The sequence below is a fragment of the Theobroma cacao genome, chromosome 9 (genome assembly GCF_053813885.1).
Source record: "Theobroma cacao isolate CCN51 chromosome 9, ASM5381388v1, whole genome shotgun sequence".
Lineage (NCBI taxonomy): Eukaryota > Viridiplantae > Streptophyta > Magnoliopsida > Malvales > Malvaceae > Theobroma > Theobroma cacao.
The window spans coordinates 9,112,590-9,169,982 of NC_142647.1; the positions used below are offsets into that span (position 1 = coordinate 9,112,590).

The 57,393-nt window shown below is 34.3% G+C and overlaps 7 protein-coding genes and 1 non-coding gene across 10 annotated transcripts; 3 read left to right on the forward strand and 5 right to left on the reverse strand.

Moving 5' to 3' along the window:
* Nucleotides 1-4,439: 4,439 nt before the first annotated feature.
* MPS1 (multipolar spindle 1) lies at nt 4,440-10,642 on the reverse strand. Of its 3 annotated transcripts, none has more exons than XM_007013787.3 (10): nt 10,405-10,635; nt 10,251-10,308; nt 10,004-10,150; nt 9,859-9,915; nt 9,281-9,360; nt 9,124-9,178; nt 7,598-7,711; nt 7,179-7,371; nt 5,770-5,840; nt 4,440-5,088 (listed from the first exon to the last, which is right to left on the reverse strand). In XM_007013787.3, exons 1-10 carry the CDS (start codon nt 10,561-10,563, stop codon nt 4,904-4,906), a joined length of 1,119 nt encoding a protein of 372 aa, XP_007013849.3. In that variant the 5' UTR covers nt 10,564-10,635; the 3' UTR covers nt 4,440-4,903. The 3 variants fall into 3 exon arrangements, 2 of the variants coding, with proteins under 2 accessions (XP_007013849.3, XP_088665596.1); XR_016028223.1 differs by having other exon boundaries at nt 4,951-5,088; nt 7,286-7,371; nt 10,405-10,642; XM_088809470.1 differs by lacking the exon at nt 5,770-5,840 and having other exon boundaries at nt 4,951-5,088; nt 10,405-10,642.
* A 1,119-nt stretch (nt 10,643-11,761) lies between these two features.
* Nucleotides 11,762-17,568, reverse strand: EIFISO4G1 (MIF4G domain-containing protein / MA3 domain-containing protein). Its single transcript, XM_018127802.2, has 9 exons — nt 17,138-17,568; nt 15,756-15,827; nt 15,420-15,515; nt 15,044-15,268; nt 14,863-14,960; nt 14,205-14,292; nt 13,677-14,027; nt 13,350-13,592; nt 11,762-13,236 (listed from the first exon to the last, which is right to left on the reverse strand). The coding sequence occupies exons 1-9, from the start codon at nt 17,321-17,323 to the stop codon at nt 12,193-12,195; spliced, it is 2,403 nt and encodes an 800-aa protein (XP_017983291.2). The 5' UTR covers nt 17,324-17,568; the 3' UTR covers nt 11,762-12,192.
* On the reverse strand, nt 16,571-16,675 carry LOC148760685 (small nucleolar RNA snoR103). Its single transcript, XR_016028702.1, has one exon. It is a non-coding gene; the product is annotated as a small nucleolar RNA snoR103 (small nucleolar RNA).
* A 7,136-nt stretch (nt 17,569-24,704) lies between the features above and the next one.
* LOC18589003 (heat shock 70 kDa protein) lies at nt 24,705-27,028 on the forward strand. The gene has a single exon (XM_018127806.2). The coding sequence runs from the start codon at nt 24,909-24,911 to the stop codon at nt 26,859-26,861; it is 1,953 nt and encodes a 650-aa protein (XP_017983295.1). The 5' UTR covers nt 24,705-24,908; the 3' UTR covers nt 26,862-27,028.
* Nucleotides 27,029-27,226: 198 nt separating this feature from the next.
* Nucleotides 27,227-31,792, forward strand: LOC18589004 (Translation initiation factor 3 protein). Its single transcript, XM_007013793.3, has 9 exons — nt 27,227-27,566; nt 27,682-27,721; nt 27,850-27,909; nt 29,128-29,180; nt 29,506-29,555; nt 29,791-29,824; nt 30,585-30,657; nt 30,751-30,843; nt 31,426-31,792. Exons 1-9 carry the CDS (start codon nt 27,307-27,309, stop codon nt 31,567-31,569), a joined length of 807 nt encoding a protein of 268 aa, XP_007013855.2. The 5' UTR covers nt 27,227-27,306; the 3' UTR covers nt 31,570-31,792.
* A 2,115-nt stretch (nt 31,793-33,907) lies between these two features.
* On the forward strand, nt 33,908-38,721 carry IRX3 (Cellulose synthase family protein). The gene is made up of 13 exons (XM_018127787.2): nt 33,908-34,068; nt 34,180-34,375; nt 34,484-34,683; nt 34,791-34,893; nt 35,057-35,177; nt 35,279-35,545; nt 35,766-36,111; nt 36,203-36,466; nt 36,565-36,777; nt 36,880-37,093; nt 37,188-37,384; nt 37,530-37,883; nt 38,000-38,721. The coding sequence occupies exons 1-13, from the start codon at nt 33,994-33,996 to the stop codon at nt 38,579-38,581; spliced, it is 3,132 nt and encodes a 1,043-aa protein (XP_017983276.1). The 5' UTR covers nt 33,908-33,993; the 3' UTR covers nt 38,582-38,721.
* Nucleotides 38,722-38,854: 133 nt separating this feature from the next.
* On the reverse strand, nt 38,855-42,701 carry MEF29 (Pentatricopeptide repeat (PPR) superfamily protein). The gene has a single exon (XM_018127801.2). It carries the CDS (start codon nt 42,483-42,485, stop codon nt 40,059-40,061), a length of 2,427 nt encoding a protein of 808 aa, XP_017983290.2. The 5' UTR covers nt 42,486-42,701; the 3' UTR covers nt 38,855-40,058.
* Nucleotides 42,702-43,554: 853 nt separating this feature from the next.
* On the reverse strand, nt 43,555-52,455 carry LOC18589007 (AUGMIN subunit 8). The gene is made up of 7 exons (XM_007013801.3): nt 52,077-52,455; nt 48,980-50,461; nt 48,545-48,664; nt 45,952-46,068; nt 45,781-45,870; nt 45,070-45,177; nt 43,555-43,897 (listed from the first exon to the last, which is right to left on the reverse strand). Exons 2-7 carry the CDS (start codon nt 50,312-50,314, stop codon nt 43,796-43,798), a joined length of 1,872 nt encoding a protein of 623 aa, XP_007013863.3. The 5' UTR covers nt 50,315-50,461; nt 52,077-52,455; the 3' UTR covers nt 43,555-43,795.
* Nucleotides 52,456-57,393: the final 4,938 nt, after the last annotated feature.

The following is a 57,393-nucleotide window of genomic DNA, read 5'->3' on the forward strand; positions in this document are numbered from 1 at the left end:
ACGCACAATCTTATTATAAGTGGTGTTTGGTACTTTACAATATAATGTAATTATAGGTAATTTGATTGCAAGTCATGTGATCGTAGAGAAAATAACATTACAGTGTTTGGTATACAAACAAAATAATAATTGAAATGCAGATAAGATAACATTGCCGCGTTTGGTTTACAAGTACTTTGCAGATAATGTAATGTTAATTTTCAAAATTATTCATATTTATTAAAATACAAGTTTAATATACTTATTTTTTTGTTGTTAATTTTTATATAATATCATCTCTTAAATATATTTTTAATGTTATATATTTTATTTTTATTTTTTATTATAATACTATATATTTTATTTTCATTTCTTTAATATAATTTTTAATATTATATATTTTGTTTTAATTTCTTTTCCTTATATTATATAATTTTTAATTTTTTATATTTTATTTTATTTTAATTTCTAATTCTTATATTATATATTTTATTTTAATATTTTTTTATTTTAATTGTAACATTACAAAATATTTTTAACAAAGTAATAAAGTTGAAAAGTAAAAATATCTTTAAAAATATATTTAAAAACATTACAGAGTTTAATGTAATGTGATTGTATTAGTTTTGGACTGTAATCACATTACATCCCTTGGTTGTAATGTGATTGCATTGCAATCTTACATTGTAGTGGTCTATAGCAAAACAAACACTACAGTGTAATATAATTTAATTAGATACATTACAAAAAATGTGCTCCCACTTCCTTTATACCAAATGCTACCTATATTCTTTTAAAAATTTTTTTTGTTATTCTTCCACTTTCATTGAATTTAAAGAAAAAAATGTTGATTTCTTGTTTTTTTATTATAAATTGATGTTCTATGCTTTTTACTGTCTAAAAATTTTAAAAAACAATTAAAAGTATTTGGAATATAAAAGAATAAATATATTAAGTGTTAAAAAAAAGAAAAATATTGTAACACTCAACAAAAAAAAAAAAAAGACTTAAAAAAGTGTTAGGGTTCCTATGATACACTTGATCAAAGCATGTACAGTAGAATTTTAAAATTTTCTAAAACCCTAAACTATAAATCTCTTTAATGCAAACAATCTAATCATAATAACAAGGAATTTTTTATTTTCCTCAAAAGCCTGAAGTCGAAATTGCAAGGTAATTTCTTCCTTGCCTTTCGATCCTCCTTGCTCCACCAACAAGCGATTATGTCAAACTTTAAGCACAAGTGTCTTGTCTCTAACAATGATCTTTACAACAACTATCAGGAATATCTTCTTTAACATCGAAAAGATCAAAAACCGAATCTAAGTAGCCTAATGATCATCATCATGATGTCGGCAAGCTTTCCAAGCTTCCTAAACAAGTCGACATCTCCCCAAGTCCTCTTAGAGAAATCACACATCATATGTGCATATCCTCGAGATAGCTTGAATCTTATTTCTGTCCAAGCTTTCTGGCATCTTTTGTGTGAGCTTAAGCCATGCTATTACATCACCATGTAATGCTCTAAAACTTAGTTTATTAATTATGTTCAAATAAACTTCTTTATTTGAACTTCTTGCAATAGCCTCAAAAACTCATAAATTGAATTCTTCAATTTATCTCACTATAAAGTCTTTCAACTTCATATATCAAATCCTATTTGATTGATGCTCGAATTAATTCTTGATAATTATTTTATGTGTGTTACTTATTAAGCTTTTTATCATGTTGAGAATAAGTATAAATTGCAATTTCAAACCTCGTTTAAGATTGGATGAATCAAATCCTATTTGATTTCATCATTAATTCTTTAATAGACTAATTATACTTATAGACCAAAATTGACTTCTAACAAAGCATCATGGCCACCCAAATGATAAGAGTCATATAGTTTGACTTAACCTTTCGTGTCTAGTCTTACTTGTGTAATTCGATGCTACCATCATGTATCTCAGAATGGACAAATGGCATGGTACAATGTCTCCCCTTTATATCTTCCATGCCAACTATTAAGCCTTGATGACAACTTTGGATGATACCTTAAGGAAACTCTTTTCCTTTCATCCGGCTTTGGCCAAATACTTCATCAAGTCAATACAAACTTAACTAGTAAGTACGATACTTCCCTTTAACAATTTTCACTTAGGGTGATGATTTCTCTTTAGACAATTCATATGCCTCCATATGATTCATGTTATACCCAACAACATCCTTTTTAGGCATCCATGCTTAGGATCCGTAGAGATTGAATCAAAGTATAACACTCTTCGTTCAAGATAACAATGATATCTCAAGTTTAAGGATTACTTACACATCTAACACATGAGAATTTAACCCTTAGACATTTGAATAAAATACCAAATGAAATTCTCATGACAGATCTAGTTCAATAAACTTATTCTTGCTTGAACAAGCAACCACATGTTTGTTCTAACTATCCCTATACTATCAATCATATGAGATTGATTGTCCATTTATAATGAGAACATAACATGTGCCGGTCTTTAAGTGTTATTGATGTCTTGTCCTAATAATACATTAGTTACGAACTTATAAGATGTATGTTTTGATACATTAGAATCTCATAATTATAACTATTTATAATTTCCATGCAAAGCGCCAAATATCCAAGAGCTTCATCAAATTAGTTTTATAATAACTTGTTATCTATAAAACTATTTGATAAAATGAAATTTTTTAAGGTTTTATGCATTTTTGGATATGCATCTCTTGTCCAACTCTTAAACTTATTTGATGAAGTGAAACCTTTACAAGTTTTATGCATTTTTGGATATGTGTCTCTTGCCCAACTCTAAGGCATACACTTACAAAAAGTACCTAGTGAATTTAAGAAATTCGATCATATCTATCATTAAGAGTTTGGCATTAACTTGATTGACCCCCAGTTTGATGCTTTTTGAGAGATGTTGAAGGGTATATAATTTGATTAAATGCAAGAATGAAGCGAATTAATTATGGGACTTTTTATTGGTCTCCCAACTGAGATAAGTTTATTCTGGCAGCTGCAATTTTCTCCCTAATGATTTGGCAGTTTATCAATTATCTTATTAATGAAGTTTAGGTGTTTATAATTATAAACAATATTTTATAAGGCTTTTATTTTTAAAAATGCAAAAATATGTTTGGATACAAAGACATGATATTTGTCAGATGGAAAAATTCTACCTTTCTCGCAAAATGTAAGAGTTTAATTTCTATACAGAACAACTATGTTTAATTGGGGTTAAATTTTAAGTTTTAATCTTTTTTAAATCAAATATTGGTTATGCTATTTTAGTAGTATTTGTTTTACTTGATAATAAATTATAATAAAGAAAAAAGTAATAGTAAAACATAAATATAGTGAAAGTTTATGGGTTTTACCCTGTTTGTACAAAGAATTCTTTAATTGTGATGATTAGTCTGCCATTATATATTGTCGGCTGTCAAATTTGAACTCTCATATTCTAAGTAGTAATAGTAGTATTTGGCAGGCCAATATGCACTCTCGCAACACAGTTGGTGGATGACCAATGCAGCCATGAACAATAACACCGTTAATGTTTTGTTTTTACTTGGTAAGGATTAAAAAGGAGAAAGATGAAAAAAAAAAATTAACCAAGCGGTTACTTTTCCATAATCACTTTCTTACTTTGCAGCTTAATCATTTGCATTAAAACTTTTTCTTTTGCTCCTCCTTTGCCATCGTTCCAACCAAGCCAAGTTTTAGATTTCGTTGCGACAACTATCCTCTGCATGACAGTTTAGGATCCATGGCTCAATGTTCATCATCTATACTCTACTTTTTATTATGGTTGATGATTATAGTGGTAGATTTTAGTATTCTTGATGATGATGGTAGTTTTATTACGTTTGAGGAATATTATTGTTTTATCATAATTATTTTTATGATTATTAGTTTTAAAGTTAAATGATAAGTTTATATTTTATTTGGAATTGTATATATTTTAATTTAATAATGTTTATTGTTTAAAAGAATTATAAATAATATTATGTTATATAAAATTTAATCCAATTCGTTTAATAAAAGTCATGTTACACATTTAATAAATGTATATATAATCGTATATAATATGAATCTTGATATGTTTAATTAATCGTATCGTCTTCATATTTACCTGTATAACTATTAATATTATATATCTACACAATATAATTAAAATATACAAACACAAATTGTCAAATCTATTACAAACTAGTTTCGTTTTATTTAAATTCAAAAGCTTGTGTTTGCAATGCTAAAATAAAAATGTTTTAATTTTTATTTTTTGTAAAACAAGGTAGCACGCAGGTATATAACAAAAAAAATATGTAAAATGCTGATCTAAACATCAAACAATAGTCTCATCATGATATAATGAACTTGGACAAGAAGCAATCTGAAACTTCTTCCATATCGTGTGGAAAAAAAATAACGAAAAGATATTACCAAAGAAAAGAACTCTAAAAACACTTGATATGTTTTAATTCACTATATTCAAAGTAATGATGCAGCGCAGAAATAATTCAGAAGTTAGAATCATACTAGTCTCACAGGTAAAATGGTTTTCCAACACGGTATGAAATTCAAGCAGTCAACCACGCTGACACACGCAGCCGCCTAAGAGACGCGCTGAGGTACCACTACCTTGAAGCTTCAGCCGCTACGACCCTGGCTTAAAACCTGTACGTAAATTTGAGGCAAAGTCGCAAATCCCATACTTTATTCTATCACCAATTTTCAAACTGAGCAAAGACCAAAGAGATGCTATTCTCGTTCCATTTAAAATGCAAAAGTGCTCAAGGGGATAAAACGCTTGAAACTTGTTTTCCATTTTAAGCATGGTTTACAGTTTGCTATCCCAGAACTAGAACCAAAAAAGTTTGAAGCATTTTCAGGCATGTGACTCCCATTGCAGATACCCTAACGGAAAAGGGCATCAAAAATATCTGAATTGAGCTTCTGCAACAATGGAACCTGACCCACGAGTTTAGCCAATTCTCCCGTGACTCGATCAATGTACACCACATACAGCCCATTTCTGCTCTCTAGAACTTCAACAGCTTTCCGTGCCTGGACAAGTGATGTCACCCACTCTTCAAAAAGAACTGCAATGTCATTGTCATTTATCATTCCCTAATGGTCAGTGCAGCCCAGCAACTTTACCATTCACCTCAACCATAGACATTAGATGGATGAATAGACGATAATAACGTTACTGTAGTATCGTAAGAACATAGTGTCTCTAATTAGCAGTAAATAATAGTAATCAAGATTTTGATGCTAGTTTCATATTTACTGAAACTTTTTCGCTAATTTGAACAAGGGTGAATGTGAAATTAATATCTTTTTGCAGCTATTCACAATCAATGCATACTGCTATTTACTTTTCTATGTTAGAAGGGAAGTAGGCAGGGGCTTAAAAGAGACTGTTCAGAACCAAAGAAATTACAAAGTTCTAAAAATGAGTAAGGGATGTGGACAGAGACAAAACTTCAAATATAAGCCTACCTTAAGAGTTTGCTTCTCTTGGGGCAAACCATACCATATGCAATGACCAATGAGCAATGCATGCAAAATGCAAGGATTGTGTGCGTTATCATATGCAAAATGTGCTGACATCTCATGTTCGGTACATGCATGCTGTGCAAAATACTACATCAATCCCAGAAACCATATATGTACGCCTAAGTGGTATGTTACATTGGAACCGAGGAAGCAAGCATGGTGAAGTAATAGGACCACAACAGTATAAATAACCATGAGCAGAAAAATTTGGCAATGCATACTATTGTCAAAGCCTTCATTTGTTGACCAGGTTAACAGGTAGTCTGATACCAAAAACTCAATAAGCTGGATCCTGCCACCCAGAGAAACAGATAAAACTGAGCTACTCATATTACACGGAGGAAATCCATATGCAATACCAGAGACTTAAAAGTATAGCATAAAATCTCAAGTTATTTACACAAGCAGCTTGCTGAGGTTGCATACAATTCACCTAAAGCTTATTAAACAGCACAGAAGCTGGTATATTTAGCACAAGAAACAAATATGTTACCATGAAATTTGTTAACAATAGCACAGCATGAAATGAACTCCTTTCTAAATGAACATGGTAAAAAAATTTTGGGTAGTATTCAAATCTACCTCACAGAAAAGCAATTTATCCATGCTGTCAATGGATAACACTCACTCCAGCATCCTTTATATTATCAACAGATCCAGACTAGGATGAATGAATGCTTAAAATATGAAACTGAAGCATTTCAACCTTGTTGGGCACAATAATAAGGTTTGCTTGCTCGTGACTCAGACATTATGGGTTCAAGTTAATCAAAGTAGGAATAAGACTGCATATATCTACGTAAGAAACAAGCGTTTATCCAAAAATAAATAAATAAATAAACATTCGATAAGAATCTCCTAATATTTCTTGAAATATCGTGTTTCAAGGGGCTTCAATAACTTTTTCCTACTTTTTTGTCATTTCATCAAACATCCTCAAAAATATCAAAGTGGAGGTCAATATCCATGAAATTTCATGTCTTCGAAATTTCAAAAAAATGACACAAATTTTGCCATATTTCAATGTTATACTGGACATATGGAGGATCCATCCTCAGATTCGACTGACATTCAGCAATCTAAATATCCTTCTGAGGCAAACTTAATGACTTAAAACAAGTTTCCAAGCTCCTGTGCCTTCTCCTCAATTGCTAGAAACTCAATGCAGTACATAAAACCATAACTCTTGTGCAATAATTCTGGTGGAAATCTCTAAATTTGAATATTAGGAGATAACTATTCCAGCAGATAGAAAGGGAACAAAACAAAGCACAAGATGCAAAATGCAACTCTGCAGCAAGAAGAGATATAAAAATTGCGGTTTTTAAAACAGAGCATAATGCTATTTTCTCACAAAAAAAAAAGTAGTACAGACACACACATATGCACACGCACCAGAGCATGATGCTAAGGAAAAGAGAAAACATACAGCAAAACAAAAAAGGCCAAGGACAAAGACTGAAGCGATAAGCAATCCAAAAAATTCTTACAAGATTGTCCTGCGTCCTAATTTTAAATAACTGTAACTAATGATTGCTCTTGTCAAACTATAACTAATGAGCTGCAGTTAATCAAAGTTGAAAATTTAGAGAAAAGAACATAAACGATTGGATAACTAGGAAATACTTACATTACAAACATGCAGTCATGCATAGCAGGAAAATTTTCATCAAATGGATCTGAGAATAGTAAACTTTCTGCGAGTACAGATATTCTTTGAGAAACTGAAAGTATTACACGCTGTCCAATGTAGGGTTCACACCCAAGCTTACGGAGCAAATGTTGAATGTAGAACTGGGAATTGGTGTCACTGTGATGTGCCTCTGAAATAGCATGTTGAAAACAAAAATAAATAACTGACTGAAAGGAGAGAAAATTGATGGTGACGAAAGGCAAACACACATTAGCATCTCGCTTCTGTAATCAGTAGATGCTGATGTAAACAATTAAGCACAAGAAAAAAATTTTCTGTTTATCGAAGACATAAATGTTTAACACCACAAACTTACAACAAATCTAAACAAATTCCAACCACAACAGAATATTTACCATCTCCTCTTGAGGGAGAAGACATCAGTCTAACCAAACGCATAATTAAGCTGCTAACAACTCCTTCGATGGATTCCAAGTTCCTTCCCGTCGATAATAGATTCTTCAATGCCACTAAAGAAAACACATGAAAGAGGAAGAGGAAAAGCACACAGACAGTCAGGATGCTCAAATCAGTATAGCAAGCCGAGAAAAGGCCCGCATTGCAACACAATAAATACTGGAAGAAACTAAGGGAAACGAGGATAAAGAAAATATGGAAATCAACAGTTTATTCATTTATCTTCCATGTCAAACAAGCTTTCAGATTCAACAATGCTGAATAACCACTAGTTTACATCAGAGAAACAATCTTTTCTGTTCTTAACTTTCTTTCTCAAATACTAGCAAACATTGCAATTTCTGCTAGTTTCCACTAAGCTTAATCTGAGTGACTTAAGTCTTATTTTCTATTCAGTCGGACCAACAGTTCTCATTTCTCCTGCCTCAGAACAACTTCAACTTGTACAAGACGGTAAAGGTAAAAACATATTTATATTTTTGTTCTTTGAATTTGATTTTTAGGTCAATCACCTTCCAAACATCCTTCATGTGCAGTCCTGTCTATATCATCTGCCTTTTCTCACACTGCTGATGCCATTTGTACGGGTTCATAAACTTAACTTGGCTTCAAAGTAACTTAATCACCAAAATCAGTGTGGAACCATTGCCTCACTCAGATATACATTAGTCAGGGATGTCTAAATCAGAAAAGCATTTCATCTACTTCAGAATGAGATAAGATACATTAAAAGACAATATCAATTTTTTCTCCCCTGCTTTCTAACCAACCTGAATTTCATGCCATGTGGGCTTCAACCATTTAATATGGTAAGCAGGCAAGGTCTTCTACAGTAATATGGCCAATGCTACCAGTTTTATTAGGCTTTTAATTCTTTTCTGATTTGTTAAAAACAGGATCAACCCGCACAAATGGCAAAATCTAATAAAGGAAAATCGTAAGTTATTCAGTAACAAGAGAAAATACACCAAAAGGCTTAAGTCACAACTATCCTGGAATTAAAAAACTCCATTCTAACCTTTTTTTCTAGTAGAACATAAAAGCTGCCTTAGATCAAAATCCAAAGACTGTCCCACAATCTAAAAACAGGAAATGACATTAGGCAAGTACTCATGGGAACTAATCGCAGTTTACATTATGGTATTCAAAAAAACACCTTATACCAAAAGCAGCCACAATTAAATAGGTTAGGCATTCCTTTTGTTGATCTTGCCTACATCAATCCTACAGTTCACTTCTTGTCACCAACAAGATGTGGAAGTTATCAGTACGTTTAAACAACCATGGGATTGAGATATCTCCATCTGAATTTGATATTCAACATGTTGTACACCTAAGTTTAAAAAAAAAAAATATGTTGTATACCCCTAGATATACAGTCTTTTGAAGAAACAGTTCATGAATTGAATTTCTATTGTGAAAGATTTTACATAAGCTCCAATGAATGATACCATGTCATGATTACCTAAAATGAATTCCACAGCTTGGTGAGACCAATTTTCGAATTTAGATTCTTGAACCTACAGAAAAGGTATAAATAAGAAGAAAAGAAGAAACCACACTATGGATTTACATCTCTTAGAGTGACAAACAAAAACCAGAAGGTAAAAAAGGCACTTTACAGGAGAACTTGTATCACAAAGCTCCACAAGAAAATCAATTGAAGCCTTAAGCTGCTCTGCTTGATCTTCATCATTACAGCCTGCAGTTATAAACAGAAGTCCTGTTAATAGTTCCATTAAAATAAAAGAACACCATCTCTTTTGGTATATTCATAATGTTCAAACAAAAAAACTACTAATCTACTCTATGATCATGATACAAACTATAAAATACCTATTCCATTCCAATCCCACTCTATGAATGAAATGATTATATTCCAATTCTACAATATTCCATTTCACAAACCAAATATGCTATAAATGGCATAAACGGGCGGTACTTGATGTTAATAGCCCATGCATAGTAATTCTACTAACTTTTTGTAATAATGAAATTCATTCACTTCATACTTTCTTATCCCAGTAAAATAAACATTAAAGTGAGTTGATCATCTAAATCAAATAAGATACAAGATTGAACCTTATATTGCCATATGATCGTGGTGCCCCAAGAAAAATAGATTGAATCACAAAAATTTAAAGCATAAGAAGGAAGCCAGATTAGTTACAAAGGGTCCAGAAAGGTTTTATAAATGCACCTAAAACACGCCCTTTTAGAGATGAAGCAGCTCTTTTCCTTCTTTCCCTCAATCGAACTGCAAAGCAGAAAAGAAGCCATATATTAGACAAACATTGAAAACACGTCGCTAGTTCTGATAATTGATAAAATGTTAATGATTTAACCTTGTCTGAGAAATCTTCGGCGAAGAACATCATTGAATCTACGATCAGAAGCGTCTCCAAGTCGATTAGGGCTTAATTTCCCCATCTTATCGAAGAAATAGCACTTGCAAGAAGCAGTTTGCGGGAAAAGATCGCATTGCGAAGCATCTAGAAACACATACATTCACGCAACCCTATGTTCAAAGAAAACTAAATGCAGCCGAAAGGAAGGAAGAAATTTTGAAGAGAAAGAGTAGAACTGGAGAACCTTCGGCTTCCTTGAGATCGTCTCTGAGTCTGAGAATCGCTTGCTTTCGCTCCTTTGCCTAAAAATTCCATCAAAGAGAGAGAGAGAGAGAAATTAGAAGCTGAGATTGGCAAATGTAAAGAGGTAGTTAGAAGGAAAAGAGAGAAATAGAGACCTTTCGCTTCCATTTAAGAGCGTCGGATTGGGAAGGAGGAGGATGGCGCTGGAGAAACTTTGATCGGAGGAGAGATATGGCTACGGCTAGCCTTAACGATTCATCATTTGAAGTATCTGTCGCTGCTGCTGATGCTGCTCGGTTTTCGCCGGCGGACATTTCTGTCTACCGAAATCAAAAGACGCGGGAAGATTCTGGGATTTTTTTATTATTATTATTTTGGAACTTGGTTTTAAAGACCTGCCCACCTGGGCCTGTTTCACATTTCACAAGGTTTATGGTGGCCCAATAGTCCAATTTCATCTTTCTTAGTTCCAAGTATTTCTAAGTCAATGAGTAATGAATTTTATAAACAAAAAATTCATGCTAATATTAGATAAATGTTCGAACATAATTACAGAAACTTATTAGCATACCAAAAATGAAAACACTTTTCCTTCCCTCAAATGCTTACAAAACTTTTTAAATCATTATAAATACAATTTATCTCGACATATGAAAAAGAAGTAAAACAGACATACCTAAAAACTAATATTTGTTCACTCCAATATTACTACTATAGATCAGCAAAAACTTAAAAATACATTAACGATTTTATTAAAAATTAGTCCACGATAAATCTTCTTTATGCATATTCTTTAATCAACTTATAAGTTTAGAAGAACTGATCTTGATAAGAGTTGTGAGCTTGGGATAATCAGATGGAGGCATTGGTGAAATAAGAAGAAAAAGTTGAAAGGTTAATTAATTTAGAGGCGCAGAAAAGGTCCGATAAGCCAAGATTGGTGAAGTCCAATAGGTGGAGCGTAAGTTAAGTTAAACTTGAAGGGATAGCAAGCTCAATGATTGAAGAAACAACTATTCAAGTATATAATCAACAGCGGTACAAGTTTAGTCAACAAACACTTTTATTTGACAAGCCCCTTTCAAACCCAAAAATTGACAGCAGACATTGATCTTTTTGGCATGACACGGCGCCTCCCGCTCCCCCTCCCCCTCCCATGCTGCTGATAAGATAAGCTCATAATCCTAGCTAACTCTATTTTGCATTCGGCAAGCCTCCATTACAGCCAGGAACATGCCTACCCCTTGGCCACCACATATTATTATTAAGCTCATATCCTATTCCTGGATTCATTTAAGACAACCATTTATCACATTAATCTAAGCTCCATCAACAACAGTTAGTACTAGGTGATATACCCAAGAGTTGCATGGATTTTTCTTCAGGACTTTATTTTATTTAGCATGCAAATTACCATCCTAAATCAGTCTCCGACAGCACATCGTAATGAATTTATGCTTTTTTTTTGTTTTATTTTAACTTGGTAAAGTGAGAATGCACGGATAAATGCAGTGATAGAAATCAAAGTGGACTTCACTTTGACTGTAAATAAGATAAAAACTTGAGATTTATGGACTAAGTTCAACAATAAACTAAATTACTCAGTCAAAAAAAATTATCAAAAAACTAATCAAATACAAAAACAACTGGATCCCTTAAACAGGTGACCACTCTTCCCGAGAACTCTGGCATGTATTAGCCACACTCGAGGACAAAATCCATGGCATTATGGTTTTCATTTCTTTTCTCAATAAACACACCGCTATGACCTCGGAGAAATATACAACTCAATAAAATTTTACCTGTCCTTGGCAGCTCCACCTTTATCAAATAATACAAGTTGCTCGCCTCAAAAAGGGGGGAAAAACGTAGGGGACATCATATTGAAGTGGAGATAAGCAGAAGTCCTTGCGAATACAGACACTAAGAGTAGCATGCAAAATTTAGGATAGATTCTGACAGGCCTCAACCTCGGATGCCTGTGCATCCAACAGAGCTTCCCCCGAAGGATTTGAGCTAATGATCCTCATTGTTGCATCAAATACAGCTTTTTGGTACTTGTCATCTTCCATCTTCTTTAGGATTTCCTTCACCACCTTAAAATCTAATCCTCCAGCCATAACAAGTTTCCCAATTATTTCTCCAAAATTATTTGGTGCTTTTGGCGTATCAATGCCAATATCATCCAACAAGGCACCATAGAGCAGGCATCCAGTCCCTATGTCTCTAGGTGTAAGAACTTTCTTAATAAGTAAGTATTCCAGAAGTCTTGAAACCGGCTCAACACAGGATGGGCTTTTCTCCAAGGCAATGGAGATGGCTTCTTTCACAACCTCAGGGTGGTATGATGGAGATTTTAGTTCCTCCACACATTGCAATGCTTCATCCAGCAGCCTAACACCAAAATATTCCTCCAATAGCGCCTGTGTTTTTCTCTGTAGATCTGGATTTATACTTGCAGCCGGTGCTGGCGGTTTCTCTAGAACCGGAGACAAAACAGCCACAGGCACAGGTTTGGCAGAAAGAGAAGGTTGTCCCACAGGCTCTGCACCTAAAATAGAGTTAGATGGCCGAGCTGGAGGGTTTGAACCGCCCTGCAACAGGGCACTTGTCCTACCACTCATTAGGCCACCACTACCTTGAGGTAGCAGCCTTGGATTCATTGAAGTTGATTTATTGATTAATGGTGATGGGACACGTCCCCCAGGCAGTACACCTGACCCATCACCCCTTGGCATTGACCGGTTCCTAGGAACCTCCCAATTATCATTGTCCATTCCAGGCATACCAGGCATTCTTCGAGTTCCTGGCATTCCAGGCATCAAACCCCCAGTACCAGGACGAGTGATAGGAAAACCACCAGGACCAGGACTCATCGGACCACCAGAAACAACACGACTATTTCTAATACTTGCAGTAACACCTGGACGCAGCCCAAGATTTTTTTCAGCCTCGGAATGGATTTCTGTGATTGTTTTGGCTTTCACCTGCAAAAATTAAGAAAATAAGGAGACATTGAGTTTAAAACCCATTCACAAGGACATGTCAACAACATCTATCTAATCTAAAGCAGAAAATTCGGATGGCATTTATGAGCTACCTCCTCACGCCTGGGAACCCAGTTGCTTGCACGAAGATCAAGAACATCACGAACCATAAATCTCAATCTTGGGGCAAGCTGAGGATTTGTAGTCAATTCCTTCAGTCTGCTGAAGTACATATCATTTATGCGCCGTGATTTTGGACTCTCATCAAGCTGCTTACCAATAGTGTTGAAGAACTGACAAATGGCTTCAACATTCTCCTCTGCAGGGCAAGCTTTAGTATCATGGCCCAAAAGTTCCTGTTTGACAGAAAAGGTAAAAAATGGTTTAGAATAAGTTACTAATGAACCCAGGCACCATTAATCAGAAAGACAAGAAGTAACCTGCACAATGTGATGGACTATCTTCTCAGGTACCATTTTCTGCTTCAGAAGCTCACCAATTAAACGAATGTTACCTAGAGTACGGAGCTTGACCATCCTTTCTTTATCCCTACGCTCCATCTCTTGCTCAGGGGCAGTCATCAGCCCCACTTCTTCCCTAAGCTTGTCAGCTCCCTCAAATGCCTCTTGGCAGTTATTCAAAAGGACTCGCTTAAATGTGATTTCTTTACCACCAGGTTCATCAGATGGGAATGAGGGGAGCTTATCATTAAGATCAGAACACAACAGAGCATACATGGGACAAAATGTGGGTTCCAGAACAGCCTTCTCAAATATTAGAGAAATAACCCCCTGCAAAGATACCATCAGTGAGTTCATCTTACAACTGCAGTAACTTAAAAAGAAAACGATATAAATCAAAGTGTGATAGCATGTGTGTGTGTTTACACACACACACACACACACACATACATACAGAATAATGTGTAGTAATGTAAAATGACTAACAGTAATGTAAAAAAGAATAACCTTCAAGATATCAGCTGATGTGATGCCAGAATCAATAAGTTGACCCTTCAGAAGATCATACTTCTCAGGAGTCAGCTTGTTCAGTATCCTGCACAGAGAACAGAGAACCATTCAGAAAAATCAGTCATTCACAGTTAATTTCATCACAAAGGACGGGGAAGGTAATCATTGCCTCTTCCTATCATGCAAACTTGACAAAAGAAAAAACACTTTGCAAGTTTGCAAGCTATTTACAAATGGAAGACATGGCTTGTAAAGGTGATCAGATAACGAATATGCAATTTTCACCACTGCCATTAGTATCAAGAATAAATTTATCACATTCTCTTAATTCACTGCTCAACGTAAGGTGCAACTCGTATTCAACAACTTCGAAAACTAAAAGTTGCAGATACAAACCATACTTAAAAACATATTAAATCTAAACTGTAGAGCTTGTTATGCCATAATAAAATCCAAGGTTGGAAGTTCAAAGCAATTCCTTATTTCAGTAACTTAGTAAGAAACCAAAAAAAATGTTCCTACTACATGGATTACTAGGGCACCATTGGGCTTAATAAAGACCACATCCTGAATAAGATCAAGAAAATCAAAGTCCCTTATGGTTTGTCAATAGAAATCAGACATAATGATGCAAGAAACGTATTTTAAATTTTACCCTTTAACAGTCTTTAGAACACGCTCCTTCTCAGAAAGAGTCCCCCTTCTAGCTGACCAGGGCACCTCGGCTTTGACCAAAGACGGAGCTGGTCCTCCCTGGTTCAATAAAGGAAACTCAATGTCTAATGCCAAAAATCTTAAAAACACAAAAAGAATTCAACTCTTTTTACATCAATTACCCCTTGGTTAGAAGAGACTTGTGCCCGGGAGAACTGAGAGTTGAGTTGGTCCTGGCGATTAAATTGATTAGCTTCTGTCTGTCTGGAGTCATATCGGTTTCCAAATTCTCTATCCCGAAGGGATTCCCAAGACCTCTCCTCAGCAGCAGAAGGAAACTGTGCTGAACGGTTACGCCAATCACGATTGTCCGGCTCAGAGTAACGGTTCTGACTCTGATTTGGTGGCTAGCAAAAGTTTAGAAGATGGATCAACAAGTGTTAACAAATAAGGATGGTTTGGCAGAAATAATTGCAAATACAGACATAATCAAGACAAATAATTACTCCTAAAATAAGCAAATAAAACATAAAATGCAAAAAAGAACTTAGAGATTACATTGCTTTCCCCACGACCCCAGTTTTGATCTTCACCAAAGAGTTCCGCTTCAATTTCTCGTTTTATTTTAAGAATCTCATCGGCAACTTCTACAGCCTAAAAGAAGGCAAACAGCATAAGCAGAGATTATATCAAATACTAATCAAAAAGTGACACTGTGCTATTTCAACTCAATATAATTGAAACAGAGTGCAAACAACATTGAACAACTCCCTTGCAAGCAAATAAAAAGCATATGTTCTCTCTTTTTTGGTTGGTTTTTGGAAGCAAAATTTAACAATACTTTAATAGATGCAGAAATAAAGTATACTACCAAGCACAAGTTTATACAATTACCTCCCTAAGCTGTAAAAGCTGGTCGCGGGTGTATCGCACACGTTCACGACCCTCAAATCGTGTGTCTCCAGCCTACAACAGTAAAGCAATTGATAACTTCAGATTCTACAACCCAACAATATTCCAATATGCAGCATGTAAACATGCAGATCACTGTCTAAAGAATAAAGCAGGCAATGGAATAAAAGTAAACACAAACTCTAAATCATTACTACGAACTTATATGGAGAATTCCAAACAAGGTTATCAAAAAATTAACATATTTATCTAACAAAAATAAAAAGATAAGTTCCACAAATGCTGAGTGACATCCAAATAAAAAGACATCACAATAGTTGAAATACAAAGATTTTGTATCATAAGGAGGTCATCAAAAGATCACATCTTTTGCACCTCACAATCCTCAATATAGGCTTGGTTACTTAATATGCAAAAAGTCCATACACTTAATAAAATTCAACTCATTAATATAACTTATTCTTTCCAATTAGGAGGATCCACAAGTAAATACAAGTGGCACATATAACTATATATTACTATTTTACACACCAGCAGCAGAGTTTAAAAATCCACAAGTGGGTTTAACTGACCGCATGCACTTAAAATTTTAATGTTAACTTCTTTATTTGTAGTTAAAGAGAGACATGGCAATCAGTTAAACCCGCTTATAGATTTTTCAAATTCCGCCACCAATAAATCAAAAAATATTCCATAGATAACCATTGAAACATAGCTAAGAGGATTGACCAACAGAGAGGACAAGTTCATCATCTTTCCTCACTGGAACAACTCCATTTGTTTAAAAATAAGATCCTAAATGTTTGTAGGTCCTTTATGGGCAATCAGAAACTCATAGAATACCCACCTAAAGCCTACATATTTATCTTTGTCCATATTTACAGCAAGTACACATACTAAGTGCCCCACCAAGAATTAGGACAAAGCTATTCATACTCTTCCCCTTTTAAAGGTCTAATAATATCCAACTCTATTCTCTTATGATTAATAACAAGAAAAATTTGGCAAACACCAAGTTTGCTAGTAAAAGCAAGACGGTATAAATTTAAAGTCTTTCAAACGAAAAATAAAAAACAATATTTATCTCAAACATATATTACAAATCGACAACAGCAACGATAAAATCACATCTAGTTGCTAAAGATCCAATCTAGCTCAGAATTCAGTCGCAAAAAAGCACTACCTAACAGCTGTTACAAGAACAATTTAAAAAGAAAATCCATCTGAATCCAACAGTAAAATATCTACAAGGCAAAACTAACCCAACCCAAATCAATCAAAACCAATAAAGATCACATCACAAAGGCTAGATCCAAAAAAACTGAAATATGGGTTTTGAAGAGAAAGGGATAAAAAGATTGAACCTTAATGGAAAAGGGAGGAGGAGCACCGCCATGAGGACGAAATAGAGGAAGATCAGAGGAAAGGGAACCAAAGGCTAACGAAGAAGAAGATGAAGATGATGAAGAAGAAGAAGGACCACCAAGGAGTCTGCCCCCTCGACCACCACCAGGTCTTAAGCTCAACACCGTCTGATCACCCTGCTGCATACCTCAATCTTTTCAGGCGAGATTCAATCTCCACCGTCCGATCAGAAAAGGCAAAAAACTCAGCGATAGTAAAACGCTGAATCTGAATATCGAAGGACAAAAAAAAAAGGTTCTTGAATATAAAGAGATAAAGAAACAAAATTGGTTTTTCAAGAGAGAGAAGAGACGAAAGTTTTTCTCTCTCTTCTGCGGGAGAGCAAAGAAGAGAAGAGAAGAGAAGAGAAGAGCAAGTATGTGAGGACGGTAGCGAGGAAAAACAAACCCTTCTTTTGAAGAGTTTTTTTTTTTTTTTTTTTCTTTCAGTCACTATTTGTTGGTTTATATGTATAATTACATCAGTACCCTTGTTGGTTTTGCACTTGCCAAGATCTCTTTGGCTTTGATTGACAACTTTGCCCTTCCTCCTTTATTAGTGTTCTACTCTTATTTAAATGTTTTAGTTTTAAAAGCCTTATACAAATTCTATTTATTGCTTAAAATTTTATTTTTGTTAATTTGATAATTAATATCACCTTGTAAATTTTTAAAAACCTTATGCCAGTCCCTCTAAAATTTTATTAGAAATTACAAAGTGCGTATGTGCTTGTTTCATCATAACATAAAAATAAGTAAAATTGGAAAAAAAAATATTTTCAAATATGAGCACTCTGTTTAGGCTAATGTCTCTTTGATAAAGAAAGCAACCAAGGTGAAAAAGAAAAAGCTAACTTCTCTTGGGACAAAATACAATGAAGAAGAAAATCATAAGCTCAAAACAAAAGGCATACATAAGGTTTTCTTTCTTTTTATGATGATGATAATAAAGTTAATGTATATATGAGGATATAACATAGATTCATGTCAAGATATAAACATAGAAAATCTATTGTTTTGATCACTTTATTGATTCAAAGACTTTCTTTTGGGTACTTTTAGGATTGTATCATCAAAGATACATTACATATATTAATTATCTTCTAAAAATACATAAAAATTATTATTTGTAATCAAATATATTTTTAATTAGAATAAAAAATATTACCAAAAGAATGAGATAATAATTATCAAAATCAAATGGACAACATAGTGAGCCGAACCTCGATTCGAGTTCATTCTTTAATTGATTGTTTTGTACATTTAACTTGAATAAACTCGCATTAATTCATTGGGTTTATGAAAAAATGATGATATGTATTTTTCATTTAAATATATCTTTTAAAAAATTTTAAAAAATAAAAATACATTATACAAAACTACAAAGTAAAATCAAATTTATAAACTTAACTCTTTTTTTGATAAGTTTTCAATGATAATGAATGTTTCTAATATTAATCATAAATTATCATTTATATAATTATACAAAATATCTAAATAATATATAATTTTATTTATAATAATTTTTATTTATATGAAATTAACTAAAATGACTTAACAATTGAATCATTGTTTCAATAATCTAGAGTTTTAAACAGATCATTGTCTGGTCTAATTCTAATAATTGTGAATGAATTATTCTCATACAATAATTGTATAAGAACTCACTTAGAGCTATACTATTTTTTTAGTATTTTTTTGCACAATACTTTAAAAGTTCTTAAATGATTTAAAAAATTTAAAATAAATCATTTTTCTATTACATTCAATTAAGCTTTTGAATTTTTATTTTATATCAAATAAAGTCTTATAATTAACGACTGACTATATGTCATTAGTGAAAATGACACATGTTTTTTTTATGTTATATGATTGGTCATAATGGAGGATGAGTCTACCATGTGATCACGTTATTATACCACATTAACATGTAATGTCATTATTTATTATGATAAGTCAACATATTACATTAACATCGCATGATATAAAAAATAACAAGTTTCATTTTAATTAATAGTAAGTAATTAATTATTGATCATAATAACTTATTTAAACTAAAATAAAATATAAAAACTCAAAAAATAATTTATTTAAATATTTTAAAATAATTTAAGATTTTCTAAATGTTATATGTATTTTTTTAATATTATAATACCACCAGAGTAATGTCATAGAAGCAAAGGGCCAAAAAAGTAATTTCGAGAATCGACTTATGACTTGCATCATCTATGTCGGGGGAATAACACAAGGACAAAAAAGGTACTTTAAAAAAAATAAAAATACTTTTTACATCAGTTTTTTTTTCCTTAAAAACGAACGTGCTTTTTTTTTTCTTATGAAACTCACTCACCCTTGGCGGCCTTACCCTCTGCGTTACCAAACATGACACGAGGGAGCGTGCGTTTGTGTTCTTGCCCTAACTTTTACCGGTTACCGCCTATGGGTCCCCTCTAATTTGTACTCCCCCGTCTTAGCCGAATCTCAACGCGACAGCAACCTCGTAACCTACACGTGCCGGTCAGATTGAAGCCTGCCTTTCACTTTCGCAATCTACTTGCACTCAGTGAGTTACACCGTTGCGACACGTATACCCTTGCGTCATACTAGGGAATTTTGCTATTCTGTGCACTGTTTGGTGAGCTTTGCAGTAATTTTTTACATGGAGAGAACGGTATAAAAATTTTGTTGCTCTTTAGTCTTTAACCTGGATTGGAAACCTCATAGTTTTTTGGTAAAAAAAAAGGTTAGAGACAATAAGTTGTTTCAAAAATGAGTTATTTATTGTCCTAACATATAATTTTAATTAATTTAGTCAACTTAACATGGATCATTAATTTTCTTAAATGAAATTTGGGTTTTTTTTTTTCTTTTACAAATGAAACATATAGATAGATTTTGCATTGAATTTGTAAGTGGGCAAATGACAGTGAGAATATACCAATTTGACTTTTTCGGGGATTTTGTTGCAGTGTCGCCAAAAGTAGCCTGCACCTGCAATCATTGATAAAAGCAAGTGAAAAAGGACAATGTTTCAAGTAAAACTTGCTCTTGATTTTCCAGATTTTGCCTTTGCCTGTAAATGGGAATGGACTTGTCACATGTGATCAGTTTTTAGTAACTTTCAGTTACTCAGGGGTATAAAAATAAACTTTTCAGTCATCAATATGTGAAATCTATAATTATGATATATATTAGAAGTAAGGTTTGAGTTATTGCTCCAATTGACGGTCTAATTGACTTTTAGGCAATTAAGTCCTCTCAATTTTTTCTTTAAATTCGGGGCCAAACGACTTCGATTTGCCTTTACTTAAATATTATCAGTTTTTTGGAATTCATGGGGAGGATAAGGAGAGGAGAGAGAATAGACAAAGAAAGGAAAAAAGAGAGTTGTCGCCATCGTCGCCACTGAAGAGAGGCGACGATGGTAAAAGGTGGTGAGGGAGTCTCAAGTTTTTCAAGAGTTGACAGGGGCGGACCGTCCCTTTGTAATGGGGGCCAACTTTTTAGAATTTTTTATATATTTTATATCTTTTAATGATTTTCTAAAATAATTTGTTATTGACTAATTAATATAATTAAAAAAATAATAAAATGACCTTATAAATTCATTCAATTTTACTCAAATTTTTAATTTTTTTAAATTTTTTAAGTTTCTCTACTCATATTTTTCTTTTTTTTATCCTTATATTATGAAATTATAAAAAGGTAAATTTTTTATTTAATTTTTTCTATTTATATTTATATTATTATTTATATTTATTTTTTTTAATTATATTCTATTTGTTCATATATTTTAAGTTTTTATAGATTTGCTTTTTTAAATTTTTATGAATCATCAACCACATTCTTTTTTTTTTTTGTTATATAAGTTATATCTCTTACTTGTCATGATTTCTTATTTCTGTTATGTGAATTTTATTTTTAATAATTTTAATTTTTAAAAATTAAAAAATTAATATATATGTAATTCTCAAATATAAGTTCTAGTATTACATTATTGGTTGTTGTTCAAAATTTCACTAATATGTTATTTTTTATTAATCTTAATTATATAAGAAAAAAATTATCTTGAGTATATGTTTTTAATGTGTTTTATGTTTTATATTTAGTTGAAAGAAAATTATCTTGAATATAAGAAGAAATTATTAATTATGTATATCGTATTTAACTATTTATAGTTAATGTATTATAGTTTAATATTTAGTATTACAAACTTAAATATAATAAATAAAAATATTAGATGTTGACAACATTAATTTTTTAGTTGTTTATATTGAGAAAGATAAAACTTTAAAACAAAATGAATGATAAGTTTTTTACAAATAATTTAGTTGTTTATATTAAAAAAATATTATCATCGTCGAATAAAACTTTTCTAAAATACTATTATAAGTTTTTTTTATTTCTTTTGATTTACATATTATATAAAATTATTATCTATTATAAATTTTTTGATTATTAATGGTTAAGTTTAATATATTAGTTTTAAAAATTTTTAACTTTTATTCTTCTTAGTATTTGACCTCTTCAATAAAAATTAACTAGCTCCGCCCTAAGAGTTGATTTAGAAAAAAAAAAATTAATCGGTGGAAGCTTTGAGGGAGGAGAGAGGAAGAAAATGATGGATTCATCGGCGAATACTAACGTCATGTTAAGAAGTTTGACAGAAGCTAGGGTATTTTTGGAGAGAAAGTGAAAAGGAAAAGTAAGTATGATTAAGATTTTTTAAAGTATTTGTATTAAGTAGAGTAAAGGATGTTGTTTTGGAGTGGTGGCTATGTAAGAAAGAAAATAAAAAATAGCCTTAGAGGGAAATGTTTCTCTGAATGGCTATGTAATGGAAATTAGGAGGAGGCTCATCCACCCGGCCACAATTCGAATTAGCCTTAGAGGGAAATGTTTACGAAATATTTAAATAAAATATTTATTTAAAAAAATTTAATTTTTTTTATTTTTATTACATTTAATCATATTTTTATATTTTTATTTTAAATCAAATAAATTTTTATCATTAATTATTATTAATCAAAACATCACTTCTTATTATATGTTATATGAGATTGACGTAACATATTGATATGTCACAATAAATAATAATTTTATATATTGATGTAATATGATGACATAATCATGTGATATTTTTACCTTTTATCAATATCATGTAAGCATATAAATGACAAGTAATAATTTGATTAAGAATAATTAATTAAAGATTAGTTATAAGGGTGTATTTGATTCAAAATAAAAATATAAAAACTTGATTGAAGGTAATAAAAAAATTAAAGTTTATTTGAATTTTCTTAAATAATTTAGAAGCTTTTTTTAAGCATTATACCAATACCTAACTTGTTCTTTATATTTTTTATTTTGTTAATTTAATTTTTAACTTTTACGCATGAATAAAAATGATGAAAATAAAATTATTAATTAATAAATTGAATTAGGAAAGGAAAATAAAATAGAAAGAGAAAGCGAGGAAAAAAATCCTATTTGTTTTATAATATGTTTGTATAAGATCATTTTACAAAAATATAAACAAAGTATTATATAAACTAACCTTACTTTTATAAATAGTAATGGATATTAGTTATTAATAAATATATCAATTTTTTTAATAAACTAATTTTATGTTTAAGATTATTATTTAAATGATGATTTTATTTTACTTACAATTAAAATGAAATTTACATGAAATTAATATATTTCACAATATTAATGTACGCTAACTTTTACAATAAAACATAAATATTTTAAAAAATAAAACGTATATATAAATAAATTTATGAATAATGATATTTAATTTCCTTAACTTTAATTTTATTTCACTATTAGAGTTATCATAACTAATAAAATTATATAAAGGTATAGTTATCATTATATTAAAATTAGTATATATGAAGATGTAAAAAATATACATTTGATCAATTAAAAATAAAATATTTTTTTTTATTAATTAAGAAATTTACAAACTTGATTTGATCAATCTCTTATAGATTTCGAAAATAAATGGAAAATTAAAAAAAAAAAAAAAAACCCAGAGAGGCAGGCGAAAAGCAATAGGGAAATGAAAGAAGAAATCGTAGAGAAAAATTCGGCATTTTCTAGCACAAGCATAGGTGGTATTTAGGCCCAAACAATACAAGAGTTACACACTCAAGTAGGCGTCGAGAACAGGCCATACATCCAAATTGTAGGTTCCACAAAGCTTGGGCTTAAATTTTTTAAGTTTGAGTTGGACTTTGTTCAAATATTTTTGAGTGACTAAAATTTATATTTCTATTCAATTATATTTTTAAATTATTTTTTATCATTTAATATATATATTTAATTTTAATTTAATATGAATGATATTTACAATTTTAAGTTGTAATATCAGATATTTAAAATTATTGTTCTTTATGCTTTACATATTCGTAATGTTATCATCTGACAAAAAGTTCGTCTACGTCGCAAAAGAATTATAATTTTTATATACTTAATGTTTAATATTTATTGTTTTAAGTACTATTTGTTTGGAGCTTTTGTCTTGCATTCACAATAAAAAGATGTAAACAAAGGTTTAGCGAATGCATAAATGTGACATTTTAATTGCATTAATTAAAATTTAATTTGTTTGTCATTTGTTATAATTTTTAATACTCTTTTGATTAATAGATTTTATTTATGCAAAAGGCAATTTTTACTATTTATTATGCTGATTAAGAGGCGATTGTGATTGTATAAGATAAATTTTCATTTAATGCATTGGAAGTTATTACATTAATTTAATTATTATATCTAATACAAAAATATTATTATAATTTACTTAAAAAAGTACCTTAATAGATAATATATAATATTAAATTTCTGATAATTAGCAGTTCCATTAATTTGATTAATTAAGTTGAAAAAATTTTTAATCGAAAATTGAATTGAATATCCTAAATCATATATCCTAAAAATCATTTTAACTAAATAAAAAAAAATCAAACTCGTTTCCATTTAGAATGATTTTGCTCACCCCTACACGGACAAATGAATTAAATGGTTATATTAACAAACAATGAATTAAATATAATACAAATGATTTTTACGGATAGTAGATTAACTTATTAATATTGTTTTCATTTATTTATTTTGTCAAAGCCTGCCATAATTCTCCTGTACGATGCGGTGTAGAGAAATGGAGAAGCAAGTGTACCTTGAATCTTCTGCCCAAAAGGCTAAAAGTGTTCACTTGAACTTGGCCCATTGCCACGTATACGCAACCCAAAACCTGGTTTGACACCAAATGCCACGTGAGTCAATCCCATCTTTCACCTGACACCGCATCACCGTTTCCATCCATAGTTTTTTCTTTAGCTACAGGTGAAAACGGCTCGCCTCGATCCTTCCAAAAACTAATGAAACTAAGAATTTAACACCCCGACCGTCTCAGCATTTTAAATAATCTGGATTTCCCCAAACTACCCATCCTTTCATCCCACAGTAACGTCAGATAATGCAGGATACCCGGTAAATTCAACGTAATTGAATCCCTTTCTCTACCTTAAAATGAGTCTCACCAGAACTTCCTCGATTTTCCACTAAAGCACTGCAATTTTCTGGAACTTTCTAGGATAAATTTTCCTGTAAACACTATAAAACTAAGTTCCGTCCCAGACCCACCTCAGATTCTGCAGTCTGTTCACAAAATATCAACAAAATCTGTAACACTCTTTTTCTTTTCTTTCGTTCATTTTAGCTTTCAACAATGGCAACAAAAACTGAAGGCAAGGCAATAGGTATAGACCTGGGCACAACTTACAGCTGTGTCGGGGTATGGATGAACGATCGTGTCGAAATCATTCCCAACGACCAAGGCAACCGAACCACTCCTTCTTACGTAGCCTTCACCGACACCGAGCGTTTAATAGGCGACGCAGCAAAGAACCAAGTCGCCATGAACCCTGAAAACACAGTTTTCGACGCTAAAAGGCTCATCGGTCGGCGTTTCTCCGACCCATCCGTTCAAAGCGATGTCAAACTATGGCCATTCAGGGTTATCCCAGGCCCTGGAGATAAACCTATGATTGTAGTTCGTTATAAAGGGGAAGAGAAGCAGTTTTCTGCAGAGGAAGTTTCATCCATGGTGTTGACTAAGATGAAGGAAGTCGCTGAAGCTTTTTTGGGGCATACTGTGAAAAACGCTGTGGTTACGGTTCCTGCTTATTTTAATGACTCGCAAAGGCAAGCTACCAAGGATGCTGGTGCCATAGCTGGGCTTAATGTATTGAGGATTATCAATGAGCCAACGGCTGCTGCGATAGCTTATGGCTTGGATAAGAAGGCTTCGAGAAAAGGCGAGCAAAATGTTCTCATCTTTGATCTTGGAGGTGGTACTTTTGATGTTTCGTTGTTGACGATTGAAGAAGGGATTTTTGAAGTCAAAGCTACGGCTGGTGATACTCATCTTGGTGGTGAAGATTTTGATAATAGGTTGGTTAATCATTTTGTGGCTGAATTCAGGAGGAAGCATAAAAAGGATATCAGCGGAAATGCTAGAGCTCTGAGGAGGTTAAGGACGGCTTGTGAGAGGGCTAAGAGGACTCTGTCTTCGACTACTCAGACGACTATTGAGATTGACTCTTTGTTTGAAGGGATTGATTTTTATGCTACGATTACAAGGGCGAGGTTCGAAGAGTTGAACATGGATTTGTTTAGGAAATGTATGGAGCCAGTGGAGAAGTGTTTGAAAGATGCTAAGATTGATAAGGGTCAAGTTCACGAGGTAGTTCTCGTGGGTGGGTCAACTAGGATTCCCAAAATTCAGAAAATGTTGCAAGATTTTTTCAACGGGAAAGAGCTTTGCAAGAGTATAAATCCTGATGAAGCTGTCGCATACGGCGCTGCGGTTCAAGCTGCAATTCTCACTGGTGAAGGGGATGAGAAGGTGCAAGATTTGTTGTTGCTTGATGTTACTCCTCTCAGTCTTGGATTGGAAACTGCCGGTGGGGTCATGACTGTGTTGATTCCAAGAAACACCACAATTCCAACCAAGAAGGAACAGATTTTCTCTACTTATTCTGATAATCAGCCCGGTGTTTTGATCCAAGTTTATGAAGGAGAACGAGCACGAACCAAGGATAATAATTTGCTTGGGAAATTTGAGCTTACTGGTATCCCTCCAGCTCCAAGAGGTGTTCCTCAAATCAATGTTACCTTTGACATTGATGCAAATGGGATATTGAATGTAACAGCTGAGGATAAGACAGCTGGTGTTAAGAACCAGATTACAATTACCAATGATAAGGGAAGGTTAAGCAAGGAAGAGATTGAAAAGATGGTGAAAGACGCAGAGAGGTACAAGGCAGAGGATGAAGAAGTGAAGAAGAAAGTGGAGGCAAAGAATGCGTTGGAGAATTATGCTTACAACATGAGGAACACGGTGAGGGATGAGAAATTTGCAGCGAAATTGAGCCCTGAAGATAGGGAGAAGATCGAGAAGGCGGTGGAGGAGACCATTGAGTGGCTTGATAGGAACCAGTTGGCTGAAGTTGATGAGTTAGAAGACAGGCTTAAGGAGCTGGAAAGTATCTGCAATCCCATAATTTCAAAGATGTATCAGGGTGGTGCCGCTGATGGTGATGTGCCGATGGGTGGTGGTGGATATACTGGGTCGGGGTCTGGTTCTGGCCCTGGACCAAAGATTGAGGAGGTGGATTGAAGTTGAAGCGAAGAAAAAGGTTTTGCCTTTTGCTTCAGGGGCTTCAGTTGGGGGCTAGTTTTGTGTCTGTCTAAGTTCAGTTTCTAGTTAATTGTGCTTCTTGTTGTTTTGTACTGTCTTTGTTCCATGTAAAATTGTTCAAGTTAAAGCCTTTTCTAAGTGAATCTTATTATAACTGGCAGATTTCCTCTTTTTCAAGTTGAATCACTTGTAGTTTTCTCATTGCTAAATGAAATTGATTTAGTTTAAATATAAAACAACAAATTTCAAAATCACAGCAATATGCTAAATGGGTTGGCCTTTTCGGGGCCCAAAGTCCCAAAAAGTCCAGCCTCTCGTAGTCATAGCTCACAAATATTCGTAACTTTGTTTTTCAGGATAAGCATATTCCCATTTTCGCGTGTGCCAAACTCCCCATAGCACACAGAAGAGCCAAAGCATAGCCATGGCTGGGATCACCACCAGCTTCCCTTTCAAGCCCCTCCCAACTAGACCCACCAAAACAATACCTTTACTTCTCTCTTCCCTCGAATCTAAGCTCTTTGGGCTCCATTTCCGCAACCCCAATAGTTTCTCCTCTTCTTCTTCTTCTCTTCACTGCTCTGCTGCTATAACTGCCCGTTACGGAGGTGATTCTCGGTTTTCAGGTCCCGGTCGGTCCAGACGGAATGATGAAGACCAGGCCCTTGATATATCTGGCATTAGGTTTTTATTTATTTATGTTATTTGATTAATTGCAACTTTTGAGTAGCTTTGTTTCTCTGGTGTTTGAATTGAGTTTAAAGGCTGTGTTTGTTCCTACTTCATTGCTGTGGTGTAGGTCAGATTCTGTCAGGCTTATTGATGAGCAGCAGAATATGGTAAGTGGGATTTTCTTTTATCTTTCCTCTTTGTAATATTTAGCTGCCGAGAAGGCAACTTGTGCATTATCTTGAATATATATATGTATATTTTTGTTCTCAAATTTATTTAATTTGTTAATGTGTAGGTTGGGATAGTTTCTAAAAGCCAGGCCGTTGAAATGGCCGAAGATGCGGAGCTCGATTTGGTAATGCTTTTCTCGGTGCACCTTTTTTGTGGTTTCTTGCTTTGACTACTTGATTTTTCCTATTTGCGTTTTTTTTTTTGGTTAAAAAGGCTAAAAGTGTAAAGTAAATAGTAGAAAAAACATTATATTTGATTAAAAATGAGCAAATTAGCTAAAGTGTAAAACTCATTCAGATGTACTTGTTCCATACAAAAGTAGAATCGTGCATTGTTCTTCACAATTTAATAATTCAGAAACATTATTTGCTTTCATATATAAACACACCTTTTGCTTTTGCTTTTGGATGGAAAAAAGCTAGTAGTAAAGGTAATGGAGCCTTCGGTATCTCTGTGTTGTACAATTGGTCCTATTACTTGCCTACATTGTGTGATATACAATGAGAATGTATGTAATGCAATGAAGTGGCTTAGTTGGGATGCTTTATGCTTGTAATTTAGACTCCATAATTTAGGTATCTGGGTTGTTGTAGTTCTTCTTCTTTGTGGCTACATGAAGGTCAAGTAAAGCCTTGTTGCAGACCTTGCACCGGTTTACAGATGGATAGAGGCAGAACAAGAAATGCATAGTTGCTTATATATTTGCAGCTTGAGTAGGCTTATGTTCAGAAACATCCTTGAGTAGGTTTCAGTGTTTTGTAGTTCTTCTTCCTTTGTTCTTGTCAGTTTTAAATATGATCATCATTGGATTCATTAATTCTTGTTTGGTTTTGGTTTTGCCAATTTTTCTGCTGCTATGTAATTCTCTAGCTGCTAGCTTATACCCTTAAAGTTCATTACAGGTCACTTTAGTAGATTATTTTATTTCTCTTTTGAGAAAACTTGATATGAAATGATTGAGGAAGAAATTAATATGGAAACAATCAACTACATGTTTGAGCTATGCGATTGTGCTAATACTGGTCTCTGTTAAGGGCAACATACAATCTGATTTGCTCTAAGTGGATACCTTAGAATCGAAAGCTGAAGATTGTGTAGAGACATTCAAGTTGGTATTGTAGTATACTTTCAACTGTTAATTGTCTCAGTTTTGCTTTGCTTTGTTTTTTGTTTTTGGTTGTACTTTTGAAGTGATAAGAATTCACTTAAATAGCCAATACATCCTTGCTTAGTAGATCGAAACTCATAACTTCTTTCTTTTCTCTTTTAGAAAGCAAAGGCTTTTTCAAACTTCTTTTGCATATTGGTGACACTGAAATTTGTTCTAATACCACTTCTGCAGGTGATATTATCCCCTGATGCAGATCCTCCAGTTGTCAGAATAATGGATTATAAGTATGATATGCTTTATGCTATCTTGAGAGAAATAATATGAGTTAGTATATTTTTTTTTATGTAGGGTGGAGGAACAATCAGTTGAGTCTAGCAGGCCTGTTTATCTACCCTACTGAAGAATTTGAAATTTGAATCTAAATTTTTACATAATTGATATCTAAATGCTGTCCTTTATTTATTACTCATGTCTACTTTAATGAACACAGCGCTATTAGGCTGATATTAAAAAACACTGCTAAATTAGAAGTCTTAATTTCTATATATCTTTTTCTTTTGAAATTTCACTTTAAAGTGTATTAATACTTGCTTTTTACCTTTTCCTCAGTAAGTATAAATATGAACAGCAAAAGAAGAAGAAATTACAGCAGAAAAAAAGTGCGTGTGAATGTCCTCTCTGTTAAGTTTTGTCTTTGGGAAATGCTAAAGTCATATACCATCGGGCTGGTGGCGAATTAGCTCTGTTCTAATTTAATATCAGTATGATATGATTCTGTGGGGCCAGCCAGAATGACTGTGGATTTAGCACTTCCCTGTGTGTTTCTTTTTGATTCATAATTAAATTTTTCTTTTTGAGGAAGGATGCTGACTAGACTATGGTTTTAACTGTCAGCCAATCGCATGGATTTGAAGGAGCTCAAAATGGGGTATGTGTTTTGCAGTATGCTTCAATGTAGTTATTTGTTTTGAAGCCCACAACTTTTTGGTGTTTATTATATTACTCTGTCTCAAGGTTTTTATTAGTGGCAAACTATCATTGACAGATACAAAACAGGTTTCTTGTGGCAAAATTATTTCATAAGCACATTTCATAGATATTTGCTACCTGTTAAAATTTTCTCTCAAACACTGATGACCCCAGTCTGCCTCCTATTATCTTATGAGTGGGCATCTAAGTTTGCTTTCTAACACTGATGACTTGGTAAATGAACTATAATTCTGCTTTTTAATATCTTTTTGACCTACATTGAGCTGTTATCTGGAGGCTGCGTATATCCCCTGTTGAATTCTGCAAATAAAGAAAGAGTCTGATATTAATAGGGCTTTAGGCTAGTCACTAGTGGCTTCCGAGATATACAAGTGCCTTCATTCCATCTTCTTGTATTAACACTAGAGGTAGAAAGTTGTGATCATTTACTGTGGTAGTGTTAAATTGCCAATGGTACTATCTTAGTGAGGTGAGGAATACTCAGTGTTGAGTCCAACATTGCCTATTTACTTCCTGGATATATAACTGCCTTTATTCTATCAGATCTATCTTCTTAATTAACACCGGGGGGTAAAAAGTTGAGAGGGTAACTGGTTTTGACTGTGGTTTCTATCAAGAACTTCATTCTAAAGCTATAATGAATAGCTATTTTTGGGCTCTTGGTGGCCTTTCTAAATGTTTCTGTTTGTTTTGAACAGTTATAACATTGATCAACATGATTATTCTGTACGTTTGAAAGCTGCAAGGAAGTTTCTGAAAGATGGTGACAAGGTTGTTTCAGTTTTCTTATTATAGTTGCATATTCATGCTTGAATTATGCCTTGGAGTTCAATTGCGCTGAAGTATTTTGATCTATGCTTTCAGGTTAAGGTCATAGTGAACTTGAAAGGGCGAGAAAATGAATTCAGAAATATGGCTATGGAGCTCATTAGGCGTTTCCAGAATGATGTTGGGGAGGTACATTCATGAAATATCTTTTCCCTTCGTTGAATAATGAATATGCAACTTTTAAGATTAACAGAGTAAAAATCATCATATAAAGTTCTCAAATTTCCAATAGTGCAGTACTATAGATTGATTTTAGGTTAAATATGAATTGATGATTATGTGTAGGTGGCATATTCCGAGCTGAATAAGAAAATGTTTTAAGCATTTCCAGAATCAGAGGTAGCACAAGAACTTGCATCGTAGTTTAACCAAGGTCATTTGTTTTGGATGCTACTTAGTTTGTTCAAAAAATGTCATCAAATAGTTCCAAGCAGAGGATTGTCATTGAATGTTCTTTAGCAGATTAGATAAGATTTGTGGCTGGATGATAAGATAAAAGGGGAATGATCAGTGAACAACTTATACTTTAATAAGCAACTGTCTTCTTTGATTGTGGTATTTGGGTTTTTGCTTGTCAATGGTGTTTTGTTTGTCCCCTTCAAGCATCTTTATGCTGTTTAATGCGTCTGTTCTCGTTGTATTTGTGGATCATATTGCTTTACCTGAAAGCTTCTCTGAACTCCAAACTCTAACGTCCATTCTGGTTTGCAGCTCGCAGCAGAGGAGAGCAAAAACTTCAGAGACAGGAATATATTCATAGTTTTGGTTCCAAATAAGGCTCTTCTGCAAAAAGCTCAAGATCCAGGAAAGAAAAAAGATAAACCGACCAAAAACGAAGTCTCAGCTGGTGTCTGACGATTAAATCTCGAAGAGAATTTTGGCAGTATAACAGTGGGCGGTTAGATTTATGTTCATCAACTAGGGCACTGGGCCTTGTCCTTGGGAAGTCTTGTATAGTATATTAGTGTCACAACCCGTATCAAATGTTTATTAAGATTTTAATAACAAAGCAACTTTGTCTACATCAAATGCTTATAACAGTTTATCGGACCACAATCGAATTTCTCTCTTGGTATTCCTCTTTTCTGTTCCAAGTGAATTCAGTGATGTACAACCTTGAGCTTAAAGGGTAAATCTATTAGATTGTCCTTTTTTTGGTGCGAAATATCTTATCTCTCCGGGGGTAAATAGGTTTGATCAGATCCTCAAGCCCAAGGTAAGATGTGCTGTACTTCACAGGGAGAAAAGAAATTACCAATGGAGTTAACCCATATTAGTTTTGGGGGACTTGATGCATTGTGAGGCCGGGAGGGAAAACTGTGGAGGAGAAGATTAATACTATGTGCCAGTGTCGAAGCAACTTATCTTGGTTAATAGTAAACCACATGAGAGAGATAACAATAAGATGACTAGTCCAGACAGGAGCGAGGATGTTGTTGGTTTTGGTCTGATGGCTCTTAGTCTTAAGCCTAATAGATTATTTGGACAGTGACTTTAGAAACATAGCTAGCATAAAAAATGAGTAAAGAGGAGGTAAATTGTCTTGCACCTGCCAAATATGCACGTGGTAAGCGCACATGGAAGCCTTCCCAAATTAATAATGGGTGGTGCTAGTGAGCGAAGCATTTTGTTTTCCCAAACTGGAAGAAATCTATTTCGCCAGGAATAGAAACTAGAAGGAAAAAAGGGGGTGGGGGAAATCAGATGAGATTAGATTAGATGATCCTGGAATTTGGGCTTTAAGTATAAGAAAAAAATCTGCTGGGCAGAGGCGGAGGCAGAAACTATATTGCATTGCTGTTAGTGTTATATACGTAACGGAGGGCTTAATTTTGTTTATAAAGTAGGAAGAAGTAAGCAGTCTAGAAGATGGAGAGATTTCAACGTATGCACCTAACGATTGTAACCTTAGCTTTGGTTCTAAGTTCTTCCTTTCCAAGCATTCATTCTCCTCGTGTGTGTGTGTGTGTGTGTGTTTTTTTTTATTGTATCGCCATTTTCACCACCAAATAAAGCAATGGGTTTTTGTGCTTTTATTGTATATGTGAGGCCCTCTCACTGTCCAAATTTACTTGTATTTCAATTTTCTTTCCAACTGCATGAAACGCCAGCTGCCTGGACACCTGCTAACCGCTTCCCTCTACGATTACTAGTTTCATCCTAGTATAGCACAATTGACACTTGTTGAAGACATATTTTAGATATTAAGTTAATTGAGGAACCTCCTTGCCCTTGGTGTTTCCATTGCCTCTTTAGTGATGGGTTGTACAACAGGATAGTTGTCCCTTCCAAACAAATCATGGCTGCCACCGGTTTTGTAATGCTTTAATCCCATGGCATGCACTAGTTGTTGTGCAGCAAACTGTACTATCCCCCTCCTAATTAAACAAAGACTATATATATATGGATGGTGAAGCCCTGCTCATGTTAGGCTGCCAGAGTCGTAGGATAAACTTCGTGTAAATTCATTAATTATAATCCAAAGTTATGCTGTTGGAAAATTGTTTCTCGGTACCCAAAATTTTAATGATTATGATCCATTACATCACATTTACTGTTTCATTTCATACCAATCAAATTTGGATGCCTTCACTGTCACCCCTCTATCAATCCATCTATTACGTGGATTACCACCAAGTAAATCAATGAAAATATACTTGAAACAAACTGCACAGCAAATTCAATATTAACAGTTGGATTGTTATTTTTGTTACTTATTTTTTTTTATTTTCAATGAAAATATATTAAAAGCAATAGCAAATGATATATAATAGATAAAAATCAATTATGATTAAAAATGAACAAATAATTAAACTATAACACTAATTGTAACAGGAAAATAATTCTAGATAAAAAAGTAAAATTAATTATGTATTTTATTATAAAATATTTACATTCAAATGTAATTTTTGCCTTCTATATATTATTGTTAAAACATTAGAATTTAATCATAGTTTTAAGAATTAAAGATTATTGAGGCAAAGAAGAAAAAAAAATGATGAAAATAGAGAGATGGGAGGTCGCTGAAGCTTGAAGCTTGTAAAAGCCGGGAAAGAAGGGGGGGCATGGATGGTAGTTGGAAAAAAAAAATAGAGGAAAGCTTAACTTCAAGGGAATGGAGACTCTGCAACCAACGACACCATCCCTTAACGTGGACACATTAGGTAAGAGAGAGAGAGAGCAACGTATGTTCAGCTACCCCTTCTCCTACTTCTTATTCATAAACACTCCCTCTCCATTGCCTTACTCCTCACCCATCACCTCCATTCCCCTCCACCAATGGAAGCCAGCGCTGGACTTGTCGCCGGCTCTCACAACCGCAATGAACTTGTTGTCATTCATGGCCATGAAGAGGTATAGTTTTACGCAGAAAGATAGCAAAAAAAAAAAAAACATGGTTTTATTTATGAAACAGTTTAGTTGGTTTTTCTTTTTCTTTGATCGTGTTTTGGTGGTTGCGTGCAGCCTAAACCTCTGAAGAACCTGGATGGTCAAGTGTGCGAGATTTGTGGTGATGAGATCGGGCTGACAGTAGATGGAGATCTTTTTGTGGCCTGCAACGAATGTGGTTTCCCTGTTTGTAGGCCTTGCTATGAGTATGAAAGGAGGGAAGGGACTCAACAGTGTCCTCAGTGCAAAACTAGATACAAGCGTCTCAAAGGTATATTTTATCAAAACAGCTGCTTGGTGCAAATTAACAGCTATTAACTAATTCTTGTAGGAAGTGATCAACTGACATTTTTTTTTGTTTGAATTATGTTGTGAATAGGGAGTCCTAGGGTGGAGGGAGATGAAGATGAAGAGGATGTGGATGATATCGAACATGAATTTAACATTGATGATGAACAGAACAAGCATAGGAATGTGGCAGAATCGATGCTGCATGGCAAGATGAGCTATGGAAGAGGCCCGGAAGATGATGAAAGTCCTCAAATCCCACCAGTTATAACTGGTGTCCGATCCAGACAGGTAAGCAAAGTTCTTTGTTTGTCATTAAGATTTATAATACAAAATGCAAATATTTGCCTGTTGCTTTGAAATGCATTAATAATAGTATCTTTTTTCTATTGTTGCAGGTGAGTGGGGAATTCCCCATAGGAGGCGCTCTTGCTTATGGGGAGAACATGTCAAATTCTTCCCTTCATAAACGAGTGCATCCGTATCCAATGTCTGAACCTGGTATGTTTTTTCAATCTTGTATTATTTTCTTTTTATGTATGTGATCAGTATATGTGCCTGAAAATTTTCCATCCAAGTAGTGCAAATTGACTAGGCAACATACCAAAAGAGAAAAACAATGTCTCACCATTTGTTTTGCACTGAATATATTTGCAAACAAAAGGAAGCGCAAGGTGGGATGAAAAGAAAGAGGGAGGATGGAAAGAAAGGATGGATGATTGGAAGATGCAGCAAGGGAATCTGGGTCCTGAAACTGATGACGCCAATGACCCTGACATGGCCTTGTAAGTACTTATTGCTGTCAAGTGCTAGCATGTAAGAAACTCATGTGCCCGAGCCAGTTTGATAACCAGCATGTGTCTTCTTTAATGTGAACTTCTTGCAGGCTTGATGAAGCTAGGCAGCCACTGTCAAGGAAGGTGCCAATAGCATCCAGCAAGATCAATCCGTATCGTATGGTGATTGTGGCCCGTCTAGTTATCCTGGGTTTCTTCCTCCGCTATCGAATTTTGAACCCGGTCCATGATGCAATTGGGCTGTGGCTAACTTCTGTGATCTGTGAAATCTGGTTCGCCTTTTCTTGGATCCTTGATCAGTTCCCTAAGTGGCTCCCTATTGATCGTGAGACGTATCTTGATCGCCTTTCCCTCAGGTATATAGATTTTGCCTTCTAGTGAAGCTCCGTAAGTATTTGAAACAGCTTTGGTGCAGAACTTGAAATCAAATTTTATACCTTCAGAGGATAGTTATAATTCATCTTCTAAAACTAAATGCTTCAAGAACATCCTTTATATGACTGTAATCATCAATTCACCTACAGTTTAGTTATTTTTTTTTCCCATGATGAAACTTAATTATAATGGCTGATGCAGGTATGAGAGGGAAGGTGAGCCCAATATGCTTGTTCCTGTAGATATCTTTGTCAGTACGGTCGATCCCATGAAGGAACCCCCTCTTGTTACGGCTAATACAGTTCTATCGATCTTGGCTATGGATTACCCAGTGGATAAGATCTCTTGCTACATTTCTGATGATGGTTCTTCCATGCTCACCTTTGAAGCATTGTCCGAAACAGCTGAATTTGCTAGAAAATGGGTGCCATTCTGCAAGAAGTTTGCTATAGAGCCCCGAGCTCCTGAGATGTACTTCACTTTAAAAGTTGATTATCTCAAGGACAAAGTCCAACCCACATTTGTTAAGGAGCGCCGAGCTATGAAGGTTTGTATACATGAACTCCTGAAGATACCTTTGAGTTTAAGCCGCAGTGAACTAATTTACTTAACGTTCAAATTTTCTTGGTGTTTAACAGAGAGAATATGAAGAATTCAAGGTTAGGATTAATGCACTTGTAGCAAAAGCCCAGAAGGTTCCTCCAGAGGGGTGGATCATGCAAGATGGGACACCATGGCCAGGAAACAATACTAAAGATCACCCTGGTATGATTCAAGTATTTCTTGGTCAAAGTGGAGGCCATGATACCGAAGGCAACGAGCTTCCTCGCCTTGTTTACGTTTCTCGAGAGAAAAGGCCTGGTTTTCTGCATCACAAGAAAGCCGGAGCCATGAATGCCCTTGTAAAGATCTTAAGAACTAGTGTTTTATTCAAGTTCCCTTCCTTTCTAAGCCCTGCTTTTTGAGGTAATAATTATGTTAATGCTGTGTAAAATTTCAGGTTCGCGTCTCTGGTGTGCTTACAAATGCTCCTTTTATGCTGAACTTGGATTGTGATCATTACATAAACAACAGCAAGGCTGTAAGAGAGGCTATGTGTTTCATGATGGACCCTCAAATTGGAAGAAAGGTCTGCTATGTCCAATTCCCTCAAAGATTCGATGGTATTGATAGGCACGATCGATATGCCAATAGAAACACAGTTTTCTTTGATGTAAGTGCAGCAAGAATGGGCTTTATGCTTGTTTTTTGTACACTAAGATTATAGAGGGACAAAATGAATCAATTTCTAATTCTTTTTCTCTGGTTTCTGCAGATTAACATGAAAGGTCTAGATGGTATTCAAGGCCCTGTATATGTCGGCACAGGATGTGTTTTCAGAAGGCAAGCACTCTATGGTTATGAACCTCCCAAGGGCCCTAAGCGCCCAAAGATGGTAAGCTGTGATTGCTGCCCTTGCTTTGGACGCCGCAGAAAGGATAATAAGCATTCTAAGAACGGCGGAAATGCAAATGGGCCAAGCCTTGAAGGTGGTTACGATCACTTTTCTTGTTTTTCATTTTTGAGCTGCCTCCCTAGTTTTTGTTCCTTCACACCTAACTCAAATCTTTTATATATGAACAGCAACGGAGGATGATAAGGAGTTATTGATGTCCCAGATGAACTTTGAAAAGAAATTCGGACAGTCAGCCATTTTTGTGACGTCAACCCTGATGGACGAAGGTGGTGTCCCTCCTTCCTCAAGCCCTGCAGCCCTGCTTAAAGAAGCCATTCATGTAATTAGTTGTGGCTATGAAGACAAAACAGAATGGGGTAGTGAGGTACTGCCAACCGCTTGAAATTTCATGACATTCCACTTCTGCTGATTGACGAAGAAGAACAATATTTCTTACTGCTTATAGAATAGTTGGGTTTTCAAGTTTAAACATAATCATCTGAAGATTATTGTGTCTTGTGTACGTGCAGCTTGGCTGGATTTATGGCTCAATTACAGAGGATATTCTAACAGGTTTCAAGATGCACTGCCGTGGATGGAGGTCTATATATTGCATGCCAAAGTTGCCTGCATTCAAAGGTTCAGCTCCCATCAATCTCTCAGATCGTCTCAACCAAGTCCTTCGGTGGGCGCTTGGTTCTGTTGAAATCTTCTTTAGTCGTCACTGCCCTGCATGGTATGGCTTCAAGGGAGGAAATCTCAGGTGGCTTGAGCGATTTGCATATGTCAACACAACCATCTACCCCTTCACGTCCTTACCACTCCTTGCCTATTGTACCCTTCCAGCAATCTGTTTGCTTACAGATAAATTCATAATGCCACCGGTAAAAGAATGATTCTCATTTCATCAATTCAACTATAGATGTTGGAATGCTAACGGAAGATTAAATAGCTTTTATCTGCTAGTTTTTAACTTGGTCTTTGTTCTCACCTGCAACAGATAAGCACCTTTGCAAGTCTATTCTTCATTGCCCTGTTTCTTTCAATCTTTGCAACTGGTATTCTAGAGCTAAGGTGGAGTGGAGTTAGCATTGAGGAATGGTGGAGAAACGAGCAATTTTGGGTCATCGGTGGTATTTCAGCCCATCTGTTTGCTGTTGTCCAAGGTCTGCTGAAGGTTCTAGCTGGTATTGATACTAATTTCACAGTCACATCCAAGGCAACAGATGATGAGGAGTTTGGAGAATTGTACGCCTTCAAATGGACAACCCTCCTGATTCCTCCAACCACTGTCTTAATCATCAACCTAGTTGGAGTTGTTGCAGGCGTGTCAGATGCCATAAACAATGGATACCAATCTTGGGGACCTCTCTTTGGAAAGCTCTTCTTCTCCTTCTGGGTGATTGTACATCTCTATCCGTTCCTTAAAGGTCTCATGGGGAGGCAGAACAGGACACCAACCATTGTTGTTATATGGTCAGTGCTATTGGCTTCAATCTTCTCCTTGCTTTGGGTCCGAATTGATCCATTTGTGTTGAAAACCAAGGGACCAGACACGACCCAATGCGGCATCAACTGCTGAAAAATTTGTTTTCCCTTTCTTTTTGATGCGTGGTTCTCAAGATTATACATGTACATTCTTGCTCTTACGAGTATGTGGTATGTGATGTATGAAACAAGCAAAATGGAGATGAACAACAAAGAATAAAGTTAGAGTGAAAATTTTTTGTGTAGTGCTATGCATTGTACCAAGTTTTGTCATTGAATTGAAAATAGTTCTACTTTGTGATCACCTATGTTTCATTGCTAAAATTGCATGTTCTCATTCAAGCATCTCAAACTGTATACAATTTCATTTTCTTCTTTTCTTTGGAGTTTGGCAACATCAATTGGGAGTGAATAGGAGTCTTCTAACCCATTGACTTTTACGAGAAAAGCTTAGTTGGGTGAATACCCAATTATCAGTGTAGATAGCATGGTCTGTTGAGCAAATGACTGTAATGCCATTTATGAGAGAGAGTATGCTTAAGCAATGGCAAATGTTTAGAACAAGCAACCAATTGTCTTTGCTCCTTGGAAAGATCAATAGCATGATTGTTATGTCAATCACAGGGCATTTGTAATCTACAAGATAAGACTTAAAAGATGAAGGTGCCAATTTCACCAAAAAGAAAAAGATAAAGGTTTCAACTGATAGTGATTTTATCAAGAGTTTAAAATTGAATCTTACTCTTACTAGGATTGAAAGAGTCAAAAGAAAAGGAGGAGAAAAAGTATGTATTTTCAGAGTCCAAACATTAGAACGAAAAAAAGAAAAATAAGAGTCATGATGGTCAGTACTGGGGCTTTCCAAAAATATAATCAAAATATAACTGCAAAACGAAAGTAATAAAAAAAACATGGTGTGTTCTAATTTTTGGTACCTAGGACTTGACTTATGAGATCTGATGGTATCAACTTCTTACAGAACCACACCACACACACAAAAACTGATGGTAATTCGCAAAAATGGTACACACATGTCAAGCACAACTACACAAGTAGTTTAACAAAATAAAAAAAATGGTGCTTATTGAAAAAATATTACTTAACAATAAAAAGTACATTAATGGAAGTAAGTTACAAAGAATTTTCCCGTTTAAATGAACATCCTCTAAGAAGTCAAAATTGCAAGAAGAATACCTTTTTCATGAAAAAGTTACTCCGCAATCTGTTTGTGCACAACATTTCTTCAAGGACCTAAGGAAACAGGAAGGATGGACTGATGAAAATATAAAGATTACCAGAAGCTTGAGGCTCATGTCGAACAACTGAATGGTCCGAATATTATTGGCATTCTCCTAGTTCTACCGTTAGAAAACTTGCCAATTATAGAACACAGGTATGCAACGTCAAAACATAGCCTTAATTGCATTCACTAGCATTAACTCTGGCATAAGCGATTCTATCCAAGTTGACTGGTGGGCTTGAATGACATGCCTCAGTTGGATGACAGCACTCAATCTTGATTTGCTAATTTCTCCAAACCATCTTAGTCAATGAACCGAATAATTAATTCATCACCAATAGTCTCCACAAGAGCACACACCATCTTTAAAGTGATGGAACCGATTAGCATCCCTAACCACAATGACTCTCTCAGTAATCTTTGCTATAAATTTTGTAGCAGTATGGCAATCTACACAAACTCGAAGATTCTTAAAAATCCTAATCTCAGTTCCTGGTTGCGTAACAACAAGACCAAAAGCAATGGCCAATTTCTCACTGTGAACATTTACCATTAGCTCCTTCTCTTCCTCCTCTACATCATGCAATGCCGTATCAGTCTCTGTCTGAAACCCTGCCTCCTTCATTTTCCTTATTAATTTTTCTAGCATTGCATATATTTCTGTGGCTTGAGGATGGGACCTGTCACCAGATGTAAAGACATGTGGGGTTTCACCAATCTCAATTAGAGTGCATCCAGGAATCTTTGCCAGCATTCTTTTCTTAACATTTTGTCGGACTGAAGCAGCCAGTGGATAGTTCCTCTCAGCTGAGTACAAATTTGACAGTAAAACATAATATCCTACATTTTCTGGGTCCAATTCAAATAGCCTTTCAGAAGCTACATGAGCAAGTTTTTTATCCTTGTGGATCATGCAAGCACCAAGCAATGCACCCCACTCAGCAGGACCTGGTTCAACTGGCATTTCTTTTATAAACTTAAAGGCCTTCTCTAATTGGCCAGCTCGGCCAAGGATGTCAACCATGCAGGCATAATGTTCAGCTAAGGGCTTAAATTGATTAGCATGGACCATAGAACGAAATATTTCCTCTCCTTCTTTCACCAAGCCAGCATGACTGCAAGCATACAGGAGAGAAAGAAATGTAACACCATTTGGTGAAACCCCAGAATGTAACATCTCAGAGAAGAGTCTAAGTGCATCCTGGCCCTGGCCGTGGAGGCCATAACCTGAAATCATTGCATTCCAAGTCACCACATTCTTCCCCAGCATCAAATCAAACAATTGTCGAGCCTCTCTAATGCTGCCACACTTTGCATACATGTCAATTAAAGCGGTTGACACATATATGTTAGAATCAAAACTCTTGCTTTTAACTAGTCCATGTACCCATTTCCCCAGACTTAGAGCTCCAAGCTGAGCACAAGCTGAAAGAATGCTTGTAAGTGTGACAGGATTAGGACCAACTTTAGACATCTGCATTTCCTGGAAAAGAGATATTGCTGCTTCTGTCAATCCATTTTGGGTGTAACCTGAGATCATAGCATTCCAAGAAGCTGGAGTTTTCTCTGATGACTCGTCAAAAAGCTGCCATGCAGATTCAATCTCATTTAGTCTGCTATAAGCAGTAGTTAATGCTGTTGAAACAGAAGATTGTGAAACAAAACCATATTTCACACAGAAACTATGAATACAATTAGTAAGATTTAAATAACCAAAGGGAGACAACACAGGAATCAATCCCACAATTGTGCTTGAATTGACCTTTTCACCCGAACCAAGGAGTTGTTTAAAAAGCCTCACTGAACACTCACTCTCACCATTGCTGGTATACCCTGAAATCATTGCATTACAAGAAACCAAATCTGGTCTACCAATCTCTCCAAACAATAACTTAGCCGCCTCAATCTCCCCACCTTTTGAATACAAAGAAATGAGCCCGGTAAGCACATAAACATGGGAATGAAAACCGAGTTTTAAAGCTAAACATTGAACCTCCATCCCCGAAATCAACTCTTGCAACTCCGAGAAAGCCGGTAAAACTGCTGCCACACTAGTTGAATCCAACCGAATCCCACCATCTTCAAGCATATCCCTAAAAACCCGAATTGCATCCTCAAAACAACAATTTTTAACCAACCCAGAAATCATCGAATTCCACAACACCGTATCTCTTTCAGGCATTTTATCAAAAACTTTTCGTGCAAGTTCAACCCGCCAAATCTTGAAGTAGAAGTCAACAACAGCAGTACCCACAAACAAATCGAATCCATACCCATCAACAACCGCATGTTCGTACAAAAACATCCCCACTTTCTCATCTGAAAGGGTCGAAGCGGAGGCGATAGCGAAGGCGTAGGTGAAGTTATCAGGGTTGAGACGAGTGCATTTCCTCAAATGGGTATAGAGCGAAATGGAATGGGTATTAGAGAAGCCTTTGATGAGGACGTTGAAGAGGAAGAGATCGGGGTTAGGGATGGAGAGGAAGACGTCACGTGCGTAAGACGTGGCGTTGAGGTCGAAGAGCCGGTGGGTGAGTTTGGTTATGGTTGAGAGGTCGTTTCGGAAGCCGTTAAGGATGAGTTGGGCGTGGGTTTGGGTCAGCTGAGGAAGAGTGGTGGATTTCTTGAGGAGGTTTAGGAAAAAGTTTCGACTTCTTGTCGGTGAGTAAGTGCTCGCAATGGACTTGCTAAACATCTGCCTTCTCCTCCTCCTCCTTCTTCTGCAATGAGATTTAAGTTTTGCTTTATGTTTGCGCATAGGTTACCGTTATACAAACTCTCTGAAATGTGGTAAAAATGGCGGGAAATGGAGAGAAAGGATAGAGGAGGGTTGCGTGCATGGCCGGAAGAAGCTGGGTTCGGGCAACGGCTCTGTGGCCTGTGCCATTAAAGCCCAGTTCGTAGTGCCAAAATTCTCTATTCAAAATCAACCCAATGTAACAGTAAATATTGTTTTTTCCCTCGCTTGCTTCTCTCCTTTTGTGAAACTATTTCTTTCTTTGCCTCTGATACGAGTGTGCCAGAGGCTAATTTTTAACTTCAGGGGAATGAGACGAGGTAGAATAGCATGACAAGTGAAAGATGATACTAGTATAATACCATCTCATTTTGATCATCCAATTATGAATAAATTCGGGTTGTAATTTGTAAGCATTTAGCTGTTATGGTATTGTGCTCTCTATTTGGCTAATATGAAATTCCCTGTGTACATTTTATGATGATGTTTCCCTATAAACATTAGAATTGAATAAGGGTTGGCGAATATGAAATTCCTAAGCACTCCTGGGTAGCTCTCAAATGTAAAACAATGCAGTTGAATATCAGCAATTTTCAATCAAAGTATTTGCTGATTTTACCATTACATAATTATCCAACTCTATGGGCTTAAGCCATGGACTTCTTCTTCCAACAAAATTATGTAGTAACAGTAAGATTTTCCAGGGCTTTGAATTAAGCCAACTTTCCTCATCAAGCATTGCCAATCTCATGAAACATTTACCATTGATTAAAATCAGGAACTACTAGGGTATTAGTCTAAGAATCTGTGGACCACAGCCACCAGTGTAATAGTTCATGCGTTCAACAATTTCTCTCTCTGAGTGAAGCTAATATTGCTTAGTTTCTCCGGAATCTCAACTTGGAATATTGAAAGTGTAACATTAGGCAATCAGTAACATCAATATGTGACAGTTAAGAATGATTCTCTAACCTGATATGCAACAGAAACTTCCATACAAGTCCACAACTAAACTAGCTCTACATCTTTTTTCCATCTTAAAACTTTTTCTTTTTGCGTACATCTTTCTCTCTTAAACTTTGCCTCTACATTGAATTTCAAATCCTTTGCTTCCTTTGCATTTTCTTTTCATATGCGTGATACAAAAATTACACGTAGAAGAAACAGAGCCAGTAGCTCCATTTTTTAATAGGTAAAAAATTAAAGAAGAAAAAATTACCATTTAAGTTAAGGAAAAAAAAAAGGCAATTTACATTTACTGGGAACTGAGCAGATTTTGTATTTTATCTCACTTAAATGATAAATTGGCAGATTGTTAGCGTACCCGCTGGTCAGGGCCATGGAAATGTTTTGGCTGCCAAAATTGGCTGCTTATCCCTCTCCAAAGGTGGTTTTGTTTGTATGATATGAGATCTTAGGCTGTACTCTTCTAACTGTTCAGTAATAACCGTAAAAAATAGTGTCAAAGATACACAAGGAAAAGGACAAAAGTAAATATATGCTTTAGAAAATAGAACTTGCAATTGCACAATCTATTTCACCCAGTCCATAGGGCACATATGCACAAAAAGAACTTTAAAAGAGTCATGATCTTTCTTAAAAGCCATGCGAGCAATGATGAGCTCAAACTAGCCAGCCACTTTGATAGGGATAGCATGGATTGGCCACATTTACAGCAATTGAATTGAAAAAAGGACCAGTGTACAAATGAAGAGAGAATACTGAAGCATTGACAGTCAGCATTAATTGGCTCTAAACACTTCAAAATTTAACCAGGTTAGTGTCTAACTTAAGTAGGAAAGGCTGAAACATGCAACTAATTAAAACTAATTGTGCACCCAAGTAGGGTCAGTTTCAAACAAATATGGACCAGAAGGACCTGACCTACAGTCCCCACTGGCATGCATTTTTGAGCATGCCAACTATTGCACATCAGCTTCATACCTGAAATTCTTTCCTGTCCCTATGAACAGGTAAAATAAATTACAGCCTCAGCGCAATCAACCAGAACTAAGTCAACTTAACACCAAATGAAAGCCTTTCTCCCACAGTAAGGTTGGCTTTGGCTACATGGATCCTACTATGTCTTTGTTCCGTATGAGACAGGAGTTAACTAACCATTTGAAATTCAAATTCAACCTCCCTCCCTTCTCTCTCTCAAGAAGAAAATAACCAAAAACCTTATCCTCAAGCTTTGTCAGATTTTTCATTACATACACAATATTTACTAGTTTTTGCAACAGAGTAAATAAACATCACATAATCTTAACTTTGGAGGAGTTTAATAGGTCAACTCTGGAAGAAATATCTCTTTTTTGAGGCACGCTTAGATGATGTCTTATGAGCATATATTTGGAAGTTCAGTGATTCTAAAAGCCTAGAGTTATTCATTGTAAAGGTATGAATTAAACCATCACAAATACCATATGCAGCTCCAGAAGTCAATCATCTCATCATCCTATGGGTTAAACTTCGATCCATGCAAATAATAGCTCCACGTAAAAGAAAAAAATGCTAGCTAATTGTTTGTCAATGCAAGATATCCAAAGCGTATAGTCATTTATTCCAAAAAGTCAAGTTCTGCAAGCATGTAATGCGTCCTCACCTGCATAGCTGCAGTTGAAGCCAGCAGAGCTTCACAATGGTCAAGCATGTTTTTCTCTTGTGCAGCTATCGCAGCAAGCTCAGAAACCAAATTGTTTATCCCTTCCACCTACAACACATAAAACATTGACATACAGTTAAGCATCCGGAAAGAAATCAAAGATATAAAAAGACATAACAGCAAGAGAAGTGCATGCTAATATCAGAATCCATAGTTTTTCACATATTGGAGCAGCACAGGACCAAAACCAGAGTTGTTGCTGTGAAATTTTGAGTGATTAGCAGGCATATATGCTTTCATCATAGCATTAGACACAAAAGAAGAGTAAGAAATAAAAATATTTTCAAAATTCAAACATATATCCTCTAAGTTGAAATTGCGAGAAACACTTTTTCTCAACACCTTAAAGTAAAATAAACAGAAACAAAACTTCTCTTGACTTGTACCAAAAATTAAATTTTCATGGAAGATATAAAAGCAATCAGAATATTAAATTTCAATATCAAATAACAGAAAACATCTAAGGATTCCAGAATTAAGCAGAAGGAACAAAAAGCAAGATTCAGAATCACTATTGTGATTGATAGACATTCAATCAAAAATAATATTGGTAGGTAAAGACTACCACATTGATATTTGTTCTAACTGCCTATAATGTCAGCATTTATGTACAAAAAAGGGAAAAGAAAAATGGCTTGGGAAGCTAAATACCTTTGAGAGTAAAGAACAAATGGAGGATCCCATAGCCTGCATCACGTCAACAGCAGAGCAAATAGCAACTTTCAATGATTCAATGTCAGCCTGAAGAGAACAAAATCCAGCAACGATGTCAGGATTTCTCTTTTTATATATCAATCCCATATTTTTTCTAAACTAACTTACCCTTGCCCCTCCAGTTACAGGAAGACGGATAGTGCTCGCCTCCAGATCTTCTACTGCTCCAGATAAAGAACTTAGATGATCTCTTTCAAGTAATGACCAATCATTGAGGTATGCCATCTGCATGAATAATGTATATACATGCATTTAGATCATGGAAATTCTGCAGACTGACATAAGAAATTTACAAATTGGTATTCAAAAGCATGACTGAAAGTTGACTATATTTCTGCGTACACATTATCTCATGCTTGGAATTTAATGTTATCTTTTCGGTAGATTAAAGAGGAAAATGAAATAGATTATAGTTGTTTTCTTTTGTCATTAACTACACCCTCTTTTCTTAGACAGATGGAATGATGTCAAAACATCTACAAATTTATAAGTACAGCACAACTCAGGAACAAAGATCTCAGACCATGCTAAAAGCCATAACAAGTTCTTTAGATGGGAAAAGAAAATACAGCAGTGCTTGAATGATAAGAAAGAAAGAGCTAGGTCACACTGAAGCAGTACAGGAAAGGAAAAGAGTAAAGAGAGGAAGAAGAGCAGAAAGAGACAAATAATGGCATTAAAGGTGAGACCAAAAACAAAAAAAGAATGGCATCCTACTCACAGCTTTATTTTTATTTAGCTGCAATATGTTGAAGATGGACAGGTGTGTACAACGTGAGAATTCAATCCAGATATACCTCTAAAAGAAAATATTGGTACACCTATACTCTTACAAAATGCTTAGAAGGGAAAGCCTACAAATTTTTGCTTAGTGGAAAGAATCTATACTGATATACTGATTGTCAGAAAATATTCTTTTTCTTTTGCACGTGTCAGAAAATATTCTTGAATGGCTGAGGTAGCATATTTAATTTCTTCTAATTCTTAAATGAGAAGATGTTTCCAAAAGGATGAAAGATAACTCCTTATATCTAAATTTTGGAGACATAAGCTGTTGATCAGAAGCAATTGTTCCAAATGTAAGACATGAAAATATATTATTCATGTAGATAGTTAATCATTTGTCATTTCCATCAATTCAATATTAATCGCCATACAAAATATTGGATCAGAAAATGTTGATATAAAATTGTAACTGTAATGTAATTTTAACAGAAATAATTTAAAGGCTCATGAGCAAGCAAGGAACAAGTCAATATTTGTATAAACACATAATAGCTATCAAGTGAAGGTCACTTTGGAATCATAGCGGACATATGTCTCACACAGTCATCAATACCAGATGCACACTTGACACCTGGTCTTCTTGATATACCTTCCATGTTTATGCAACAAAAGTTCAATTTGATATTTGTTAAATTTTAGATAGGCATCCAACCTAAAACCAATTGGCAATAGGTGGAGATGGCCTTGCTACATTTATGTACCCAAGATACCCCTAATTTGATCAATCTGACTTATTTTATCACCACTTCAACACTCCCTCTCACGTGTAGGGACGATAGACATATCACATGCTATGAACTTCACATGTAGGGATAATGGGCCTATCGTGCGGCATGGACTTCACACATTAGCCTAACAAGCCTATCACGAAGGGGCCAACGAGTGAGGGTAGAGCCTGCTCTAGTACCATGTTAAATTGTAGATGGGCATTCGACCTGAAACTAATTGGCAATAGGTGAGAGGTCCATGTTATATTTATATGTTCAAGATACTCCCAATTTCAAATGATGTGAAATTTCTTTTATCACCACTCTAATAATATTTTATTGCATTAATGAAAACCTTTTCCCTCCAAGCTTCTTCCAATCCTTTTAGGTCTTAAAATTTTATAGTTTGTCTTATCCACTGAATCTTGCTGACTAAGTGGGTATTTTAAATATGGGGATGCAGAATATATTTGAATCTAGCACGGTTCCTAGCATCAACAGAGATGGAAAAGTTTAAATATCAAAGATTGTTTAAGAGCCCATCAAACTGGAATTACATGTCAGCAGTAAATTACTGGTACTTCTGATAGCATCAAACTATGGACTGGATCCATATGTAGAAAACCTTCTATTTCCTCAGATGCTGAAGCTTGGGGCAAAATAAACTCTGCAGAATGAGCTACCAGTCATGGCTTTTCTTAAAAGGCTAGCACAACTAGAAGATAATAATTTACAATTCTACAAGATGTCTAACTTCATTCCAATCAGTATCTCCGCCAAATTTAAGAAGCTTGAAGGCCCAAAACAATGCTATATATCACTAACTATAACCATGAAATAGAACATTGGCTCTCTATTGACCTAAATGGGGCTTTTAATAACTATGTCGATATGATAATAACTATTCGATCACAATAAAATTTAGACCTATATAATGGACCAAGGCATAGCTTAATGATAACCACCTTTCCACCAAAAGGAAGGTTCCCCAAATATAACAATTTTAAACCTACAGATGAGAGCAGATACATAAGCATGCACTGGATACCTCCCTGTGTCTTCACTAAGAGTTTCACAAGGAAAAATGCACATAAACTGCTATTAAAATGTCAATCTTAAAATATAAAAGCATATCTACCATCAAGAATGTACGAGAGGAATTAAAGTTTGCTACGAAAGGACAATGTTGTTATAGAGAGAAGCATTACTTGATCATTCAAAACTGAGTTCAGCTTGAGCTCTAACTTCAACTGTTGGAGATTGATCTTTTTCTTGATCACGGCATCCCACAGACTCAAAGTAGCATTCCAAACATTGTACAAAGTTTCCTGCAACAACAGATCAAAATTTTCATTGATAAAAGATTTACCATATCATAGAAGACGAAATTCACTTTTGATGCCATTTCTAAAGCTCTAAGCACATGATATGCATCTGACACTGTCATGAAATTCCTCATGGTAGGAAACTGATCATTGTGGACCATGACCCAAAGAAGTAAACAATCTGAAAATCCTCTTTATTTATAATTGGAGAAATGAACAATGGAAAAAAAACTTTCCTAATCAAACCATCAAAGGTTATCTCCTTGCTGAAATTAATATTTGCTGACACAGAGTTGTTCGTTCAGAGAAGAAATCTACCTCCACAGTAACTTTCTGAATATACAGTACAGCTTCTGCCCGGGCATTAGCAAATCGCCACTGCAAATAACGATTGTAAAGAAGCCGTAGTTGATGAGCATCCTCTATGTAGCTTGCACTTTTTCTTCCCTTCTTAAAATCTGCGATAAAACTGAGAACTGAAGTTGAACTATGGGATTGACTAGATGAAGAGGATGTCCTCATCCGTGATGGACTGACTCCCCTTGGAGTTGGACTGACTCCCCTTGCAGGTGGAGTGGAAGGTCTTGCCCGAGAGGGACTGACACCCCTAGAAACAGAGGTCCTACTTGGTGACTGGGGTCGTGATCCAGGAGCAGACAAAGACTGGGATTTGACCCCCTGTGTTGCTAATGTCATTTTATCCAATGAACTTACAGAAAGAAGCCTAGCAGGTCCAGTTACCAGCAGAGACTTACCATCAATTGAATTTGCCTCAGACCCTACTTGACCAATTTCCTCAAGTGGTAACAACCTTGCAGTATCACTAACAGATTTCTGTAGAGGTTTACCCAAACTATCAGACATTGGCATTCTCTTTAGTGAAGACATTCCTGGAACTGGTGTAGATAAACTTTTAATGATCTTATTGCCCAGATCCACACTTTTGTTCAATGTATTGGAAGATAATTTTCCACCTATTCTACTAGGCCATCGATGCTGATCTATCAATCGGCTAGGCAAACCATCAACCGGTTTTGCATTTTCAGACTGATCAGGTGCATTTTTCCCTTTAAGAGGACTTCTCTTTCTCTCTGGAGTGGGCTTCCGTGATAAGGTAGATGACTCTGACTGTTGTTTATGAGCCATATTTGAAGAAGGTCTTAAAGTGCGGTCCAAGGAAACATTACTCACTGGTTTTTCCTTTTCCTTTTTACTAACAGGAATAGAAATAGTATCAGACTGAAATGAAACACTAAGACTTCTCATAGTAGAAGGCCATAAACTTTCTGGTATACGGCCAGTTGATAGCCTTCTAGATGATATCTGCATAGCTATTGATGTATCATGAACTGGAGTAGATGGACTTCGAGGTGAAGGTGGTGTTGAGGGCCGCTTCCTCTCAGCTGATACAGCTCTCTTTTGCACCAACTGGGAAGGTGTAGGGGTTGTTCTAGTGAGGTTTGGAGATGGGCAACGCCTGGGACCAGAAGGTGTTGATGGAGTGGGTGATTTATACCTCGAACTAACTTCCCTTGTTCGAGGACGTCGGGTAGTAAGCGGTGCATTATTCTTTTCAGCAGGAACAAGGGGTGGTCTTGTGGTATCCACGGCAGCAAGCTTGTGAAATCGTTGCTCTGATTCACATACATCCATCCAAACTCTCCAAACAAGACCACATTGATGGGATTCTTCAACAAAAAAACCAAACTACATTTAACAGCCTAACCTTTACATAAATCCCACATGTAATTGGAATAACACCAGCTGCTCAAAAAGAAGATACTTTTCCCGGCAATAAATCTGCCACAAATGCACAAACGAAAAGTTAGATGCTTACAGAATGGCAGAAAGAAAAGGAATAATTATGAACACCATAGAAAAAAAAGGAAAAAAGAAAAAAAAAACTGAAAAAGAATACATCTTTACAGATGCCCAGATCTGACTGATGAAGAATTAGAGTATTACAAGAAATTAACTGAAATGGACATTGGTTACTCATCAAGAAAAACCCAAATCCAAGCAGATCAAGCCAAAACAATGAGGCCAAGAACTGATAAAACAGCATCAGGTACAGTGGGGGGGTCCTTCAGAAATTTCAGTAGAATTCTGTCCAACGTACATTAACGGTCATCACTAGGTTGGCTTTAGGTTAAATCCCACACAAAATTGCAAATGCCATGTACTGTCAGGTCTACTGGTTTTTGGTTCCTGGTGGTGGGGTGTCGGATAAAAAGACAGCTAGAAGAAAGGTGCGTAGGATAAGTGAGAAAGAGAGAGAGAGAGCTCTAATGGTCACTAATATTGTTATGTTAATATTACTCTTTTGTCTCTCTCACGGGAATGTCATGGTCGGCTGGGCTGGAAAATAAACATAGAATGGAGGTCACTGATTTTCACTCACAAAAACAAATACACAGCCCCACTCTGGCTTCTTCCTTTCCTTCATTTCCTTCTCTTCTGCTTTTCATGAAAAGGAATTCAATGAAAATGATCCCAACAAACAATTGCAGTAAAAAATATATATATATATGTCCTATCTTTCTATGAAAAAAAAAAACAAAAATTTAATCGCATGGGAGTTTTACCTTGGGATCACATGCTTGATTAACTAAAGACAGTAAAATTAACATAACAATTAAAAACTTAAACTGCAATTAATAATTAGGAAATAATGTAAGTTTGTTTGTTTCTATTCACATTTGTTTAAGACATTTAAACAATTGAAAAAAAAAATTGCAGTGGTAATGTTGTTGAAGATATGGGAAGAGACATGGAGGACCACGTGCAAGAATATCATTGTCCATCCCCATGAATTAACAGTAAAAGCTTTAAATAATAGTTTTAATTTTTTATATCAATTAAAAAAATTATAATACAGATAAAATCATAGTAATTCCTAGAAACATCGTTTTTGAATTAAACAATGATTTATGAATTGACCATCTGGGTTTTTTTTTCTATATCCAGATTGAGGAACGAAAATCGATGGAAAACCACAGGTAAAGATTAAAGCTTTAAAATTTGATTAAAATTGAAATAATTAAGATGGTTTTTTTTTCTTTATTGAAAAGAATCCAAAACCCATAATAATGTCTGTATTTGCCAGGGTGATGTCTCTAACATTGAAGACAAAATACAGTAATTAACCAAAAAAAAAACTGTTTCATGTAAATCTCTTTGTAAGAAAGTTGCAGAGATTGTTCGTTGAATCCAACTGCTAAAAATAGCAACAGAAGAGATTACTTTAAACTAATTAATGTTAAAAAAATTGTATATTTTATTTCTTTTTATTTTGTTTTATCCTAATTCGGTGATCTAGAAAAGCAACATCAGAGAAGAATGCTGAAAATTAATTTCAACATAAATATCAAAACAAATAAGAGATAAAATTATTTTATAACAAAAAAAGTCTCACCTTTATCGATCTCAAAATTCTTCTAAATCATTCAACCAAAAAAAACTAACCCTAAGAAATTCGTTAATTCTTTGAAGATAAAAAAGGAGCCAAGAAGGTGATCGCCGGAGAGGAAAGGACAGATCTCCGGCGACTGGTCGGAGAGCGAATATTCCAGCGGGAGATGGAAACCGAGTGGATTTATTGTTAATTTAATTTCTGCTTGTGTGAGAGAAAAACCGACTGGGAAAGAGAGGGAGGGGATATAAAAAGCGAGAGATTATTTCGAGGAAGAAATGAGATAAAGAGAAAGTAAGAGGTAAAATAGAAAAAAAAAAGAAAAAGAAAAAAGTTTGAAAAAAAAAGATGAGGCCAAAGAAAACGGTTTTTCAGTTGAGAGGGGCTAAGAAGGATGTTGTTTTCGCGCCACCTACTTTATTAGGCTTTTTAGAGCTTACATCTTAGAAGAAGGAGAAGAGAAGTTTTCTTCGTCAAAGCCCAACTTCTTTTTCAAAAAAAATTTAAATAAAAATTATAATATTTAAAAAATTTTAAAATTATTAAAAAGATTGTAATTAAATTTTTATTTTTTATTATATTTAATTAAATCTTTATATTTTTATTTTAATACGAATTATCTAATATATTATAATAGATACTAATGCGATATGATAATATAATTATGTAATATTTTCACTTCCCACGTCGATGTCATATAATATAAAAAAAATAAATAATATTTTAATTATAAGAGTTTATTTAACTTTAAATAAAAATATAAAAATTTAATTAAATATAATAAAAGAATAAAAACTCATTTGAATTTTCTTGACTAGTAGTTTTTTAAAGCATTATATTAAAATATAAATATTTTGTAGATTAATTATTAAATTTTTTTAATTTTTATTATTAAGTACATGTATCTCTTATTAAAAAAATGAAATTTAAATAATTTACTAAATTCAAAATAATGTGTAATTATTTTTTCTTTAAAAATAAATATTTATACTGTATCTCCTCTTCTTAGTCATGAAAGTGCCCTTTCCACTGTTTAAAAACAAGAAGGTGGCACTTTTCTTTCCTTTATCAAGTTTTAAATTATATATATATATATATATATTTGTATATATAGGTTTTATAGATTGAAGTTTGAACAAGGGCAAAAACTATTTTCAAAGAAAAATAAGTAAAATATGGTCTAAATTTGAATTGTTTGCATATGCCAAGAAAGATTATTAAAAGGTTTGAATTGGTCATATGGAGAAGATTTCAAATCTCTCTAAGATGAATTTAGTGAATGTTAGATTTAGAGATACCCCTGCTATCGGCGTCAACACTTCTATTTGTTACATGTAAGTTTGCTAACTACAAAATCATAATTAAAGAGTGAATGAAGTTTGAAACACTAATCAAAAATAGAAAAAGTGGTAGGTACTATGTAACTTTATTCGAAAATGAAACATGAACATGGAAGCATAAATAAGTAAAATTTTATTCAATTTATTGAATTTAATAAAATTTAACTCCTCAATAAAGCAAAATTTAAGAAACACCTTATATCGGTATAAATCATTTTATTTCTGTTGCATTATATATTAGTGTGTGTGTGTGTGTGTATAATCACCCATCATTTACATTATATATGGGGTGAAAAGATTATCTCATTGTATTGTGTAAATAGTTATAATCCATGTGGATTTTTTTTACATAAATATTTAAAAAAATTTAAATAAACCTTTATTCTTTTATTATGTCCAATCAAGTCTTTATATTTTTATCTTAAGTTAAATAAATCTTTATAACTAATGGTTAATTAACGATTATTAGTTAAAATGTCACTTGTAATTCTATGTCACATGACATATTATAAAGGATGTTCATATGATATGCTGATTTAGCATGATAACATGACTATATTCTATTTTTTACCTTTTATGTCAATGTCATGTTAATTTCACGTGAATATAAAATAATAAGTGGCATTTTGACTAATGATAATTAATTAATCATTAATCATACGAATTATTTGACTTAAAATAATAATATATGAGTTTGATTGAATGCAATAGAAGAATAAAAATTTATTTAAAATTTCTTAAATAATTTAGGAGTTTTCCAAATATAATGTCATTTTTATTTTACTTTTTGTTGCATTATCTTTATATTACTTGATAATTATAGTTTGTTTAATTGTTCAATGATTTCTCCTCTTGTATGTACTAATTATGTTGTTTTTAATGAAAATTGTTCAATTTCAACTTATACACGTAATTTCATCAAGAAGAAAAGTTAAATCTTACACATGCAAAGCATTGAATTGAAAAAGTTGATGCGATTGAATAAAAAGTTACTCTAATAAGAACAAGTCCAAGGTTTTAGTGGTGATTAAGGGAAAATATTTGGTTGTTGTCTGCACGGCACATTGATCTTTAACAGCTTATGGAAAAGTTATAATTTCCAAATCCAAGAGAAAATGGAGCAGACATCAAAATCACCACCAACATTGTTATTAATTATAACATTACTTAAAGTTGCATTCAAATCACCAGCTATATAACATTGAAAGCACTAATCACCCCATTTAGATCATCTTCCACCTGAACCAAATCTGTCCCTCAAATTATGAAATTTTGTTGCTTACAGATGGCCCCAAATCTTGGGATTGAATTTAATACCCATTAAAGGATCTTCGAGAAATAGAAAGGCTCTTGAGCTAGTAAGGAAACCACTAGATTTGGAATGTTAAACCTTATTAGGGAAAGATTCAACTTCAGCAAGTAATTGTTGTTATTACATAACTGTTCAACTTAGATCCAGCATTTCTTTTATCTCCAATTTTGCAAATAATTACAAAACCAAGTGATTTCGCATCAGTATTTAATAAAATTTTTTAAACCCTACAAGTGACTTTCAAATATATGCCAGACACATAACATGCATTTAAATTTATTTGTGGAGTTAAAAAAAAAATTCACTATTAATGCAATCTGTTGCTTCTATTTTTTCTGGTTAAATAGATAGTCTAACAGGAATATAGGTGGATATTTTTTGTTCTTTTAGAATAAAGTTAACCAATATGTCAACTGATCCATTATGATTAAATTTGTCCTTTGTAAATTTTTCTGCTGTGGCAGCTGGATATGACATGAAACTGAAAGGGATTGGGTTGAACTCGTTTAATTTGTCTTTTCGGTCCCAAATTGTGAGGTGTGTCTTGAGTCTTGCTCATAGGTTAGGTTGGTTTTGCATCTTAAGAATACTAGCAATGGAAGGTTTTGGTAAGCCTATGCCAGAAGTTGGTTAATTAATCTCAGAAATATCTACAAGGAGGGCAGCATGCAGCTGTTACCAACATGAAATAATTATGCCTATATCGATAGATATAATCATCAGTTGAGCCTAATGTCCGTGTCTTATTAATTTGTTATATGTTCACCCCCTAACTAATCCTCTAATTATGTTTTATTTTAGAACTTGTTGTAAAAGACAATCCTGCAAAGAGGCATTTTCAAACCAAACCACCCCAACCTAACCCAACTTTTACTGAGTGGGATATGTCGGATTTTAGTTTTAAGAATGAAATTAGGAATACCTATGTAACACCCTAGCTCAAGATAGGAGAATAAGTAAGTCAAATCCTGGCTTTGACTTAAGAATACTTAAATTAAATTTGTCGTTTCTACAAATTTTTTAGTTACAATTATAATACAATACTGTTAACTAGTTAGAATTATTTAATTACCGCACTTTTAGTTTATTAGAGTAAAACTATTCAACTTTATGCATATAAATTTTCATAATATAATATATATATTTTTAATATAGATATAAAACAAGAAAAATTATAGGGAGATAATAAGTCAAAAGTATCATTGATAGATATTGGAGAACTATATATTTCATGTTTATAAGCAAGTGACACACAATATTATTCCATTTTGAGAAGAAAACCTAAATTTATAGCTAGGAAAATGTGAATGGATGTGGAGTTGTAGGTGCTATTTATTGATACTTGTATTCTAGATGTGAGTATTGGTATCGAAAGTGTTCAGTGCTGAAGATATAGGAATACAATTTGTGATTATCAAGGGGTGAAAATTCTCTTCTTTCTTGGGAAGCAATTCTCTGTCTGTTTGTCTAATTCTGGTTGTCCAACCCCCAAACCAAACATAAAGTTTGGTGAATAAAAATCAGAATAATTGCATTCTTGACTTTACAATTCATGATATGTCATAGGAGGTAGGCCTTTTTCCCTAACATTTTTTCCTCAAATTTTATATTTCAAAATCTATTAATTAAGTGACATCTCTTGCAGAAAAAATTAGAACAAAGGAATTAATTAAGTTCGTTTCATTTAGAAGATTATTTATTAATCATTAAGTCAAATACTCAAAAATCTTAGGTAATTTTTACCAAATATGAAATTAAATGCAAATATCTTCTTAAAACAAAAAAAAATATTTTATCGAAATCCCTTTGTAGAGTTTCAATTCTTGGAAATGAAAAAGGTATAGAAACAAAGTAAAAAATGTACTAGTTAGAGCAAAATTAGAGATTAAGAATTATTTATAAATTATAAAGGCTATGTCCATCACCCAATAATTTTAGAGGTATAGAATTGTTTTGGGATTTTGTAATTAAGATCAAAACACTCAACAAATCTTTATTCAAACCGGCATTCTTGGGTTTGGGCTAAATTAATATTTGAAAGGAATTCTTACAGCTTAGCCGCCGGCAACTGAAAAAGCAACAAGTCTTATTTATTTCCAATTTTCCTAAATTTGACCCCAATTTTATCTCACTTTCCTACTATTTATCTAGCAAAGTCTTTGTGTTGGGTGCGATGGTGACCAATAATAACACGGGCAGGGCAGCGCCGGGTCCAAAGATTACATTCCACAGAACAAACGTCAACACGGAAAAATCAGTCCCCCAAACGCAAATGTGGCCATCATTTATTGGCCCATGCATGTAATTCATGACAGCAAAAGGCCTGTAAAATTGCACGTCTAGGTCAAAGCAGCCGCACGCTATTCTATTCACTTCATAATAACAGTAAATAGAAGGAAGTCTGAAAAATAAATGCTAAAGATTTCTAAAATAGTTAGAATATTGAGATCATGTCATTATTTGTATGTTTTTTTTTTAAATTTTCAGATACGAATTATCTAGCACATTTTGATCCAAAAATGTTATTTTTTCCGTATCAAAATTTTTGTTTATCTTTTTTTTTATTTCAAATTTTATAAAAAAATTCATATTTTTATAAATATATATTAAGGTCAATTTTTCTTCTTAATGTAATGTCTTTGACCTGGGAATTATAATTGATTAGTTG

Excerpts from the sequence above, each read along its gene's own strand:
- MPS1 (XM_007013787.3), bottom strand. The coding sequence starts at position 10,563 with ATGTCCGCCGGCGAAAACCGAGCAGCATCAGCAGCAGCGACAGATACT. Across the intron at positions 10,309-10,404 it reads CTCTTAAATGGAAGCGAAAG|GCAAAGGAGCGAAAGCAAGC; the intron begins GTCTCTATTTCT and ends TGGAATTTTTAG. Across the intron at positions 7,712-9,123 it reads AGCTGTGGAATTCATTTTAG|TGGCATTGAAGAATCTATTA; the intron begins GTAATCATGACA and ends TGTTTTCTTTAG.
- EIFISO4G1 (XM_018127802.2), bottom strand. The coding sequence starts at position 17,323 with ATGCAGCAGGGTGATCAGACGGTGTTGAGCTTAAGACCTGGTGGTGGT. Across the intron at positions 15,516-15,755 it reads AGCTTTTACAGCTTAGGGAG|GCTGTAGAAGTTGCCGATGA; the intron begins GTAATTGTATAA and ends GCCTTCTTTTAG. Across the intron at positions 13,593-13,676 it reads TAGTCCATCACATTGTGCAG|GAACTTTTGGGCCATGATAC; the intron begins GTTACTTCTTGT and ends TCTGTCAAACAG.
- LOC18589003 (XM_018127806.2), top strand. The coding sequence starts at position 24,909 with ATGGCAACAAAAACTGAAGGCAAGGCAATAGGTATAGACCTGGGCACA.
- LOC18589004 (XM_007013793.3), top strand. The coding sequence starts at position 27,307 with ATGGCTGGGATCACCACCAGCTTCCCTTTCAAGCCCCTCCCAACTAGA. Across the intron at positions 27,910-29,127 it reads AAGATGCGGAGCTCGATTTG|GTGATATTATCCCCTGATGC; the intron begins GTAATGCTTTTC and ends CCACTTCTGCAG. Across the intron at positions 29,556-29,790 it reads GAAATTACAGCAGAAAAAAA|CCAATCGCATGGATTTGAAG; the intron begins GTGCGTGTGAAT and ends TTTAACTGTCAG.
- IRX3 (XM_018127787.2), top strand. The coding sequence starts at position 33,994 with ATGGAAGCCAGCGCTGGACTTGTCGCCGGCTCTCACAACCGCAATGAA. Across the intron at positions 36,112-36,202 it reads AGGAGCGCCGAGCTATGAAG|AGAGAATATGAAGAATTCAA; the intron begins GTTTGTATACAT and ends GGTGTTTAACAG. Across the intron at positions 36,467-36,564 it reads CCGGAGCCATGAATGCCCTT|GTTCGCGTCTCTGGTGTGCT; the intron begins GTAAAGATCTTA and ends GTAAAATTTCAG.
- MEF29 (XM_018127801.2), bottom strand. The coding sequence starts at position 42,485 with ATGCGCAAACATAAAGCAAAACTTAAATCTCATTGCAGAAGAAGGAGG.
- LOC18589007 (XM_007013801.3), bottom strand. The coding sequence starts at position 50,314 with ATGGATGTATGTGAATCAGAGCAACGATTTCACAAGCTTGCTGCCGTG. Across the intron at positions 48,665-48,979 it reads TTCAGAAAGTTACTGTGGAG|GAAACTTTGTACAATGTTTG; the intron begins GTAGATTTCTTC and ends CTGTTGTTGCAG. Across the intron at positions 43,898-45,069 it reads CTTCAACTGCAGCTATGCAG|TTAGAAGAGTACAGCCTAAG; the intron begins GTGAGGACGCAT and ends ATTACTGAACAG.